The sequence below is a fragment of the Microcebus murinus genome, chromosome 12, assembly GCF_040939455.1.
Source record: "Microcebus murinus isolate Inina chromosome 12, M.murinus_Inina_mat1.0, whole genome shotgun sequence".
Lineage (NCBI taxonomy): Eukaryota > Metazoa > Chordata > Mammalia > Primates > Cheirogaleidae > Microcebus > Microcebus murinus.
In genome coordinates this window covers 7,521,062-7,593,150 of record NC_134115.1, presented here as the reverse complement: position 1 = coordinate 7,593,150, position 72,089 = coordinate 7,521,062, and the positions used below count along the sequence as shown (strand labels likewise).

At 43.5% G+C, this 72,089-nt stretch overlaps 2 long non-coding RNA genes across 2 annotated transcripts; both read right to left on the bottom strand.

Annotated features, from left to right (window-relative positions):
• Window positions 1-27,833: 27,833 nt before the first annotated feature.
• LOC105881338 (uncharacterized) lies at window positions 27,834-48,186 on the bottom strand. Its single transcript, XR_012922063.1, has 6 exons — window positions 47,610-48,186; window positions 46,984-47,067; window positions 43,766-43,882; window positions 37,541-37,644; window positions 30,776-30,857; window positions 27,834-29,864 (listed from the first exon to the last, which is right to left on the bottom strand). It is a non-coding gene; the product is annotated as an uncharacterized LOC105881338 (long non-coding RNA).
• Window positions 48,187-50,101: 1,915 nt separating this feature from the next.
• Window positions 50,102-68,985, bottom strand: LOC142874355 (uncharacterized). The gene is made up of 4 exons (XR_012922168.1): window positions 68,769-68,985; window positions 68,498-68,634; window positions 59,659-59,844; window positions 50,102-50,618 (listed from the first exon to the last, which is right to left on the bottom strand). It is a non-coding gene; the product is annotated as an uncharacterized LOC142874355 (long non-coding RNA).
• Window positions 68,986-72,089: the final 3,104 nt, after the last annotated feature.

Here is a 72,089-nt window from a genome sequence, read left to right as displayed (position 1 = left end):
CTCTAGCGCCCCTGCCAGGTCACCACAGGCACTCTGCCTTCCAGGCCCTTGGCACCCACACTGGATCCATGAGCAGGAATGCAGGGGTGGAGGAGGATTGGGCAAGAACATTCCCGAAGACAGGCCCAAAGCTGACTCCAGCCCTGCATGCTGAACAGAAAAGGTGCAGAGAGGTGTTTGGACACATGCTGTCTCAAAATAATTTGGATGCTGACATGAACAAACTGTGCTAGTCAGAAGCAATTATACTTTCCTGGACAGTATTTTGAATTCTCAGGAAATATAAATTAATGAGTTGGATTCATTACATGCAATGTATGTATATAACACATTTTCTTTGTCCATTCATCAGTCGATAGGCATTTAGTTTACTTCTGCATCTTGGCTATTATCTCATGTTAAATGAAAGAAGACATAATGTGATATAATTTAACATTGTGTTACTTTTAAAGAGGATTCATTTAAATTGTTGTCAATGAAGCAATAAAATCTGTGCTGCTCACCTTAAATATCGCTCGGTGGCTCTGACATGAATGATAGGATCGTGACAGATAGGTAATGGAGAAAAGATCCCATCATCCTCAGGAAAATTAATGTAAAAGTCAGGGCTTGATTTATCAGAGCTGGTGCTGTTCAAAAGTCTTGCAGATATTCAGCTTTTTATAACTAACTTTTTTCCCTTTTGATATGGATCATCTCATTCTGAACTCCATTTTCACACTAGGTGTGTGATACTATGTCATCCATCTTGTGTATTTGTCAGTTTATAACAGCTTTGCAAAAAGCATGTGAATTGCCTCAAGGCTGGTAATGAAAAATCTTTCCAACTTCCTGTGGATTTTTATATGTGCCTCACAGTTCCCTATACAAAGTAATTGGGGGGAAAATCTTTCCTGTTCAAAACCAGTCTTTAACTTGCTTCTTTTTCCTTCTTTTATTCATTCACTTCTCATTTCTTTTAGCTCTACTATTGTCATCAAATAGAAAAGCCACATTCTTACTCTTCAAATGTGAGATTTTGAAAAAGTTCATTTCAGCTGGCTACTAGCTCAGCCTAAAGGAAGATTTATCGATAGGCTGTCAGGTGGAGTTTTACTACCTATTTATTTTTTTCTAAAGAATCTTTCATTTAAGTTCAGACCTCCTCTTTGAACCACAGAGATCAATAAGGGCTGGGAACACAGGCAGTTACTCAGCTGAGTTCCCATAAAAATGGAATCTAAGTGGTCCACACATAGGTGACCTATGGATTCTCTGGTTCAATCATGCCAGCCATATGGAAGTGCCAATGTGTCTCTGAAAGACTTCATTTATCTTCTGTTATTGTAAATGCCGGAGCACAATAGAGATTTTGCAAGGATGGGATGTCCCAGCCTCTGCCCCAGAAACCTAAAGTCATCCGTGGATCCATGCCTGCTTGCCGTTCACCAGTGGGGATTTCTCCCCTGTATCACTTCTACTTCCATCTTCCTATTTTTCTGTAATCTTTAGCCAATCTGCTTAGGTGAATGGAAACTGATAAACTACTCTTGAAGTAGTCAATAGCCAGGCCACTAAAACGGGCCTGACCACAGACAGACCCAAGCAGACAGGCCTAAGATGGCTTCCGTCTTGCTCTAAGAATAACTGCTAGTGGAAAGTCCCTAGAGGAAGTATAGTGGGGGGGGGTAGAGGGGAAGAAGGGCCTGTTCTCAAAAAGCTCTTGTGTACTTCTCCATGGTTGTTTGTGTGCTTCTCCGTGGTTGTTTGTGTATTTCTCCGTGGTTGCTTGAGGACTTCTCCATGGTTGCTTGTGTACTTCTCCGTGGTTGTTTGTGTACTTCTCCGTGGTTGCTTGCAACTTCTCCGTGGTTGCTTGCTACTTCTCCATGGTTGCTTGTGTACTTCTCCGTGGTTGTTTGTGTACTTCTCCGTGGTTGTTTGTGTACTTCTCCGTGGTTGTTTGTGTACTTCTCCGTGGTTGTTTGTGTACTTCTCCGTGGTTGCTTGCAACTTCTCCGTGGTTGCTTGCTACTTCTCCATGGTTGCTTGTGTACTTCTCCGTGGTTGTTTGTGTACTTCTCCGTGGTTGTTTGTGTACTTCTCCGTGGTTGTTTGTGTACTTCTCCGTGGTTGCTTGTGTACTTCTCCGTGGTTGCTTGTGTACTTCTCCGTGGTTGTTTGTGTACTTCTCCGTGGTTGCTTGTGTACTTCTCCGTGGTTGTTTGTGTACTTCTCCGTGGTTGCTTGCTACTTCTCCGTGGTTGCTTGAGGACGTCTCCATGGTTGCTTGCTACTTCTCCGTGGTTGTTTGTGTACTTCTCCGTGGTTGCTTGTGTACTTCTCCGTGGTTGTTTGTGTACTTCTCCGTGGTTGCTTGCAACTTCTCCGTGGTTGCTTGCAACTTCTCCGTGGTTGCTTGCTACTTCTCCGTGGTTGCTTGCAACTTCTCCGTGGTTGCTTGAGGACTTCTCCATGGTTGCTTGCAACTTCTCCGTGGTTGCTTGCTCGCTCAAACAATAGCTAACTGCTAAATTCCGCTTCTGTAACCACTTGCTTGCACTACTAAGGTATAAAAGGACAGCAACGTCTTTGTTCCAGGCTGCTTCTCCCTCCTTGCATGGAGAGGTGACAGCCCCTGCACAGGTAAAAATAAACTAATTAGGCTGATTGGATTCTGGTGTCTGAGTCCCCTTGATCCGCTGGTTTACAACATTTGGAGGCCCCAGCGAGACCAATCGCTGAAATCGACCAGATGCAGCCCGGAGGAACCCTGTTCCTCTGCGGGAAAAAGTTCTCAATTGGGGCAGTGGCGGGCCACTGTAGCGGAGGCGGCGGGGAGACGTTCCTCCGCCCGCAGTTGGCGGGGGCCCGCAAAACTTCCACGGGGGAAAATCTGGAGAGACGTTCCTCCACCCGCAGTTGGCGGGGGCCGCAAAACTTCCACGGGGGAAAATCTGGAGAGACGTTCCTCCACCCGCAGTTGGCGGGGGCCGCAAAACTTCCACGGGGGAAGATCTGGAGAGACGTTCCTCCGCCCGCAGTTGGCGGGGGCCGCAAAACTTCCACGGGGGAAGATCTGGAGGGACGTTCCTCCAGCCCGTGGAATCAGGCGCGCAGGGAAGGACGTCTTTGGCGAGTCTGGATAACTCTGTACAGAGGCTTTGGAGGGGAAAGACCTGCTGGACGCAGCTTTGGGGTCACTCCTGCGTTCCGAGTGAGACGTCACTCCAGAACTCTCAGGTGAGGTGTTTGAGTGCATTTTGTCTGTCGTTTGGCGCCAGATTGTCTGACCCCCGTGTGCACGCGCGAGTGCGAGTAACTCGGGGACTGCTTGCAGCCACCGGCCTGTGGCCCCACAGCTTCGGCCCCGGGGCACGAGCGGGCCCTAACATGCGGTTCTTAGCGGGGCAGGGGCACAACGGCGACCACTCCCCGTCATAGGGTAATAGGGAGTGACCCCGCGCTTTATGCGGTGCCCTTGGCCAAGACGCCTCAGTTCCCGCGAGGGGCGCGGCGGGGGACACCTGAGAGGAGCCCCAGCCCGCTCTGTTTTGTGTGAGTGCGTTCTGTGAAATCGCAGTGTCGGGTGTGGGCTGTGCCTGTCTACTTGCGTCTGGTTTTCGGCTGCAATATGGTCTCTGTTTCCTTCAGCGGGGAGTGGGATTTCAGGAAGGTGACGTTGAATCTGGCGGGACACGAGAAATGGCTAGAGGGGACCTGCGGCTGGGTGCCCAGGCCGGGCAGCCCGAGGTGCGACCCGTTGGCCCTGCAGCGGGGCGAGTGAGGGGACACGGCGACCGCCTCCGCTGAGGGGCGAGTGAGGGGACACGGCGACCGCCTCCGCTGAGGGGCGAGTGAGGGGACACGGCGACCGCCTCCGCTGAGGGGGCGAGTGAGGGGACACGGCGACCGCCTCCGCTGAGGGGAGAGTGAGGGGACACGGCGACCGCCTCCGCTGAGTGGAGAGTGAGGGGACACGGGGACCGCCTCCGCTGAGGGGCGAGTGAGGGGACACGGCGACCGCCTCCGCTGAGGGGCGAGTGAGGGGACACGGCGACCGCCTCCGCTGAGGGGCGAGTGAGGGGACACGGCGACCGCCTCCGCTGAGGGGCGAGTGAGGGGACACGGCGACCGCCTCCGCTGAGGGGGCGAGTGAGGGGACACGGCGACCGCCTCCGCTGAAGGGCGAGTGAGGGGACACGGCGACCGCCTCCGCTGAGGGGCGAGTGAGGGGACACGGCGACCGCCTCCGCTGAGGGGGCGAGTGAGGGGACACGGCGACCGCCTCCGCTGAGGGGGCGAGTGAGGGGACACGGCGACCGCCTCCGCTGAGGGGCGAGTGAGGGGACACGGCGACCGCCTCCGCTGGCCGAGTGGCGGGGTCCCCCTCGGTCCACTGCCCCCTGTTGGCTGCGGTTGAGACTGGATTCGGCTGCAGCCTCCTCCCTGCGCAGGCTCAGTGCGTTCTCCCTGCCATCCGGACTAATTTTTACTTTTCTTTCCTTGCCTCTGGCCGGCCTCTCGCTTTCAGCATGGGACAGGGACCCTCAACTCAAAAAACCCCCTTGGGGTGTCTGCTGAGAAACTCCCCCGGCCCCACCCTCGGGACTTCACGTGACTTGGAGTGCCGCTCTTGGTACTCGCTGGCCACCAGAGGGCGCCTTCCACCTTCTCTCTCTTCAGAACCAAATGTGCCCGTGCTAATCCTTCCAAGAGTGTGTTTGCAGGGCCGTCTGACCGGGCCCCGGGTGGCCGTCGTAAGGCTACCCCTCTCCAGAAAAGCCCCACCACCTCCCAAGTCAGGTCCCCCTGTCCTCCCATCACAGGCTGAAGCCCCCTGTGTGACCCGTGGCGACCTCCACCCTGTGCTCCTGAGGCCACGGGAAATGTACTAGGGGAAGGGGCAGAGTGTGGGGGGGAGCTGCCCCAGCCACCCTGCAGCCCACCGAGGGCTGGGGAGGAAATCGGATCCCCTCGCCAGATTCCTCGAGGGTCCAAGAGCCACTCTACCCCTGCGCCAGATGGCCCCTACCCGGGAGTGGTTATGCCCCATTTTCCACCAGCGATCTCTGTATGGGAAGTCCCAGGACCCCTTTCTCTGAAAAGCCTCAAGGTCCCGCTTCTCTCGGAAACGGCCCTCTACAGCCACCGGCCCTGTGGGACGCCGTCCGCAGCTGCGGCGGGCCTTTTCTCGGCAGAAGGCGTGAGCGAATTGACCGGGAGGCCAGAAACGCCGTTTTAGGCCCGGCGGACGAGAGCTCCCGGTGCAGACTCCATAGGAACCCGCTTCCCAAGCCACGGCCGGACGGGGCCCAGCGCCCCGCGAGGTCAGGGGCCGCTGCCGCGATGGCGCCAGCCTCCACTGCGGGCCTCCGCGGAGCGGCTAGGGAGCCCCCGAATGTGCGGGTCGCGGATGGGCAGGGAGTGGGGAGAGTCCGGCCGCCTTCTTGGGGCGCCTGCTCGAGGCATGGGGACCCGCACCCCCAGACCCGAGGCACCCGAGTCGCAGAGCTGTTACTGTTGCTTTTGTGTCTCAGTCGGCCGCGGACGTTAGGAAGAAGTTGCAGAAACTGCATGGGCTCGAAGGGCGGAATCTCAGTGAGGTGGTGGAAATAGCTCAGAAGGTTTCTCTCAGCCGAGGTAGCAGCCTCCAGGACGACGGCGGAGTTGTTGTCGCCGCCCTGCAGAAAACTAGGCCACCCCGAGACAGGGAGGCCCTCCTCCAAAAATCCGAAAAAAAAAAACAACCAGGGGGAACCTTCCGAAAAGGCAGACCGCTGGCCCCCGACCAGTGTGCAGTTTGTAAGCAATTGGGACATTAAAAAAATAAATGCCCCGATAGAGGGAGACCTAAGGAGAGGCCAGCCCAGGGCCTCCCGGAGAATGCTGGATGAGGGGCTCCTGTCCTCTTGCCCCGGGAGGGCTCCCGGCCGGTGGGTCACTCTGCCAGTGCATGGGTGAGAACTGGGCCTGGAAGCCCTACCCGGCCTGAGGCTGGACCCGCGAGGTGAGCCATCGCCAAACGCCGACCTGCAACTTTTCACAGGTGGAAGCAGCTTCCTTCCTCCGTGACAGAGCGCAGGTAGCGGAGCCGCAGTCACCGCCACGACTGGGGTGCTGTGGGCGCAGGCACTAGGACATGGCCCCTCAGCCCGAAAGGCAGAGCTGTCAGCTGTGACCCAGGCTCTTAAGCTAGCAGAAGGGAGGACCGTCAGTGTCTACACAGACAGCTGTAGGCGTTCGCAATGGCACTCGTACACGGGGCTTTGTACCAAGAGCGGGGACTCCTAACCTGGGGTGTGGGGGGGCAAGGAAATAAAGAACAAAGCCGAGATCCTGGCCCTGTTAAAAGCCATTTGGGACCCACCATCCTCAGTTCCTGGCAATAAAGTAGAGAATTTAGTATATTTCAGATATATTTTGGATTAAGCAGGTTTCTGATCCTTAACAGCTATTTATTATATCATTTCACTGGGGAAATGTGTTCCAGATTTTATACAAAATGCTAATAAATCAGGGACTTCTGCACTGAGAAAACTGGCACTATAAAAACATCCACAAACGCAGTCATTTGTCAGCCACACATTGTGAGAGTTTATTCCTACAGATAAGCCAGTTATTCATAAATCTGAAGTTACATCCAGCTGGTAGAGAGTTCGTTATTCCTTGGTACGTGTCACTGTTTAGAATCTTATCACTGTCTGACGTGTTGTTATTTAGCTTTTCCCATTTAGGGCTCATCTGCTCATCTAGATCCTGAGCACATGAAGGCACTGGACCACAACCTCACTCCAGCATCCCGCAGCTGTCAGGACAGTGCCTGGCCCCTAGTCAACTGTCTCCCCTTACAGATTAATTTCTTATTTGAAGCCTTTAACTAGTCCATGTTAAAATATGATGCAAAAAATAGAATTCCAGGCAGCTCCCCTTCTAGGCTTCCAAGGCTCCCAGGCACATGCCCTGCCTGTGGGGAGCTAAGGCAGTGGCCCTCCAAGGCATAGAGCCAGGCTTACACACGGCTCCCAGACCCAGGTAATCCCAACTCCAGAACTGTGCACCTGTAGCAAACCTGGAGACAGGTCAGAGCTAACCTGCACATATGCCAGCAGGGTTCATGCCAGCAGGGTTCCCATACCTGTGCAGCAGCCAGGACAGCACAAAATGCGAAAGACACCAGTTTGAGCCTGGAAGTTCTAGCCATTAACCGAGGCAATCTGAGTAGGTACCTGGGGAAAGAGAATACCAGAAGGACACCCAGGATCCTACACAGCAATGCTGAGGGACTTGGAGGGGGGTGTCTGGAGTGGTGTGAAGGGAGTTGTCATGGTGACTGGGCATGGACAACCTCTAAGAATGCAGGCAGGTGGGAAGCACAGTGCAGGAAGCCCCAGTAACTGAAGATATCTAAGGATTTAAAGCTATAGCACACATTTTTTAAATCCAAGTAAAATGATTCATAATCTAAATCTTTCACTGAATCAAAAATCTGTTGGTTTATAACTGTGGTCCCCAGTCCCCAGGACTCATGCCGGTCCGTGGCCTGTTAGGAACCAGGCCGCACAGCGGGAGGTGAGCAGCGGTGAGCAAGTGAAGTGTTCACAGCCGCTCCCTTCCTCATCACTCGCATCCCTACCTGACCTCACCTCCCCGCACCACCCTCCCGCCGCCGTCCATGGAAAATTGTCTTCCATGAAGCGGTCCCCTGGTGCCAAAAAGGTTAGGGACTGCTGATAACAGCATGGCTAGCACACAAGTTAATGTCAATATTGTCAATATTCAGGAATAAGAAATAGAGAATCTTCGTCCAAGGGAGCTGATTTTGGGGGTCCTGACTCTCTGAGCAGGGGAGGAGCAGGGGAGAGCAGAGGGGGGTCAGGGACTGGCAATAATTCCCTAATGCCTGGCATGTCTTACAAACAGTATGAACATACTGAAATACATTTATAAAGTCCTCCTTTTAAACTGATAAAGCATCAGCATATTTTTCTGTGAGTTTAGAGCAGCTGTGGGGATTTGGGACAAGTCTAGGGAGGATGAAAAATAGAAAGACAAAGTCAACAATTCAATGTAATAAAAAATCTATTCAGTAACACGAAGTAGAAGATAAATATATCCGTGAGTTCGTACTGATATAAATAAACAAATGGGAGAGAACAGGCAGATCTCCTAGGCAGAAGAATTCCAAGTGATTTATGTAGCTATTCTACACTCAAGAAGAGCAAGCATAACTCTCCACTTCTTAAGTGTGGCATGTGCACAGTAACTTCCTTCCAAAGAGTATAGTATAGAAAGGGAAAAAAATACTAACTTTACTGCAAAGAAACTAACAATACTACCTCAGCAGGTGATCAAGTTTACATCAGTAGTGATCAGTCATGTTGATGGTAGTTGCCCTTAAATAACGTGATGAGAATGGCACTTCCCTCTGTGGTCTTCCTTCCCAAACCAAAAACTAATAATAATAACTAATAATGGGAAAAAAACATCAGACGAATTCCAATAGAGGGGCATCCAACAAAACACCTAACTAGTACTCCTCAAAACTGTGACAGTCTTCAGAAACAAGGAGTGTCTAAGAACTGTCACAGCCAAAGGAGTTTTAAATATGAGGTGATATCCTGGTGTAGGTCCTGGAACAGGACAAGAACATTAGGTACAAACTAAGGACATCAGAATAAAGCCTGGGCTTCAGCAATAACAACGTACCGATGCTGGTTCATTAGCTGCGGCAAATGCACTGTCCTGGCGTAAGGTGTTAATAATAGGGGAAATTGGTATAGAGCAGGTGGGAACTCTATACCCCCTATACAACTTTTCTGTAAATTTAAAATTATTCTAAAATTGAGTTTATCTTTAAAAGTCTATTCAGCATATGGAATGTGCTCATCTTGTTCTACTTCTTTCCTCCCATTGACTCATGAACTCGGGTCTCCAGAGTAAGTCAACTGTACCCATGTCACTCTGGAACCAAAAGTACCCACTCGGGATGGAAGCACAGAGCATGACTGGGAGGGGAGGGTGGCCAGGTGCACAGAGCCCACAGGGCGGCTGTGGTCAGGGCTACAACCACATGCATGTCCCTGCAGGACACCGAGAGAAAGAGAAGAAGCCTGCCGTGGGGCCAGGGAGCAGCTCAGGCAGGAGGTGACCACACTCCCTCTGCAGCTGGAAAAATTGCTAGGATTTCAGCAGGCAGAGTTGGGCATCTGAAGGTCATTTAACTTAAGGAATAGTTGAAGGAACTAGGGCTATTAGATAAGAATGAAGACCTCAAACTGAGCAAAGATCTAAGAGCTGGCTTTGAATATTTACAAGCTGCTCAAATGGAGGAAGGAGCGCATCTGTGTGTCACGGCATCAGAGGACGATAGAACACACCAGAAAGTAATTCCAGAAGCCAGGTTTGAGCTCCACAAACAAAAGACAACAATTTAGCACCAAACCAAATTTTGCTTGAAAAGAATAAGAAACCCTCCTCTTGAAAACTCATCATGGATCTGACAGACCAAGGAGAAACATAGGGTGCCCATAGTCAGCCAGAGCTCTCTCTGTGTCCACACTCCTTAAAAACATGATGACTAAATCAGAATTTTAAATGTTTTAATGAATATTTTAGTTACAAAAATATTAAACACAAATAGCCCATGATAGTCTAGAAGAGCAATATATGGTGTGTTTCTTCTCAATGAGCAAGTGAAACATAGGGAAGAGAAATTCAGCCAAAATGTATTCAGATGGCCGTCAATCAGTTGTGAATTCTCATGAAAGGATAATGAGAAGGAAACTGAAGTGGGATGAATAACAACGAACAGCCCGCTGCTTTGGTGACAAACTCAATAGAAGCATGTCATGTAGTCAGAGGGAGTCCTGAGGGCAAGTCTGACAGAGCAATTTAATGTCCACGTAAGCCAGTGCCTTCTGCAGCGATCTTGGGGACAATATCTCATGGTCATCCAGTTAAGTACCATTGACAGGTATATTTCATAAGGATGCCAAAAGCATTGATATTGAGGCAAAATATATCGCATCTTATCCACCGTGTCACAGTAAGGATGTGATATATTCTAAGCACAGGCCTTGCCATCATTTGTGCACAAAGGCACCAATTCATTTTTCCAATGATTAATACAGAGCCCCTCTCCAAGAAAAAGCATAAATCAGCTGGCTTTTATATCCAATGCATTCATTTCCTCCCCTTTCCTACAAGGAGGAAGGGGAAGAATTAGACACTTGTTAACAGGCCAACTGCCTTGGGCCTTGAAGTCCAGTGACAGCTCCATGAGGGTGTAAGTTCCAAAGACCAGGTAAGCACAAATCAAGGTCCAGTCACGGTGTTTTGGAGAACAAGATGCCACTATTTTTAGAAAATGTTTGAAGAAAGGAAATATAATTCCAGGATTGCCTATGTGCATGTAATTTGAAGAAAATTAGTTTCCAGCAGTGGTTCTCAACTGGGGGTGATTTTGGCGCCCCCCCCGCCGGGAGCATTCAGGAAGGTTTGGGTTGCTGCACTGGAGGGAAGGAGTGTCGGTACCGGCGTCCAGTGAGCAGAGGCCAGGGGAGCTGCACAGCGTCCCACCGTGCACAGGACACCCGGCCACAACTACCCGACCCATGATTTCCACAGTGCTGAGGCTGGGAGCCCTGCTTACAGGAAATACCTGGCTTGTATCCTATTCCAACCTTTGAAAGCCAAAAAATAAATACATATTCACTGAACACCTACCACCTGCAAGTCACATACTACACAGCTGCTCATTGCTACATTGTGCAATTCCTAATTCCTCAAATTCAGGAAAGCTCTTTCCTGGGGGCGACTTGGACCCCCTTTAGCCGCTGACGCCCCTTTCATCCAGCAGGCAGCCCCTCCACAAACTGGGTGATGCCCCTGCGAGTGCCGCCTGACTCAGAGAGACACTGCCCACCCAAGCCGCTCCACCCGCCTCATTCCCGGCCCATGGGGACCACAGGGTCCCGTAGGATAAAAAAGGTAGGGTAAAAAGCACAGGAACATCAGAAAATGAAAGGAGTCAGTAAGTCAGTTCCTGTTTCCAGAGAGCAACATACTCCTGTGTTAGTCCTGGAGACGAGGTGGGAAAAACGAGTCTCAAATGCCAGACCAAGAAGTTTATGTTATGCCATGTAAACACTGGGAAGCCACGAGTCATTTCTAACTAGGGAAATTATATGAAAAAAATGTCAATTTTACAAAAAGTAAAATAGAGTTATACTCTTTGGGACCATACTTCCCTGCACCCACCCACCCCTGTTAACAAACATCCCAGGGAGAAATATGCAGCATGTCTTTCCTCCAGTAACACTGGAACCTCAAATTTGTAGAAGTTAAGAAACAACATGAAGTAGTTTTCTTTTCTGTTCTCATCAATAGAATTTATTAAAACAAATATATTTTCTTCTCTATATAGTTCATCATTGGTATAATAACTAAATGAGAAATTTTCCCTGGTATCCAATTTAATAAAACTGCAATTAAGAAACTCAACATATGAAACAGAGCCACTGCAGTTGTATTGATTAAATCAGTCATATTGCAAATAAAATAGCCTTGCGTCAGGGGAAAAAACTCAGTCATCAAGCCCTGGTGATAAATAGACCATTTTTTTTCCCATTCGATGTGAGATCCTCATTTCTAGCCAACGTTCAGTTACTTCTCTAATTTCTCCCTCTTAAATGGTCTTATTTAACTCAGTCAAAATTATGCTCTTTATCACTATTATAATTTTTAATGTTGATATCTACTTTACAGATCAATTGTGAGAAGAAAAAGTTAACAATACATACATTACAACAGAAAAAGCATGAAAGTATTTTAAAATGAAAGGAGGATCAGAGCAACCTAAAAGTTTTGATTTATATAACAAACTCCTATTCAACTAGTTGTCCAGGCATTCATCAGTTTTTCAATACATTAACATAGGAAAAAAAATTCCCCAGAATCTAATATTCTCATCATAATAATTATGAGTTTCAAACCAGGCATAGTGGCGCATGCCTGTAGTCCCAGCTACTTGGGAGGCTGAGGCAGGAGGATTGCTTGAGCCCAGGAGTTCAAGTGTAGCCTGGGCAACATAGCAAGACCAAATTTCCCCCGAAAAATAATCTCCATAATAATGATGAGTTCTATTCAGGAATCGTCTGGTGAGAGATAACATGCATGGTCTTAATATTCACCATGCCAGGACATCCGTCATGCCCAGGCTAGGCTGTCTATGTGGAGGGAGGGAAATCTCAAATTACCTGGTAAGTCATGGAAGTAGAGGCCAGGTGGGAATCTCATGTATTAAATCAGGATGTCATCTTATTTACCTTCTATCCACTATGCTATTATGCACCAGTGTCTCAAATAGAGCAGTTCTTTACTAAGTGCAGATATATTATGAAAATGAATTATTTATGACTTAAGAAATAACTTGTGTATGTACCTATTTTTCTCTCAAATTGTAAATGCCTCAAGGCTATGTGGCCAACTTCCATAGTATAATATTTGCTGAACTGATTTGAATTACCAAAAACTAATCTTTAAGTACAATAGATTCTCTTTCATAAGGGCAACCTCTTGCAGTAGAGCTGAAACCTCAATAAATCAGAAGCTTACACAAGTGGGTATTATGATTTCTTATTACCTTATATAGCACCAGAAAAGTCACTTTTTAAATCCTGGTTGAAACTATTTCTAAATGTACACTTGTGTTCTTTGTCCAGATTTAAGTCTGGAGGAGCCTAATTGTGTTTTTCTTTGGTAATAAATTTGTACAATTATTTGCTTCAAGAGAAGAGATTAGAGATTTCTCCATTGTCCCCCTACCCTCTCTCATCAGTCTAGCTGACACAAGATGATGAAAACTTTAACTAGGAAATGGAAAGACGCAGATGGATGGGAAATTGAATGAATTCAGGTGAGACACAGAAAATTAGTAGAGTTTTAAAGTTACCACCAAATCAGTTTGTGGTTGGCATTTTTAAAACTAGAATCGAGATATCCTGTTGCATGGCATTTATGCTTGGTGGGCAGAGCGAATTCCATTATTCATGGAAGTGGCTCTGGATCTGTGGATTGAGATGGAGTAAGATTTTTCTTACCCTACATTCGAGACTCATGATCTGAAATATTAAGTATAAATATCAGAATGTTGGTGAGTACAGAAGCATCCTCAAACCTATACATATATAGATTTATAAATATCTAAATCCAAACCAAAAATAAAAAGTTTCCCTACACCTTGGAATTTTTTTAGTGTTTGTTTTCTGTCACCTACCTATAAACTTTCTGGAAGAGGAGTCTAGTTCAGAGGTTTGCATATTCCCTAAAATAATTTCCAACTATGCTCTCTCTCATGTGATTTTAAGTTAACATCTAAACATTTTCATCATAAATTAAAATAGTTACATGGAACACAATTTCTCATGTGTCACAAATATTGACATTTGGAAATAAAACTATATGTCACTCTTTTAAATGTATTTAATCAAACATAAATACAATATGGAATTCATATCTACCTTCATCCATTTAAAAAAAAAGGCAGGAACAGGCTATTTAATAATTGAAATATCAATTCTTTTTTATTGATACATAATAGCTGTACATATTTTTGAGATACATGTGATACTTTGATACATTCACATAATCAAATCAGGGTTATTGGGATATCCATTACCTTAAATATTTATCTTTCTTTACCCTAGGACCATTTGAACTATTCTCTTCCAGCTATTGTGAAATGTACAATTGATTAATGTTAACTATAGTCACACTACTCATCTAAAATTATATTTTCATTCAACTTCCTACATGACATTTAATACTTATGTAATTTACCTTTATGCTTGAAAGTTTTTTATTTATAGCCCTAACATACCTCTCTGCAGCAGAATATATAAAGAAGATACAAGTTGAAATTTATCAATTTTATTTTCAGTGACCATGGAAATTAAGTGTTAAAAATTATTCTTATTGGGGCGGAGCAAGATGGCGGACGAATAACACCGCCAGACAGAGGGTCTCTGCAAAAAAGACAGATTCTAGCAGAAACTAGAGGAAAGAAGCAAGAAGACGAGCATACAGCGGACAAGGGCCGGAAGGAGGGGTACCTGAGACCCCGGGAGACTCCATGGGAGGAGGCTGCGGAGGAGAACTGGAGGCTGAGACCACCGGAGCAGCCCGGAGACCAGCGGCAAGGGCACCACCTAACGCCTCAGAAACTAAACAAGGTGTGTGAATACCCAAACAATAACCTAAGGAAAGAAACAACAACTGATCGACATGGGAAGAAATCAGCGAAAGAACTCAGGAAATATGAAGAACCAAACGGAAAACACACCCCCAAAGAGGAGCACCAGCCCCCTAGAAACGGACACCGACCAAAATCAGGCAACCAATATGACAGAAGAGGAATTTCGTATGTGGAACATAAGAACACTCACCCAGCTGCAACAACAACTCAACAACCAACACCAAGAAACCACAAAAAGTCTCCAGGATATGAGAAAAGAAATAGACACATTGAAGAAAAGTGTAACCGAACTCCTGGAAATGAAGAATCAATTCAAGGAACTACAAAATACAGTGGAAAGTCTCAAGAACAGGGTAGATGAAGCAGAAGAAAGAATCTCAGAGCTTGAAGATAACACCCTCCAATTAAATAAATCAGTCACAGAAATAGAGCAGAGAAACAAGAGAAAAGAGCAAAGCCTACAAGAGCTGTGGGATTATGTGAAGAAACCTAATGTGAGGGTCATAGGGTTACAGGAAGGGGAAGAAGACAACACTCAAGGGTTGGACAAGCTGTTTGAAGATATAATAGAGGAAAATTTCCCAGGCCTTGCTCAAAATCTTGATATACAAGTTCAAGAAGCTCAGAGGACCCCTGGGAGATTCAACGCAAACAGGAAGACATCACGACATGCAGTAATCAGACTAACCAAAGTATCAACTAAAGAGGCCCTTCTAAGAGCTGTAAGACAAAAGAAGCAAGTAACATACAAGGGAAAGCCAATTCGAATAACATCAGACTTCTCTAATGAGACTTTACAAGCAAGGAGAGACTGGGGCCCCATTCTCACTCTTTTGAAACAAAACAATGCCCAGCCTAGAATATTATTCCCTGCAAAACTAAGCTTCGTATATGAAGGAGAAATAAAAACATTCTCAGACAAGCAAAGGCTCAGAGAATTCACCAAGACAAGACCAGCCCTACAAGAAGTACTTAAAACAGCGTTATGCACGGAACATCATAAAAATAACCCACGAATATAAAAATAACCAAAACCCAAAGATATTAAAGGCCAGATATTACAATGGCTCAAGACAGAAATCATAGCAACAACATCCAACCCAACAGAATGATCAGTAATCTACCTTACCTATCAGTTCTCTCAATAAATGTGAATGGCTTAAACTCTCCACTCAAGAGACATAGGCTGGCTGAATGGATAAGAAAATACAGGCCAAGTATATGCTGTCTTCAGGAAACACATCTAACCTGCAAGGATGCATATAGACTAAAAATAAAAGGGTGGAGATCAATATTCCAAGCAAATAGAAGCCAAAAGAAGGCTGGTGTGGCAGTTCTAATTTCAGACGATTTAGTTTTTAAACCAACAAAAGTAGTAAAAGACAAAGAGGGTCATTATATAATGGTGAAGGGCACAGTCCAACAAGAAGAGATAACAATTTTAAATATATATGCACCCAACGTAGGTGCACCCAGATTCATAAAGCAAACCTTACTGGAGCTAAGCAAATGGATTAATAGCAACTCCATAATCGCCGGAGATTTCAACACCCCACTGACGGCACGAGACAGATCCTCCAAACAGAAAATTAATAAAGAAATAATGGACTTAAACAAAACTCTAGAACAATTGGGTCTGACAGACATCTACAGAACATTCTACCCAAAATCCACTGAATATACGTTCTTCTCGTCAGCTCACGGGACATTCTCTAAGATTGACCATATCCTAGGACACAAAGAAAATCTCAAGAAATTTAAAAAAAATAGAAATCATACCATGTACCTTCTCAGATCACAGTGGAATAAAACTAGAAATCAACCCTAACAGAAACTCACATTTCTACACAAAAACGTGGAAATTAAACAACCTCCTACTAAATGATTACTTCGTAAATGAAGAAATCAAGACAGAAATAAAAAACTTCTATGAAGAAAACGACAATGGAGAGACAAGTTATCAACTCCTCTGGGACACAGCTAAAGCAGTTCTGAGAGGAAAGTTTATCTCCATAAATGCCTATAACCAAAAGACAAGAAGATCACAAATAGACAATTTAATGAAACGACTCAAAGAGCTGGAAAAAGAAGAACAGACCAACCCCAAACCCAGCAGAAGAAGTGAAATCAACAAGATCAAATCAGAACTAAACGAAATTGAAAACAGGGAAGCTATTCAGGACATTAATAAAACAAAAAGTTGGTTCTTTGAAAAAATAAACAAAATTGACGCACCATTGGCTAAGCTAACGAAAAGCAGAAAAGAGAAATCTCTAATAAGCTCCATCAGGAATAAAAAAGGAGATATCACAACTGATCCCAAAGAGATACAAGATACAATTTATGAATACTACAAAAATCTTTATGCACACAAACTGGAAAATGTGGAGGAAATGGACAAATTTCTAGAAACACACAGCCTCCCTAGGCTCAACCAGGAAGAAATAGATTCCCTGAACAGACCAATCTCAACAGCTGAAATAGAAACAGCAATTAAAAATCTCCCTAAAAAGAAAAGTCCCGGTCCAGATGGCTTCACACCTGAATTTTACCATACTTACAAAGAAGAACTAGTACCTATCTTGCAGAAACTATTCCACTACATCGAGAAGAACGGAAACCTCCCCGACACCTTTTATGAAGCGAATATTACTCTGATACCAAAACCAGGAAAGGATGCAACAAAAAAAGAAAACTACAGACCAATATCCCTAATGAATATAGATGCAAAAATTTTCAACAAAATCTTAGCTAACCGAATCCAGACACTTATCAAAAAAATAATCCACCACGACCAAGTGGGCTTCATCCCAGGGATGCAGGGATGGTTCAACATACGTAAATCTATAAATGCAATTCACCACATAAACAGAAGCAAAAACAAAGACCACATGATTCTTTCAATAGATGCAGAAAAAGCTTTTGACAAAATTCAACACCCTTTCATGATACGAACACTTCAGAAAATAGGCATAGAAGGGACATACCTAAAAATGATACAAGCCATATATGACAGACCCATAGCCAACATCATACTGAATGGGGAAAGATTGAAATCATTCCCACTTAGAACTGGAACCAGACAAGGCTGCCCACTATCTCCCCTTCTGTTCAACATAGTGCTGGAAGTCTTGGCTACAGCAATCAGACAGGAAAATGGAATCAAAGGTATCCAAATAGGGGCAGAAGAGATCAAACTTTCACTGTTTGCTGATGATATGATATTGTATCTAGAAAACCCCAAGGATTCAACCAAGAAACTCCTGGAACTGATCAATGAATTTAGTAAAGTCTCAGGATACAAAATCAATACACAGAAATCAGAGGCATTCATATACGCCAACAACAATCTAATTGAGAACCAAATCAAAGACTCAATTCCCTTCACAATAGCAACAAAGAAATTAAAGTACCTAGGAATATATTTAACCAAAGAGGTAAAAGACCTCTACAGGGAGAACTATGAAACACTGAGGAAGGAAATAGCAGAGGATGTAAACAGATGGAAATCCATACCATGCTCGTGGATCGGCAGACTCAATATCATCAAAATGTCTATACTACCCAAACTGATCTACAGATTCAATGCAATACCTATTAAAATCCCATCAGCATTCTTCACAGATATAGAAAAAATAATTTTACGCTTCGTATGGAACCAAAGAAGACCCCGAATATCAAGAGCAATTCTAGGCAACAAAAACAAAATGGGAGGCATTAATATGCCAGATATCAAACTATACTACAAAGCTGTAGTAATTAAAACAATATGGTATTGGCACAAAAACAGGAATATTGACCAGTGGAACAGATGTGAGAATCCTGATATAAAACCATCCTCATATAGCCATCTCATCTTTGACAAAGCAGACAAAAACATACGCTGGGGAAAAGAATCTCTCTTCAATAAATGGTGCTGGGAAAACTGGATAGCCACCTGTAGAAGGCTAAAACAGGACCCACACCTTTCACCTCTCACAAAAACCAACTCACGCTGGATAACAGACTTAAACCTAAGATATGAAACTATTAGAACTCTAGAGGAAAAAGTTGGAAACACTCTCCTCGACATCGGCCTGGGCAAAGAGTTTATGAAGAAGTCCCCAAAGGCAATCACAGCAGCAACAAAAATAAATAAATGGGACATGATCAAACTACAAAGCTTCTGCACAGCCAAAGAAATAGTCATGAAAGTAAACAGACAACCTACAGAATGGGAGAAAATTTTTGCATCCTATGCATCCGATAAGGGACTGATAACTAGAATATACTTAGAACTCACGAAAATTAGGAAGAAAAAATCAAATAACCCCATCAAAAAGTGGGCAAAAGACTTGAACAGAAATTTTTCTAAAGAAGACAGAAGAATGGCCAACAAACATATGAAGAAATGCTCAGCATCTCTAATCATCAGGGAAATGCAAATCAAAACCACAATGAGATATCACTTAACCCCAGTGAGAATGGCCTTTATCAAAAAATCTCCAAACAATAAATGCTGGCGTGGTTGCGGAGAGAGAGGAACACTCCTACACTGCTGGTGGGACTGCAAACTAGTTCAACCTCTGTGGAAAGCAATATGGAGATACCTTAAAGCGATACAACTGAATCTACCATTTGATCCAGCAATCCCATTGCTGGGCATCTACCCAAATGATCCAGTGACACTCTACAAAAAAGACACCTGCACTCGAATGTTTATAGCAGCACAATTCATAATTGCAAGGCTGTGGAAACAGCCCAAGTGCCCATCAATCCAAGAATGGATTAATAAAATGTGGTATATGTATACCATGGAGTACTATTCAGCTCTAAGAAACAATGGTGATATAGCACATCTTATATTTTCCTGGTTAGAGCTGGAACCCATACTACTAAGTGAAGTATCCCAAGAATGGAAAAACAAGCACCAGATATATTCTCCAGAAAACTGGTATTAACTGAGTAGCACCTAAGTGGACACATAGGTACTACAGTAATAGGGTATTGGGCAGGTGGGAGGGGGGAGAGGGGAGGGGGGTGGGTATATACATACATAATGAGTGAGATGTGCACCATCTGGGGGATGGTCATGATGGAGACTCAGACTTTTGGGGGGAGGGGGGGAAATGGGCATTTATTGAAACCTTAAAATCTGTACCCCTATAATATGCCAAAATAAAAAAAAATTAAAAAAAAATTATTCTTATTAATTGCATTATTATTACCTTATTAGTAGACCATGATTAATTGGTCTGAACAACACAAACACAATCTATACTGCAGTAAGTAATGTTTAATCATAAAAAGTGAATATTTATTGGAAATCCATCTCTTAATGAAGTGAATGGTGACTGCATTAAAGGAGTTGTTGAATTGCTCTTTAATTACCAGCCAGATTTTGTAGGTGGGGACAGTGCTTCACCAGCCGACTCTGGGTGGATGAGGAGTGTGCCTTTCTATTGTAAAGAGGCTGAAGGGTGATTGTGTAAATGGATTATTAGGAAAGGAGAACCTCCAACCAGAAACACCTTCTCGTGCAGGTAACTATTAAGAGCTATCAGAACCCACAGAAGTTGAGGACAGGGAATTTAATTTCCATCAAAATATCCCAGTGTATCTCAGGAGAAGTCTTTGCATGTCCCCAGGGGATGCACATCCCAGTTTGAAGAGCATGAGATTTTCAATCCAATGTGCTCTAGAGGCACATATTAAAACTTCTATTTGAATTTATTTTTATCAAAAAATGAGAGGGTAATTTTGCTTTACTAATATTTAATATGGATTGACACTTGCTCCATAAGTCAGAAGGACCCTGGGTTTCTGGAGAGAAGAATGGCATTCCCATTACTTGCTCACTTTTAGCATTTTAACCTAGCTTACCTGTGCCCAATTGAGTGGATTAATATACCTTATTATTTAGTTACAATTAAATGAAGTCACACAAACAAACGTAAAAAGATACTTGAAAAGAAACCAAGGATTGAAGACAATTCTACTAAGGCAAGCATAAGCAACTAACAAAAGGGTGAAGCACTGACATTTCAATGCCCTTGAAGCCTGAGCCTGTGCCAAGCCCAATTTCCTATCCATCTGCTCCTCTCCATTTCCCAGCCCAAGAGCTCATCGTCTGCTGTCAGGCTAATGGGGAAGCATCCTAACTGATTTACCTTCACATCCCCACCAGCCCCGCCAGCCCTAACACCAGACTCAGAAGCCTGACACCTACCAGTCAACTAAAGCATTCAGTGGCTCCTAGGCACATAAAACGCTTCACCTTCTAACTCCGTATCCAGGACCCTCTGCAATCTGGTCACAGCCTATGTTCTTAGGAGGTGGTCCCTTCTAGCTGCCCAGGAATCATACTGCCGGGCCCAAGTGCACTTGCTGGCCGCTCTGCTAGATGGGCATTTTACCCTTTTTCCTCTTTCCTCAAGCCTCCAACTCCTCCTGCCCCATCCTCACTTTTAGGTCTTGGCTTTACTTCCTAGTCACTCAGAAAACTGAAGTAATCAAAAAAGGATGTGCACATGTCCTCAGCACCCCACCGCACTCATGTGTGCTGCCTTCCGCTGGTTATGCAGATGGACTCACCAAGCTCCCATCCAGGCCAGCCCCTGCCCGCGCACAAGCTCCCATTCATTCTTGCCTGCGAGCACACACTCATGGGCTGCATGAGGATGGTGTAGTCAACAACCAGCTGCATATACGATGGCAGGCCCATGAGATTATAATACTGTATTTTTACTGTACCTCTTCTACATTTGGATGTGTTCAGATATACACTTAGTACTGTGTTACAGTTGCCTACAGTACTCTGTAGTAATATGCTGTACTCAGTACTCAGTAATATGCTGGACAGGTTTGTAGCTTAAAAGCAATAGGCAATACCAGGGTGGGGAAACTTTTCATGTTGGAAGATTGCATTAACGTAGCTATAATCAAATAAGGCCACATTCAAGAAACTTAAATTAGATAAACTTAAAAATGTACATTCTTTTGTAAAACTCTAACTACTATACTGTCGCGCCCGCCTCGCCAGCAAGGAAGACGCGGCAACCGGAGTTCTTCTGACAGCGCTTTATTGGGGAATCTGAAGGTGACTAAAGCGGAAGACCCCGAGGAGCTCTCGGAGCGGGCTTATATAGGCACTAAGTACATTAGGCAGAATCTGATTGGCTCACGCAAGAGCCCTCATTAGCATACTTGATGAGAGACAGGAAAAAGCCCCTACACATGCGCGGTTCACCCTGTTTATCAGTCTTGTGGTATGGGTGTGACCAGGAAGTCGGCGCCATCTTGCAATGGCGTTGACACCGCGCCCCACATCTCCCCGTTTTATTAATTAATGAGAACTGAGCAACCAATCAGCACCACCCTTCGACAGTACGATCAAAGTCGCAGAGTCTCATCTACCCAATGGCCACCTTATCTCGTGCAATGAGGAAAACTCCGAGGTGTGCAAAGGCTGGCGCTAGGGTCAGAGACATGCCTTCTCTGGTGCAATGGGGTAATCCCACAGAGTGCAAAGGCCATGTCTAAGAAACAAGGAGGAACGAGGGCGAGTGCAACCCATACAGAGGCTACCGGTTAAGCATGGTCAACCACACCTGTGTTGACAGTCCCAGTTCCATAGCAGCAAAGGCTTGCGCCATTATAACATTGTCTCTCCGTCTCTGGGCTCGCATCCTAAGGAGACACCATAAGTAAGAGAAGAGGAAGAAGAGGAACCATCCTCAGAAATATCTAATTTCTTAAATTCTGACAGAAAAAGGCTATCTCCTCTGTCTTCTGTGTCTTCTGTCCTGTCCTTTCCTTTGTCATTTTTATTTTTGGTACCTTTACGTTTCTTTCTCTCCCTTTTCTTTTTTCCAGGCCTTCTCCCTTTGTCTGACTCTGAGGTACTATCTTGATGGTCAGCAAAGGTCCGAATTCGGTTCCGTCCCACGCGTCAGTTCTGAACTCACCTCTATCGAGGTCGTCTCCGCTGGTGCCTCAAAGTTGTTTCGGTTCCCGGGTTTCAGCACCACTTGTCGCGCCCGCCTCTTGCAATGGCGTTGACACCGCGCCCCACACTATACACTTAATAATTTCAAAAAATGAAAACTATTTCTTCATTTTAAAGTTAACTAACATTTTAATGACTTTGTTGTATCTGTATTTTCTTTTGTCTCTAGAAGTATATTATTCACTCATTGATGCTTGGATTTGAGAACATCCATCTAGAAATATGGTCATCTGAACAGTCACTGAGATTTATTTCATCTGACTCATTTCACCATCACTATTAGCATCTAGATACTGTGCTGGTCTCCGTCTGTCTCACACATCTTCTGATTCTCTAATAATTGCAAGTGCTGGGAGTGTTGACTGCTAGAGCTCACAGCTCACCTCCTCTCCAGCGAATTGCCTTGGCGGAGCAGCTACTGCCTTGTCTGAGATATCAGCAGCCAGAGACTGACTCACCCTGAGGGATAAAAGCCCACCCCTTGCCTCAAGCCTGGACCAACTCTGATGCTATTTTTACTCTAAGGTTTCCATAGGACGAGAGTGAAGCTAGACTCCACCCCAAACCAGAGCCATGCTTCCTTTCTTCCTTTGCCCTCTCCTACTTTCCTCACTCTCTTCTCCTTACAGCACACTGTAATAAATTACTTTTTCAAGAATCCCCATTACAGGCTGTGCTTCTAGGAACTTGGCAGTGAGGATACCTCCCAAGTGGTGGGTGGGATTCTGACCGTCCCTGACATGCTGCAGCCCTGCAATGGAAAACTCCCGGGCGGGGCAGCAGTACCATTCATGATCTTCCCTGAGTAGTGTTGATTCTCCTGCTCCGTTGTCACCAGGTAGTTCAAAGGGACCTGAGCCTTGGCTGCCACAGATGTCCCAAGGCTGTACCTGATACTGGTCATCTTCCTCCTCCCCCTAGGAGACAACAGGTGTCTTGGGACAGATGCTGGTGTCATAGTGGCAGGTAACATGGAGCTTGGGCCGACTGCTTGTGCAACCCATTTGTGCCTCTGGGCCTGCTGTGCCGTATCCGCAATGTGCCACTGCTGTCCCACGGTGGACTGATGCTGGGCCCACCTGATCTGAAGGGTTGGAGGGTCTGGCAGGTGGCTCCTTATGGGAAGTTCTGACCATTGGACGCGGGATGTCTCACTGGACAGACAGTTTCTACCAGAGCCAGAGGCACATCAGGGCTGCTTTTTGAATGATCCCTAGTTCTCCGCTGCATGAGGCACAGACTTTCCCCAGAACCCCAGGGGTCTGCACTGTGACTCTCCTGCCAGAGCTCGGCAGAAGCTGCACATGGCATCTTTCCCGGCCCAGACGTGTCTAGTTCGGTGCATCTGCAGAGTGGAACGGCACAAGCTGCACTGCTCCCCTACCGCAGCCTGGACAGCTGCAGAGCTCTTTCTGCTCTTAGCTCAATTGAAACCTAGCAATCTTCCATGTGACCTGAGAAATGGATCAATTGCCCATTCCCAAGTGAGGAATATGCTGCTTCCAAATCCCACAGAGGCCTAGCAAGCGCAGTGCTTCCTCCTGGTGGTTGGAGGTGGCAGCTGCATTACCTTACCTTTTACTTTGGGAAGGATTTCCCGGCGTGCCAGGTCACTGGACCCATAAAAACATATTCATGTGGAGGCTCCTGATTTTTTGCAGGGGTTTTCCCCAGTGCTCTGGAGTGCATGTGTCTTAACAAGCATCGCCCTTGCTCATCTGCTCCGATTAACACATGCTCAGCACGGTGGGCCAGTGTGCTACTGTCAGAATGTCTAGGTGGTTCAGGGAAGGAGGACGATGAGTTTCAGGTACATCTGCAGCAGCCAGGGAGGGTGTGGTTCTTCCCTCTAAGCCTCCTCTTGTAAACGGCTCCAGAAAGTGTGGCCACCCAGAACTCTGGGGAAGCTGGGCCTGGACAGGACCACATGCCGTGAGAAGTGAGTGGGTCTGAGCGGGGCAGAGACAGGAGCCTGGCCCAGACGCTGGCGAACAGCACCATGCGCTTCCCTCTAGGCTTCTTTTAGGGGACACAAACCTCTATCTTGTTTTGCATATTTTTTCCTTATATATGCAGCTAAATCTAGTCCAAACTGATACAAAGGGGAAGATAAATACCTTCAGGTGAGATGGGAAGAGTGTCAGGAAATGCTCCCACCTGACATCAGAGCAAATAGAAGGCCGAGTCAAAGCCGCCTGAACTAACCACGAACAAGATGAAAATAAACCAGTTGGCAGTTATGCAACCATAACTCAAGGGCACTAAAAGGAAGCAAAAATGCCATGTCATGAAAGACAAAAAAAAAAAAAAAGTTGAAGAAGACTTCTAGGTTAAAGGAGGCTGCTGTAGCGTGTCCTCCCCAAAATTCCTACGTTGAAGCCCTAACCCCCCATGTGATGGTACTTAGAGATGGGGCCTTTGGGAGGTGGTTAGGGTTAGCTGAGGTCACAAGGGTGGGGCCCTCATGACGGGATGTCCTTATAAAAAGCGATGGCAGAAAGCACTTGCACTCTCTCTCTCTCTCTCTGCCATGTGAAGACACAGGAAGAAGGTGGCAAGCCAGGAAGAGCCCTCACCGGGAAATGACCATGCTGGCACCCCGATCTTGGATTTTCCAGCCTCCAGAACTACAAGAAAATAAACTTCTGTTGTTTAAGCCACCCAGTCTATGAGATTTTGTTATAGCAAGTGAAGTTGACTAAATGCAATATGTGATCCTTGATTGGATCCTGAATTTCTTTTTAATCTGCAATGAAAGATACTGGCGATGTTAAAACAACAAAACAAAAAAGACAAGTGTAAAAACAAGTATGGAAGAAGCTCAATCCAAGGCAGAAAACAGTCTTTCCCAGATGCTTCTCCCTATGGAAGAACTTACAAGACCGTGGCTCAGTAAGGCGGTGACTCCAAGAGAGCATGGTCAATGGCAGCTCAAGACGGGATGGTGACAAACTGAGAACTCAAGATTAACATGGCACATCTAATGTATTATAAAACAGCAAGAAACGGAGCCAATGCAGCTGAAGATGAAATTGATGACATGGAGGAAATCTGTGAGATAATCACAGTGCACGCAAAAGGAGAGGACAAAGACTTACAGAAGACAAAACAATAGTGTAAGCATATTCTTCACATCGAAAATCCAACAGGATGGCTGGGTGCGGTGGCTCACGCCTGTAATCCTAGCACTCTGGGAGGCCAAGGCGGGCAGATTACTTGAGGTCAGGAGTTCGAAACCAGCCTGAGCAAGAGCGAGACCCCCGTCTTTACTATAAATAGAAAAGAAATTAATTGTCCAACTAATATATATAGAAAGAAGTAGCCGGGCATGGTGGCACATGCCTGTAGTCCCAGCTACTCGGGAGGCTGAGGCAGCAGGATTGCTTGAACCCAGGAGTCTGAGGTTGCTGTGAGCTAGGCTGACGCCACAGCACTCACTCTACCCTGGGCAACAAAGTGAGACTCTGTCTCAAAAAAAAAAAAAAAAAAAAGAAAAGAAAAGAAAATCTAACAGGAAAAAAAAACAATCAAACACAAAATATTGGAGAATTTCCCTAAAATTAAAGAAAATTAATTTTAATAGATTTTTAAAAAACATACCAGGTAGAAAGAAACCAAAGAAAGAAAGAAAAAACATGACAAGGAAGTCTGATATAGAGCAATAGGCAATGAGACCCATTCTGGCTAAGGTATTGAACTTTGAGGATGAAGAAAGATGTTTTCAGGTATCCAACCAGAAAAAACAAGTTATCTGTAAAAACCAGGCTGGCCTCAGACTCCTCCACCACAGCATTTCATGTCGGCAGGCATCAACTCATCAATGTTCATGCACTTTTAAGAAGAGTGACCCCACACTACTAGACCCAGAAAAGTCATCATTTGAGTATAAAGGCAACAGAGAGATCTTCTCAAGTGCGAACTATCTCAAGGTATACAGCAGTCATGAGCCTTCTGGGAAAAACTACTTAATGATGAAATGCAGCCAATCAAGAGATTAATCAAAATAAGAAACTCCAGAATGGGGAAAGTATAGCCCTGAGCACTGAATTGATCCACTTAAATACTGAAGCACAATTAAACATCTGGAAAAATTACAGCCGCATAAGAGAATGGAAACATTACCAAGCCTGAGTAAAATGCCATGAACCAGGGAGGGGCATGAGGGCTTCTGCTAGTGCCTCACCTTATAGCCCTGGAGTTGGAGGCAACAGGTTTTTGAGACAGTGGCTGTGACCCAGAGTGTGGAGCTGAGCCTGTCTCCGGAGTCCCTGCCGATTGGAGCGCTACAACTGTCCCAGGATGAGGAGCTTGGAAGCTCCTACAGGAATCTGATGGTAGTCCTTATTAGGGTTTTTCTGTGATACCCAAGAAAATGCTGAGGAGACACAGTAAGGAAAACTCATACAGCCCAGTCTTAGACCCTGAAGCCCTTCGTGGAGAACGCAGGGTCCACTCCCGTGGTCCCTGACACCAGTGTCCTGGGCCTGAGCACACCCTCCTGCCCATGCCTTGGACAGGCCCCGGCTCAAGCACTGGGGCGGCCAGAGGGCAGGGCACCACCTTTGCAACACTCATGGACTGTCCTAAATTGGTATCTTCTGGAACAAAACTCCTGCCCTAGGAGAGAGGCATTTGACTTTTGTCTAGTATGGTGGTTCTCAAACTTTTAAATCTGAAGACCCCCTTATGCTCTTAAAACTACTGAGGACTCCAAAGAGCTTTTGTATATGTGGGTTATTATTAGAAACAAAACCTAAGAAATTGTAGAAATATTTATTAACATTTGAAAATGACAATAAAAGCATCACATTTTAACGTAAATGATACATTTCCATCAAAAGTCATCACACGGTCGCCCTCTGCACCCCGGTCTGCACCCAGGGGTGCCGCCGTCGCTCTGCGGTTGGTTGACTCACAGGACAGACAGGGAACTCCAGCATCTGGAGATTTTGGTGTCCTCGAGGTGGAAGGGGGTCCTGGAACCAACCCCTCGAGCATACTAAGGGAGGACTATATTTTCAAAAAAACTTACAATTTTGTAAATCTCTTTAATGTGTAGCTTGTAGAATACAGGAAGATTCTCATCTGCTTTTCTGTTTGATCTGGTTTTTTTGTTTTGTTTTGGTTGAAGCATATAGATGAATTCTGGCCTCGCACAGGTACAGGGTTGGGAAGGGAAGTAATATTTCAATGACTTTACATAATTATGGATGTTCCTCTTTGATACTATACCAAAACTTGACAAGAGGTAGTTTCTTAAAGGTTAGTTGTAATAAGGAATCTGAAACGTTATCAATGAACACTGTGTACTCTGTGAGAGAATGAAAGTGACAAGGCAAATATCACCTTAGCATTATCAGGAAAGTAATTTGACCTTGGGGCCCCCAGCTTTGAGAACCACAAGTCCCGGGTGTGGCTCCCTGCAGAAGGGGGCAACTCTGGAAGGAGGACCTCAGGCAGGGAGATCTGTGGGACGGCGGCAGATGCTGCAGTGCTTCAGAACGGGCATCTGGACTTGCTTCAAGAACCTTCCAGGTCAGCTGTTTGCACTGGGGGAAGGATGGCTGCAGACCCAGCCTTAGAATAGAGTGGGTGGAGCTGGGAAGGGAGACGTGGTTGGTGCCCCCGCCCTCCACCAGCAAGTCAGCGCACCCCCCCAACCCCCGTGACTTACAGTAACACGGCCACCCCCCAGGGCTCCAGGCTGTCGCACGGAGTTAATGCCTGGGGGATAGTGCTGCGCAAGCAGGTACCAGACAGGACACCCTAACATCTGAGGGGAGGCTCCAGCCCATCTGGGGAAGGGCACCTTGGAGCGCAGTCCTCATTCCCACTCAGTCTTGCCAAGTTCACTGCAGCTTCCAACATCCCTGCCTCCTGCCTGCAGTGGGGAAGACAGGGGAAGAGGCGCCACCTTCACGCGCAAAGGCGGGGGCAGGTGCAGGGCTGGGTGGGGGGAAAGTGATCAAGACACAGCTCAGACCCCACAAATCAGGGCCACAGGAACTTAGGGTGTCACTGGGCCCTCATTGCTGCTTCTGGGCCTCCAGGACATATGAAGTGGGGACTGTCTTGCCCACATCTGCAGGGCAGGAGGGACTCCACCACAGAGACCCAGGGGAGGACTGAGGAAGGGCCCCACGCTCCCCCCACATGGCGTGAGGTGGCCTAGGCAAGGGCTGTGTGTCTGTGGGTGAAGTTTGGGTGCCGAGGGGATTGGCAGCTGGCGGCTGATGGACCCTGGGGTCAGAGGAACAGGCAGGCCCCGCAGGAGCAATGACAGGGTGCAGGAGCGACAATTAGGGGCACTCAACCAAGCAGCCCTTGAATGGATTATGACGACTCTCCACATTTTGAGGCCCCGCCAGCGACCTTGGCCTGCAGAAGCCGTGGCTGGAGTGAGGATGCCGGGGAGGGCGAGGCAGGTAAAGTGTACTTTTGGCCCTCCCAGTAATCTAGGTGGCTGGGGCTTGAGCCTGCTCGACTTTGGTTTAGAAAATTTAAAAAGCGGGCATGGCAAGTACCCCAGGCATCTCAGAATAAACACACCCGTCATCCTGCGAGCTGCCAGGGCCCTCCAGAGCATCTCGCTTTGTTTTGCCATCAGCTGTGCTGGGCAGGCTAACATACCCGTCCTGTGCAAAGTGCTAAAAAGAGCGCCTAGAGAGGGCCTTGAACTTCACAGAGGCAGGTTCCCGGCTGCAGGCTGAGGCGGGAGCGTGGGGGACACTGCGCTCAGGCCCAGCAGCAACGGGAGGAAAGGACCCTCAGAGAGTCGGGCCACCACGCACTGGCGGCAGGGGCTCTGCACTCTCTGTGCTCCTGGCTCGTCTCTGCATTAAACTATTCTCCAGGTCTGTAGACAGTTCTCATATCAGGATTTCCCTTTCCCATCATCCTCAGATCCCCTTTGTGTCTGTTTAATCTACTCTGTGTGGTGTCCCATGTCTTTCTTGTTCCCGGTTTTACTCTTTGGGTGAAGTGCTTCTACTTCTTCTCATAGCTCTCTGAGAAGCAGTGCATGGATATAAAATTGTGGAGACTGGTTACTAATTAATCCACAAATCTTATTCTAGACTATCTTAGCTCCTTCCCAATTTAAAGCTTTCTATCAAAGAATTAAGACTTCACACTTGTCAAATATTAAAATTACTCTTCTCTTTCCCTAGTTCTTTGTTATCTCCTTCAAATTTTGCCAAAAAGACAAGCCTAGAAACACAGTTGCAAACAGGTAAAGCAAAGAACCTGTATTATATACACAGTGGGTGACTAGTACCTGAATAACAGCTGTTTAATATAAAAATGGAGATACTTTTAAAAGTATTTACAGATTTTAACCCTCTAATAAATAGTAAAGTATTTCTTAAAGATATCCCAAAAAATGAATAGAGGATGCAAATGGATACAGAGAGTTGCTAATTGCATGGAAAGCAGACACTTATTTTTGCCATTCCCAAGCCAAGTTGCAACGATGACTACTTTTTGTCAGTAATGACAACATGCTCACAGTCTCCCTGGTGCCAGGGCAAGTAAGGAAAGCCTAGTTTAATATGCACGTCACCACAGGTGAAATCTTCCATTCTGGCAGTCTGAAACTTTCCACAGCCTCTGTCATGGCACTCTCACCACTCAATGATAGTCCTGTGGGAGGAAAAAGGAAAAAGGCAAGGATATAACATTGTCCCACAAAAACTTAAAAACCACAGAAAAGGGTTTGTGATTCATACAACCTGGCTCACCCAACTCACTGAACAGTTGCCATCTTGAGATGAAGACCATAGTGTCTCATACATATTGGGATAAGAGGACACTGAATTTTTCTTCATCTATTAGAGTGACAATTCTCAAAGTATGCTCCCTGGGGTCAAAATTGCCTTCACGGTAATACTCAGCTGTGACCTGCCTTGTTCAATTCTTATCCTCTCATAAGCGACCGGTTTTCTGGAGGTGACATGATGTTTATCATTTCAGCTTGAATGCAAAATATGTAACAATTTCTTGCATATTTTTGAAAACAGGTATTTTTCACAAAAACATTAACATGTAATGAGATTATTTAAATTAATACTTCAAATATTCCTTAGTTTCAATCTCTAATATGATAAATATCAATAGCTACAACCCACATATGTGATAGTTCTTTGGGGCCCTCAATTATTTAATTATATGAAGGAGAGAGAGTTGAGACTAAAAAGTTTGAGAACTGCTGCATTAGAATAAAGATTAAAATTTTTTTGTTTTATTTATCTTTTTAGAGACAGGGTCTCACTATGTTACCTGCACTAGAGTGCAGTGGCTATTCACAGGCGTGATCAAACAGCCTCAAACTCCTGGCCTCAAAAGATCCTCCTGCCTCAGCCTCCTGAGCAGCTGGCATTTATAGGCATGCACCACTACGTCTAATTTAATTTTTGTTAGATGTATGTAATGCTCAATACAAGATCTACAAAAAATTCCTTGCAAACATCCTTAAAAGACCAATAATAGGATTTGTGGAGATATCACTACTTTGAGAAGTAGAAATAGTTTAAGAAAATTTTTAGAAACTATACCTGCTTAAATCTCTGCATTCCACGTATCTGTTATCATTGTAAAATGTTCCTTCTAAATAAAACACTGATTTATATATAGGTCCTACAAGAGAAAAGATGTTGAGAAAAAGCCTATAATTAACAATTATAAAAAGTATTAATTCAAAATTTACATATCATAAAATGATACTAACATGTTCCAATAGCTTTATGAAACTTCATAGAATATGCTCAGCATATTAAATCTGTTTAAAATTTGATGGGAACCTACTTTGTGACAAGTACTATGACAGTTACCAGGAATGAAGGTAGCAACTTTCAATTTTATCCTATTGCCGTTTTAGTCACTAGCTTTGATTTAAATTTGCATATTGTCCTGCAATTCATAAAAGGAACTCAATTAGAAATCAAATAAACTTCAGTGTTATTTCATTATATGCACAGACAGCAGTGATAGCTATTTTGGATAAACTAAAAACTAAACAAAATCTTATCTTGATGTCTCCCCTGTGAAAACAACAATCATTGATTAAGTTATATTTTTCTGGTATTTTTTAATATTTTCAATGAGTTCCCTAAAAAAAATTCTCTCCTTACATTTTCAATAACCCTCAGGCAGACAGAATATGAATCTCTATCTTTACGCAAGCAATCTTGCCCCAAGTACCACAATAGTAGCGCAACTGGTCTAAGCCCTCAGGTTTCTTAACCTTCATTCTTCCAGAGTTTCTATCGAAGGGGTGGCTCTTAATCCTGACTGCAAGATAGAATCACGGGTACACCCAAGACCAAGTCTCACCTGAGACTCATTAAATGAGGATCCTTGAGGATGTGGCTCAGACATTAGTATTTTTCCAAAGCTCTCTAGGAAAAATAATGCAAGCAGAGTTGAGAACCACTGTTAGAACTGCCCTCCACTATAAGCTTAGAAACAGGCCCCTGAAAGAGGGTCAGAAGACCTGGGTTTTTTCCTTAACCTAGTGCTGATGATAATAGCTTTGTGACTCTGGGCATGTATCTCTCCTCAGCCCTCAGTGCCCTCACCTGTAAAGTGAGAATAATCTCTGCCATAGTATCTGACAGGATTGTGGTGAATATCAAAAGCTATTTATGGCCTACAGAAGATATTAAGTTTCAGGTACGAAAATAATTTTACCCTAATATTACAATTTCTCTCCTACTTCTTAGAAGTTTCTATTTTTCTTTCATAATTGTCTTCATTCCTCCATTTATAGATCATGTGGCACTGGTGTCAGATACTCTTGCCAAGACTGGTTGTGCTGTTTCTCCTTGGACCTGTTTAAATCTCACTGACCCTCTGGACCCTCACATAAAATATGAGTAAAGCCATTACTTTCTTCACAGGTCGTCATGGAGATATAAAGACACTTAATACCAAACAGAAAATCTGACACTTTATACACTTCCAAACCCTCAAAGAGGTAAGCGAGGGTCCCAAATAAGGTTCAATGTATATAAAATTTTGTTCATTACAAACACATCTACAGAACATCATCTTAAGTGATTTAAGCAACTTAAATCACTCTGCTATTAATTACTGATTACCAGGTAGACCTAAAACAACAAAAATGTTTTCCATCTAAATCTTAAGTCACCCATTAATAACCTCTCCTTATCTCAGTATATAAATGGATAGCATGGAAGATGTGAATAATCTCAATACCAGTGAATTTTCATTTTTAACAGTAACCAAAAGATAATCACCAACCGGTTTCCCTATTTTGTCCGTACCTCAGCTAGATGAACTGACCAAGTTCCAAGTGTGTGTGGGGGGGATCGCTAACCAATATGCAGAAACCAGTGTCAGAGGTTACTTCTGCTAGTAACCGAATGCACATTGTGCATTTTACAAAGTAACTACTGATAACTAGTATAGCCATTTAAACAAAGTCATGATTTATATACAATCTTAAGCATTTATTAGTTATTTATTTACTCTCTTGCAAATATTCAAATCAGCTATAGAACTTCAGAAATATTCCTAGGATCTTCTGCAAGGGAAATGGTACTGGGAGAGAAGTGCTAGGGAGGCTTGGTTAAGGAAATCTTTACAACTTATGTTTATGTTACTATTTTTCCTTTACAAAAAAAGTTATAATAAGGAACAGAATAATACATGTATAAAGTATGTTCTTAGAGCTCCTCTAAGATAGACATTTAAGAAGCTCATGCCTGTAATCCCAGCACTTTGGGAGGCCAAGGTGAAAGGATTGCTTAAGGCCAGGAGTTGGAGACCAGCCTGGGCAACATAGTGAGACTTCAAAAAATTTAATGAATTAAAAAAAAGAAATACCCTTGAAGTCCTGATAAGTGGTTGGAATAAAGATTCTCACTTCCTTAGCTGTAAGAGCTGCAACTCCCTCATTTGCTCCATGATTGCCAATGGAATACACCTAAATATATCCTGTGAATAAAAAAAGCCTTAAAACCCAGGGACTTATTTTCAACTTTGTTTGGTGTGACAATGACATGAGATGAACAGATGAGATAATTCTGGCAAGATGCTGAGAAATGTTGAAGGTAGGCAATAGGTACATTAGAGGTTCATTATACTAGTCTCTTGTTTGTTTGAAATTTTCCAAAACAAATTTTTTTTTTTAAACAACATAAAATACAACTGCCAATCAATAAAAGAAAAATTTCCAAGGGTCAGAAAATTGTTAGCATCCACAAAATCTCACTTATGTGTTCACCTTTCCAAAATATAGCTGGAGAACAAGGAAGCAAACAAAACAGATCTCTGAACAAAGACACTAGAAGCTTGCTGTCTTGCGTATTTTAATCACAGCATCACTCAACTTTTCACTCAGTGCCTATTCGCCATGTAAACAAAATGGTAGAGAAAGACATCTAAAGCCAAGTTTAATTCCAGCAATATAGAAAAGAAGAAAGAATGTGAGCTTTGAAGGTGAAATGACATGGGTCTAAATATAGCCCCCATCACTGCTTGCTGAACTTGGGCAACACATGACAGTGCTCTGAAATCATTCTTTCTTGTACCTGTAAAATGGTGATAATTCATTCCAAAGGTAGCATACATGTGGCACATGGTAAGTGCTCACAGATGAAAGGGGTAGAAAGAGCATAACAGTAAATGTGTAAATATTTTTAAATAGGACCATAGGTCATTTAGCCCCTGCTTAGAAAACTTCTAAAGGCATCAGCATCTATGTACAAACACAATAAATCACCTAAGGCTTGTTAAAAACATTCTCCATGGTTTCCTGAAGGTAAGAATTATCTCCCAATCTGACTCAAAACGGCTAGAGGGCCAGGTAGTCACTCACGCCTACAATACTAGCATTCTGGGAGGCAGAGGCCAGAGGAGCTCCTGAGCTCATGAGTTTGAGACCAGCCTCAGCAAGAGTAAGATCCCATCTCTACAAAAATTAGAAAAAATAGCTAAGAGTCACAGCACACACCTGTAGTCCCAGCTACTTGGGAGGCTGAAGCAGAAGGATCACCTGTGCCCAAGAGTTTGAGGTTGCTGTGAGCTACAATGACACCACTGCACTCTACGACGAGACAGAGACTGTATCTTTAAAAAAAAAAATGCTTTGAGCAATGGCACAGTTAGAATGAAGAAGGTAAATCCAGGTTTTTCTTATTAGATTGATCTTATTAATTTACTGTAACACCTTGTGGTTTTTCAGTAGGATTAAGAAACTGCAGAAGATTGCTGTTTCTCCTTTAAAGAAAAGATAAATCTCTTATTTCCTGGTCTATACATTGTTTTGAAATTCTTTTTCTCTTTGCCCTATTGTTTAGCTCCAAAAGCAATGAGATATCAACCCTGAAAAGCCTAAATATCTTAAAACCATTTTCAACATAACTCAAAAAATACCCAAGTGTAATCTCCGTGTGACCCATGATGCTAGCCTCCACGCTAGTCACCAAAAAGACTGGAACACAGCCCGGGGGAAGACAGACCCCTATCCAATAGGATCCGCATGTTGTGACACACACTGCAACGGACAAATGAAAAGGCACCAGGGTGGCAAAGAAAGGACAGTCAGGAAAAATTTTATGTAATGGGTAATTTTGAGCTGGGTTTAAAAATTTGAGTATGAACGTGCCAGACAGATAGAGGGAGGGAAAGGGTTTCCTGCCATATCCAAATACCCAGAGGCATAAAAAAGTATAATATGCCTGAGGAAGGTACACAAACCCACCGTGGCCAAAGCATAATGTATAAAGGTAGAGGGTGAGTAGTGTGGAAAGTTAATTTGGGAACCATCATATGAAGCCCTTACATGCCAGCCTAAGAAGAAAAGAAAGAAGATGAAACCTGAGCTAGACCGACATTTATGAGGCTCGTGAAACAAGAACCAGCAAAAAAGCAGATTGTATTGGTTATTGTCCAAACTCTGTCTCCACCCTAGTTGTTCCAAATATCTCCTTATTTATCTACAGGAAATGCTGCCCCTCTCCTGATATGGGCCAATAAATGTGGGGTTCTCTGCCAGAGTTGTACCAGGTAACAGAATTAGTTCAATCCTGCCCTATGATGAAATCCAGAGGGATGAAGGCCCTTCTGCTTTGGTGGGTAAACGATCCCTTCTGAAAACTTTGTGGGCAGCCAGTCTACCACTGTGCTCCTTTCCATCCTTATCCAACGGGCACAAGGGGTTTCTCTGTCCTTTTAAGAGCACCACACTGAGAAACACCAACAGGGACCACCTTCATACGCTCTCTCCCTGCTGGGGACTGGTCCTCCCACTGACAGGTCCTTCCACGGGCAGTGAAAGGTGAAGAAAAAGAAAGGGTGTGAACTACCGAGGCTCTCGGTCTGCTCTAACCTTTTGCTGGGGGCCATTATGACAGACTGAAGCTCCCAGAGTTTGAAACAAGAGCAAGTGAACAGCAAAGTCAAATGCTACAGCCAGGTCAAGCTGTACGAAAATGGCCAATTGAAAGTGGCCAATTGTTTACACCATCGGGTGGCCACTATTACCCTGGAAGGAAGAATATCCATAGAATGATTTAGAAATAAATGAAGGATGAGGAAATCAAACAGAGTAGAGCCTCCTCTTTGGAGAAGTTGATGATAAGGGAAGGAAAGAGGGTAGGACTTAATGGAACCCTGTGGGAAAAGGAAGCATTTACTGTGATGTTTACGAGCCTGCTAGGGTAATCATTATTCCCTTAGCTTCCTACCATTATTTCCTTTTGTGCTATGGGAGGAAAATCATCTTACTTTGCTGATGTGCTCAGGGGCTTGGTCAAGAGTGTTGCTGAATTCTCCGCCAATCTGGAGGTCACTGAATCCCTCAGCTCTGTGAGCTTCTGACTGCCCAATGTCAGCACGGCAAACCAAAACTACAAATCCCGTCTCACCAGATCTAAATTAAGTTACTGATTTTCTTAAATTTAAATTGTCCACATAACTTGGTTTTATTTTCTTAGATTCTGTATTTGTCTATTTCACATCCATTAATTATAGGGCCAAACTAACAGTCAGAACTATTTCCATCTCCCCTGTGATCCAGAGCCCATACGCTGAAACCACCTCCTTTATCTAAGTCTCACACACCAAGCTGATCTTTCCCCTGCTACCCCATCAAACTAAATCAACCAGGCACCAGGTACCAGGCAACAAGGGACAGAGCCCATGTCCCAAAGCCTGCTGGAATTATTCAACCTAGCCTGTCCTAAATTGTTCACTCCTCCCCACCTGGACTTTCCCACAGAAACCCCAGTAAAAACTGGGGTCTATGCATTCCCCTCTCTCCTTTCAGCCTCCTAGCTAAGAACAGTGCTTTTCTCTATGGCCCTGTGTGGCATGCCCCCTCCTCCCAAGAAATGTAATAAAGATCTTCCTTCAACGGCATTGGCCTGTCTGTGTCATCACCTGGTTACCTCCATAAACTAAAATCCCATCGGTACAACTAAGACACTTGGCAACAGAACTTTTCTAGTAGAAGCTAAAGTATATATAATCAAGATGCTGCCAAACTGACGTTAGCATTGAGAGCCTTGGGAATAAAACTCCATCAGCAGCGTGGTCTCTTAAAATTTCCTAAAAGTTACCTCATTGAAGTCAGACAATGTATACCCTAACCTCAGGTGATAAACTCAAAGATTCATTTTTTTGGTTTTTGTCTTTTATTTTCTTATTAGTAATTTGAGATCTTAATCAAACAAGGTAATTAGTATAACTAAATTCCAGATGCTTCATAAATGCCTATTTATTCAGTGTAATTTATGTATAGTAATATTGTAATTAAACCTCATCAGATTTTATGACACATCTATTTAGGGAATCAAGACTATATTCCCTCTGGGCTAGGACAGACTTCTGAGAAATTCGTGGATACCCATGACTTGTTAACTTTCCATATTTTCAACAAAGAAGACCTGTCTTTAGTTAGTTCAGTAACTTCCCAAACATTCTGAATTCATGAACAAAGGTTACTCTCCACTCCTCTAATAGCCAACTCTTCTGCAAAAAAGGCTCAAGAATTCATAGAATTAGAATTATTGTGGATTTACATATACTTTTAGTTGCTTCTAGTGCAGAAATCAGGTATACATTCCAATATTATAACTGTAATCCTATTGATCAAGACAGTGTTTGAAATTTGACCATATTTCCAATATTCCCTATTAAAAGAAACCAAGAATACAAACTGCTGGCTCTAAAAATAAGATGTCAGATAGGCACCATATGCTTGCATTTATTTTGAATAGGAATGTGATCCTTCAAATCACTAAACCCTTGACAACTCAGATTATACACGAAACCCAAAAGGTTTTACTACTGACCTTATGAAAATTTAACGGGGCACAAGATATCCACAGACAGGATAAGCTCCCCTTCTTCAATCACGTCTGCTGGATTTGCAGGTTTTTCCTGTGGCAAGTGACTCCTGAAGAAAGAGAAAGAGACCTTGAAATCAGACACTAACTCAGATAAGAGGTGGTGTGGAACGAGGGCTCTCAGCAAGGGCTTGAGTCTGACAGCCCTGGGTTGGATGCCTAATTCTACTTCAGGAAAATTGTGGAAACATCGCTAAGCTTTGGTTTCTTCTTCTGTAACAAAAAGAAAAAAATGAACCCAAATACCAGAAAATATTTATTTTACAAAACTTTTGCTGAGAATATGTACATAAAGCATCTAATAAGATGGTTGGCACTAAGTTCTTAGTAACTGATGATGAAACAAGAATATCAACTAATGTTGGCATAACACTGGCATTTCTAGTTACTTTACACCAGAGTTAGAATGCAAATACAGATCTGTTTGGCTCTAAATCCCTTGTGCTTTTTACAACACCATCATATCTCTAATATATCATATTCCATTTTATATGCTTATTAACTGTAAAATAGGAGCCACCAGGGTGGACTGGTTAAGTAAAGATGTAGAATGTTTTAAAAATAAGCGGGGGCGATGTCACACAAAACAGCAGAGTGGGAAGCCCTGTGGCTCAGTCCCTCTAAAGAAACAACTATTAAGCTGGAAAGACAACACTGGAATCCACTAGTCTGGAACTCTGGAACCACATGGGACACTCACAACAACCAGAGGAGTGTTTGATGAAGGGAGAGGCTGCTGATCTTTCATAAGCAAGCAGTGTATGTAAACCAACCATCACCCCCACGTTTCTCAGCCCCACCGCAGAGGAGACACAACTTGAGTTCCTGGAGCAGCTGGCTGGTACCAGCAATGACGCTGGGCCTCCACAAATCAGAGGTTCTGGGTTTTGGCTGGTCTGAGGACTCCCTGAGTGCCTGGCCCAGATGTTTGTCTTGGGTTTGACCCTCCAGGCAGTAGTAGCTTCCCCTAGCACCACCTACTGGAAGATTTTGAGAAAGGACAATTTATCCTTTTTTGTTTTTTTATGGAGCCATATATTTAAGGAAATCTTTGTCAGATCATTGACTGACTGCACAGATAATGGAACAGATATGTCAATGACCACTACACGAAAAGTAATACACATGCTTCAAAAATAGTTTGGAAAAGTCACAGGCAGCCTCAGCCTTCAACAAGAAAAAACATACTCAGAATGTTCTCAGCAAAAGCTTACAAAACACATGAAGGTGGAAAGTATGGCACAGTCATAAGAAAATAGGAATTTAACAGGAACCAAGCCTGAGGAAGCCCACACACTGAAATTACTAGTCAAAGATGTCAATTAATTGTTCCTACAGGCAAAAGCTAGATTTACACATAAATAAAAGCCCACTAAACAAACAAAAAAAGATGTTAAACTGCCTTAAATGTGCTAAATGAGTACCCCAGGAATTTGTATAATCATTATGTACCAATTTTTAAAAATGTGTTAAATGAGCTAAAGGAAACCATAAATTACTAAACAAAATAAGGTTTCTCAATAAGATTAACAGCAGATTTCTCAACAGAAACCAGGGAGACTAGAAACCAGTGGGATGACTGACTGACATATTTAGAGATGGGTCTCGCTGTGTAGCCCAGGCTGACCTCGAACTCCTGGGCTCACATGATCTTGCTGCCTCAGCCTCTCATGTAGCTAGGACTATAGGCATGTACTACCATAACCAGCTATTTTTTAATTTAAAATTTTATTTTTTGGATGACATATTTAAAGCCATGAAAGAAAAAACTATCAGTCAAAAATTCTATATCTGTCAAAACTATAAATCAGGAATGAAGGAGGAATTAAAACATTTTCAGATAAACAAAAGCTAAGGAAGTTCATTACCACTAGACCTGACCTATAAGAAATGCTAAAGAGAATTCTGGCTGAAATGAAAGACACTAGACTGCAACTTGAAACCATAAAAAAAAAAATAAAGAGCAGGGCACAGTGGCTCACACCTGTAATCCTAGCAGTCTGGGAGGCATCGGCAAGATAATCACTTGAGGTCAGAAATTTGAGACCAGCCTGAGCAAGAGCAAGACACCATCTCTACAAATATGGAAAAATTAGCTGGGCATGGTGGTGTACGCCTATAGTCCCAGCTACTCGGGAGGCTGAGACAGACGGATCACTTGAGCCCAGGACTTGAGGTTGCAGTGAACTATGACAATGCCATTGTACTCTAGCCATAGCAATAGAGGGAGACCCTGTGTCAAAATAAAAAAAAAAAGAAAAGAATAAAGAATACTGGTAAAGGTAACTACATAGGTAAGTATTGAAGACAATGTTACTGTACTATTTTTCCTGTGTGATTCCAAAACAAATGGATTAAACAGTATCTATAAGTTTATAAAGATATAATCTGTGACAATAACAATATAAAAAGGGAGAGACAAAATGTAGGAACAGAATGTTTGTATATAGTATGGAAACAAAATTGGTACAGTTATTCCACTTACACAGTAGGGTTATGCCCCAAAAAACCCATCATGAATCAAAAATATTGTAAGTTGAAATGCATTTAATACACTGATAAACCCATCATAAAGTAAAAAAATCATAAGGTGAACCACTAAGTTGGGGACTATCTGTATTACTAAAATTAAGTTAGCATGGACAACATAGTGAGACCCTGTCTCTACAAAAAATAAAAAAATTCACCAGGCATGGTGGCACATGCCCATACCCCTAGTTACTTGGGAGGCTGGGGTCAGAGGATTGCTTGACCACAAGAATTCAAGGTAACAGTTAGCTATCATCATGCCATTGTACTCCAGCCTGGGTGACAGAGTAAGACCTTGTTTCAAAAAACAAAACCAAAAAAGGGAGGTTATTATAAGATTGAATTATAATCTCTAAGATCACTGCTAGGGAAATACCAAGAATATGTACAGAAAAGGAAGAAGGGAATAAAACTGGTACACCACAAAAAAAATCAACTACGGCATATATAAAATAAAGCAGTAATGGAGGAATTAAGGACTAAAAAATATAAGACATGCAAATAGCTAAATGAAAGAAGAAAACCCTTATCAGTAATTACTTTAAATATAAATAGATTAAACTCTCTTATTAAAAAGGCAGATTGGCAAATTGTATTTTAAAAATCTGATACATCTATGCTATCTACAAAAGACTCACTTTAGATACAAAGACACAAACAAGTTCAAAAGATATTCCATGCCAACAGTAACCAGTACTAAGCTGGAACAGCTTTATTATTGTCAGACAAAATATATTAAGTCACAAAAACCAAGTGCAGTAGTGCATGTCTGTTGTCCCACATACTCAGGAGGCTGAAATGGGAGGATCACTTGAGCCCAGGAGTGAAGGCCAGTCTGGATAACACAGCAAGATACTGTTTCTAAAATATTTTTTAAAAAAAGTAACTGAGAGACAAAAAAGTATATCATATACTGACAAAAACTGCCACCCAGCATGTATTATACAGATGTATACAGCTATACATTGCAAACTTATATGCAGCCAACAATAAAACTTTAAAATATATGAAGCAAAAATATAATTGAAGAAAGAAATGACAGTTCTACAATAGTTGGAGGATTTGTTTTTTTTAATTTTTATGACTTTTATAATCTGATGATTTATGTAGTACTATCCAAATCAACCTTAGTGTCATAAGAATTATTATATGATGTTAAAACCCATTATCTGCAGAGTTCCTAATTCTTTTTCCACCTTACAACTATTCTCTAATACCTTACAATAATGCATTTGTAAAGTCACCATAATTGTTTGAATTTCTGAATTACAAAATGTGTGAATACTCCCCCATCCCAACTTCTAGTTTTTGAGAATGATATTTCTCTTTCTGAAGATTACCGGGGTTGGCTTATCTTATACATTCGATTAGATACACTGAAAAGTACCTCAGGCTCAAATTTAAATCATTTTGTATTTAAATACTGATTTTATAAAATGTAGCATATAAAGGTGAACTCAATTTACAACTTAATTTGTTTAAGCACATTGCCTTCACGATGCATTGCAGCTAAGAAGTGTATAAGATTTTACATGTATTTGGGGAGAAATCACACAGAAGCAGCTGCTTTTTCAATAAACTTGGCCAACTTCACATCTTTTCTGGTCAATCCACCAAAGTCATTCGAGGTAAGAGTTATCTGGACCTTGCTGTACACACTGAACCATTCTGGGTGATGATTCATCTTCTCTGCTGGTAGGGCAACTCGGGATATAAAGCCAATTGCCTGATTAAAATTTTTGAAGGAGAACTCTTTGTAGATGGCATCTCTCTCACTTGCTACTGACCACCCTGCTGCTTGAGGTCGTGTATAATCTGCTTCCGCTCCTCTGCCGTCAACCGATCAACATCTGCTACCGTGGCAGCGAGCGTGGAGGCCGCCAAGAAGCCCCGCGTCGCCCCGCGCGCCCAGACAGCCGCGCCATCTAGTTGGAGAATTTAATATCCCACTTTCAGTGAGGGGTAGAACAACCAGATACAAGATTAACAAGGTAACAGAAGACGTGAACAGCAGTATAAAACAATTAGACCTAACAGACATATACAGAACTCTCCATCCAACAATAGCTGCATATAGAGTCTTCTCAAGTGCATATGGCCAATCCTCCAGGACAGACCACCAAATCTTAAATTCACAAAAACCAAAATCACAAGGCTTGATACGGCACCTCACACCTGTAATCTTAGCAGTCTGGGAAACCAAGGCAGGAGGATTGCTTGAGCTCAGGAGTTCGAGACCAGCCCAATCAAGAGGGATCCCCCATCTCTACTAAAAATAGAAAAAAAAATTAGCTGGGCAACTAAAAATACAAAAAATTAGCTGGGCATGGTGGCACATGCCTGTAGTCCCAGCTACTTGGGAGGCTGAGGCAGGAGGATCACCTGAGCCCAGGAGTTTGAGGTTGCTGTAAGCTAGGGTGATGCTACTGCACTCTAGCCCAGGCAACAGAGCAAGACTCTGTCTCAAAAAAAAAAAAAAAAAAAAAACCCAAATCACAAAAAGTATCTTTTCTAATCACAAGTGAGTGATAGTAGAAATCAGCTACAGAAGGAAAATTGGAAAATTCACAAATATGTGGAAACCAAACACACTTTTAAAACAACCAATGAGTCAAAGAAAAAAATACAAGTAAAATAAGAAAATACTTTGAGACAAATGAAAAGGAAAACACAGCATATGAAACTTAGGAGATATAGCAAAAGCAACGATAAGAAGGAAATTTATAGCTATAAATACCTAAATTAAAAAGAACAATAATCTCAACCAATCACTGTAAACATTAAGGTACTAAAAAGAAGAATAAACTTAAAGCAGAAAAAATGAAATAATAAAGATTAGAGTGGAGATAAATGAAACAGAAAAACAATGTAAATAAATCAATGAAAACAAAGTTGGTCCTTTGAAAACATCATAAAATTTGACAAACTTCTGCTACAATAAAGAAAAGAAGGCTCAAATTACAAAAAAAAATCAGAAATAAAAAGGATAACAAGAAAAAACTATGAACTACTGTATGCCAAGAAACTGGATAACCTAGATAAAAAGGATAAATTCCTTGAAACACACAAACTATCAAAACTGACTTAAGAAGAAATAAAAAAACCTAAGTAGTCCTGTAACAAGTAAGGAGATTGAATCAGTAATAAAATACCTCCCAAAAAAGAAAAGCCCAAGACTAGATGACTTCACTGGTGAATTCTACCAAACACTTAAAGAGGAATTAATTAACATTAATGTTTTTCAAACTCTTCCAAAAGGTCTGAAAAGGAGTGAACACTTCCTAACTCATTCTGTGAGGCCAGCATTATCCTGGTACCATAGCCAAAGACACCACAAGACAAGAAAACTACAGACCAATATCCCTTATGAATAGGAATGCAATAATCCTCAACAAAATACTAGGAAACCAAATTCAGCACCATATTGAAAGGATTATACACCACAACCAAGTGGGATTTATCTTTGGAATGCATGGGTAATTTAACATTAGCAAATCAGGCTGGGCATGCTGGCTCAGGTCTGTAAACCCTGCACTTTGGGGGCCAAAGCAGAAGGATCACTTGAGGACAGGAGTCTGAGACCAGCCTGCAACATAGTAAGATCCTGTCTATAAAAACTAACAAACAAATAAATAAAATTACCCAGGCATGATGGCATGCACCTGTAGTACCAGCTACTCAGGAGGCAGAAGCAGAAGAATTGCTTGAGATCAGGAGTTCAACGTTGCAGGAATTATGTTCATGCCACTGTACTCCAGCCTGGGCAACAGAACAACAAAGACACTGTCTCTTAAAAAAAAAAAAAAAAGGAAAGAAAAGAAAAATAGCAAATCAATCAATGTATGCAATACACTACACTAATAAAATGATGTGGGAAAAGCAGATCATATCTCTATTGATACAGAAAGCATTTGACAAAATGTAACACCCTTTTGTGGTAAAAACACTAAATAAACTAGGAACAGAAGGGAACTTCCTCAACATGATAAAGGCCATATATGAAAAACCAACAGCTGGCATAATACTCAACAGGGAAAGACTGAAAACTTTTCCCCTAATATCAGCAACAAGATATGAATGTGTACTTTTGCCATTCCTATACCACATAGTACTAGAAGTTCTAGATAGAGAACAGAGGGAGTAAGGGAGGGAGGGAAGGGAAAGAGAGAGAAAGAGGAAGGAAGAAGAGAAAAAAAAGAAGGGAGGGAGAACGGGAGGGAAAGAGGGAGAGAGGAAGGCCAACCAAACTAGAAAGGAAGAAATTAAGTTATCTTTGTTTACAGAGGACATACTCTTATGCATACAAAATCCTAAAGAATCCAAACACACGCACACACAAAAACAGAGCTAATGAACAAATTAAGCAAAGATGCAGAATACAAAAACAAATTGTATTTCTATACACTAGCAATGAACAATCTGAAGATATTAAGAAAATAATTCCATTTGCAACAGCATCAAAAATAATAAAATACTTAGGGATAAATTTAACCAAGGAGGTGAAAGGCTTGGTACACTTCAAAAATACAAAACAAGCCGGGCACAGTGGTGAGGGCCGGCAGTCCCAGCTACTGGGGAGGTTGAGGCGGGACTATCACTTGAGCTCAGGAGTTTAAGACCAGTCTAGGCAACATAAAGACTCTGTCTCTAAAATTCAAAAAAAAAAAAAGTTAAAGAAATAAAAAAATAAAATCTGTAGTTGTAAGCCATGGGGTGGAGAAAGGTAGCTAAAAAAGATTAAAGACCTAAATAAATAGAAAGACATCTTTTGTTCATGGATTAGACGACTTAATACTGTTAAAATGTCAATACTCCCCAAGTAATCTACAGATTCCATGCAATTCCCATCAAAATCCCAATGGTGTTTTTTCCAGAAATAAAAAAAACTTATCCTAAAATTCATATGGAATTCTGACAGACCAGAATAGCCAAAACAAAAAAGAATAAATTTGGAAGACTCACGTTTCATGATTTTAAAATTTACAACAAAGCCATAGCAATCAAAACAGTGCAGTTCTAGGATAAGGATATATAGACCGATGGAAAAGAACAGAGGAACTTATATGGTCAATTGACTTTGGACAAACATGCTAAGACCACTCAATAGGGAAAGGACAGTCTGGGAAAAACAGATGTCTATACGCAAAAGAATGAAGTCAAACCATTAACCCATATGTAAAAATTAACCCAAAATAAATCAAAGACCTAAACTTACACACTAAAGCTATAAACTCTTCAAAGAAAGCATAGGGGAAAATCTTCATGATGCTGGATTTGACATTTTCTTAAGCATGACACCAAAACACAGATGACAAAGAAAAAAAAAACAGATAAATTGAACTTCATCAAATTTAGAAACTTTTGTACATCAAAGGATATTATCAAGAAAGTAAACAAACCCCAAAGAATGGAAGAAAATATTCAAATTATTCAAAATATTCAAATATTCAAATTATATGTATGGTAAGGATCTAGTATTAGAATATACAAAGAACTCTTACAATGAGACAAACAACCCAATTTAAAAATGAGCAAAAAACTTAAGTAGACCTTTTTCAAAGAAAACATACAAATGGCCAAAAATCAAATAAGAGATGTTCAGCACTATCAGTTATTAGGGAAATGCAAATCAAAACCACAATGAGATACCACTTCACACCCACTAGGATGGCCAGTAGGACGGACATTACAAAAAAAAGCAAAACAGAAAGTGTTGACAAGGATATGCAGAAATTAGAACCATCATGCATTGCTGAGGGAAAAGTTGCTATGAAAAAGTTTAGTGGTTCTTCAAAATTTTAAACAGAATTAATGATATGACCCAGCAACTCCACTCCTAGGTATATACCCCAAATAATTGAATACAAAAACTAAAAACAGACACTTGAACACCAATTTTAATAGCAGCATTATTCACGACAGCCAAAAGGTAGAAACTACCAAATGTCCATCAACAGATGAATGAATGAACAAAATATGCTATATCCATATGATAAACTACTATTGAGCCATAAAAAGGCATGAAGTTCCAATGCTATAACATGGATGAACCTTTAAAACATTATGCTAAGTAAAATAAGCCATACACAAAAGGACAAATATTGTATGATTCCACTTATATGAGGTATCTAGAATAGGTAACTTCATACAGACACAAAGTAAAATAGAGGTTACCAGAGACTGCAGGAGGGGATACTGGTGAGTTATAGCTCAATAGGTACAGAATTCCTGTTTAGGAAGATTATTTAGTTTTGGAAATAGCAGTGATGGTTACACTGCATTGTGAATATGCTTCATGTCTCTTATAACGCTTAAAAATAGTTAAAATGGTAAGTTTTATGTTACATAAATTTTACCACAATAAAAATAAAATCAGTGGGAGAGATGACAGATGCCATTATGCATTATTCAGTGCCCGGTACAGTGTCTGGCACATAGAAGGTTATGAACCCATTATGTCTATTAGCTCTTAATTCCCCAACACTCATCATCTTAAATTTTTCTTAGGGTTTTACAAAAGAAATAATGGATTAGAATTAAGAATGTGGTTGAACCAAAATCAGGAGCAGAACAAAAAGACCAGAAATAGGGTGATGATAAGGCATAAATTTAGCCTATTAGTGAGAGAAGGACCAAGCTAAAAGCAAAGAGAAAGGCAGAGATCTGAAAGAGGCAAATATGCAGTCACTTTAGTTCTGTGTGTCCCTTTTCCTCACTAGTTCCCAGTCCCAGTGGAGTTTCTCTAGCTTGTTTCCAACTAAGCATATCCAACATCAAACTACCACACAGTCAACACTAACACTCAGCCAATGACAGTGTACTGTTTCATGAGAAAAGGGTGAAAAAGATGAGAATCTTACCATCTCATAATCAAATGTTTCTTGTCTACAGACAGGATCTATCACAATGGTTTCTTCCCAATGTTACAAGAACTTCTTTCTAACCTTGTTGTAAATATAAGAAAAATCAAAGTTCAGCATTCTTTATTGGGCTTTTTTAATATTTAACTTTTTATTTTGAACTAATTTCATACTTAAAGTGGCAAAAATAGTACAAAGAGTTCCTCATGTCTCTTATTCAGCTTCCCCTAAGTTAACTTAACACCGTATATGATCATAGAAAAGTGATCAAGAACAGGAAATTAACACTTACATAATATTATTAGCTACAGACATTTTTCAAATTTCATACAATTTTTAATTTAATGTCTTTTTTTGTTTCAGATTCCTACCCAGAACCCCACATGGCATTGGTTTTATTTCCTTAGTCCACTCAAGTCTCCCTGTCTTTCCCAATCTTGACTCATTCAAAGATCTCTAATCAGTTATTTTGTACAATGTCCTTCAATTTGAGTTTGGCTATTGTTTCCTAATGATTGGAATAAACTTTGTATTTTTGACAAGAGCATCACAAGAATGATGTCCTCAGTATATCAAATCAAGAGGTTCATGAAGTTAATCTGTCGCGTATTACTGGTGATGTTTACCTTGGTTAAGTTTCTTTCTGCCAGATTCCATTGCTTTTCTTCATTAACACACACCTGCAAAATTCGAAAACAGAAAAACTATCCTTTGATGAAGCTGTCCTGTTCCTTCACTCCAACTCGCAGAAACTGTGCATGGGGTCCTGGGACTCCTCCCGGTGTTCCAGGAAGGCGCCAGCCGGTTGAAAGCTTCGAAAGCGCGATCCTCCTACCCCAGGCCCCCAGGGCCGAATCCCAAAGAACATCAGGAGCAAGACGGCACCCCGGGTGGCCCCAAACTGCGAGAGCCCCTCGGCCCCGACTCACCCGCACACCGCCCTCAGCTCGGCCGCCGCCTGCAGCGGGCAGCGGGCAGCGGGCAGCCCACATCCCGGGCCACCGCGACATCCTCCTGGTCCCAGTCCGCGACCCGGGCAGCGCGGGTGCCGGCGGCTCCCTCGGCGACACATCCCCGGCTCGCGCAGCCGGCCACGCCACAGCTCCGCAAAGGCGCCCACGTGGAAAGCGGGCGTGTTTAGCTCGGGCAGCTGGTGCTCAGGAAAGCTGCAGACGCCAGTGCCGGCGACCCGGTCCCGCCTGCCGAGAACCCCGCCGCACGTTGAGCCGCATCGGCCACCTTCCGCCAACAGCCCCGCCAGCAAGGCCTCGCGGGGCCTGATGGGACTTGTAGTCGCCTCGGCGCCCAGCGAGCGGCGGGACGGCGTGGGCGGGGCTGCACACACTACATTTCCCGGCATTACACACTACAGTGCCGGGCGCTGAGAGGAGCGGTGGCTGCTCTAGCCCACGGCAGCGTTGTCTGGCTGGGTTCCGAGGATGCAGGACTTTTCTTTGACTCCGGGGTTAGCAGGCTGCTCTGCCTCACTGCCCTAGAGTCTGAGAGACAAGGGGGCTGTGAGCAGACACCAGGGAAACGACCAGCCCTCCAGATCCGGTCTTTTCAGAACCTCCTGAAAGAAAGACCCCAATTTGGCATGCATGTATTACTTACGCATGCTGTGTGCGTAGTGTTTCAGAGCCTCCGCTCTGATCACACACGTGTATTAACCCTAATGCATATTTTTAAAAATCACAACCTTTCCAGGTGGGTATTATCATCCCCATGATACTGTTGAAGGAGTTAACTGCTAGGGAAAGAAACAGGATTGGCTCTGATCTCAGTTGGTTTGGCTTCAAAGGGAGCATTCCATCTCTTAGAGGCCCAAAAGGACGGGGAAGGACATACAGAAGAAGCCTGTCTGTTTATTAGGACATAGTTGTATACTATATAATTCATTCACTTGTGTTTATTCAGTGGTTTTTAGTATATTCACAAAGTTGGGTAACCATCACCACAATGTATTTGAGAACTTTTTTCTCCACTCCAAAAGAGAAATCTGGGCAGGGCTTGGTGGCCCACCTGTAATCCTAGCACTTCCGAAAGCCACGGCTTGATCCCAAGAGTTCGAGCCTGCAGTAAGCTATGTTTGCACTACTGCAATCAATCACCCGTGTCCGTGACTATATTTATGGTAACTCTGTGCTGAACCATTTGAAGAACTGCCAGACTGTTTTTCAAAGTGGCTGCTCCATTTTACACTCCTACCCTGCAGAGTTCTGATTTCGCCACATCCTTGCCAACACCTGTTATTATCTGAATTTTTATTATAACAATTGTAATGTTTTAAGGATCGTGTAATAAAAAGAGAAATGAAGACATGCGCAAAAAGTTGTAAAATAATGAAATATTTTGAATGTTTACATTAAAAAGTTTAACACTTTTAATTACAGGAATATTATGCAATAAAACTATGCTATTCAGAAGATTAAAAACAAATCTTAGTGGATATGAAATGGTGTCTCATCGTGGGTTTGATTTGCATTTCCCTGGTGTTACTGAGCATGTTTCATGTTTATTGATTATCTTCATATTCCTTTAGAGTAATGTCTATTCAAGTACTCTCCCCAATTTTCAATAAGGTTATTTGTCTTGTTATAGGAGCCTTGGTTTTTATCAGTGCACTATGTAGGAGACATCTGTTGTTTTTGTCTGCCTAGCATTCTGTTTCTTAGATCTGACCTTCCCTACTCATTTTGGTCCTCCTGGGATTACCATAGAATCCTTACCACTCTGGCCACAGTGATTGGTCCAAGGATGAGCAAGTGACTCAATTAGAACCAATCAGAATCTTCCTGTGGGATTTTATCTGTCAACTAAGAAGCTTTTTATCAGTTCTGAGGACTTAAAAATGTGTCCTAGACAAAAACTGTGCCTGCCAGTGGAAAAATTAGAAGGAATAGAGGCAAGAGTTTGAGTAAGCAAAGGCAGGAGATGGAGAGAAGGGAAGCCATGTGACTTGTTACTATCAGGACTGAGGCCATCTCCTCCCCTATACTTGCCATTATGTAAGAGAAGCAAAATCTTCCCTCTACCCTCATAGGGTTTTTCAGCTGGGCCTGAAAATTAAATTGACATAAGACAGATCAACAGGAGAAAAGCATACAAGTTTATTTAACACAAGTTTTATGTGGCACAAGATCCTTCATTAAGAAATGAAGACCCAAAGATGCAGTTAGAATTGAATACTTATTTGCTGAATTGGACAGTAGCTTTAGCACAGAGATTTTGCTGATGCAAGATACAATGGAAAGAAATGAGAACAGCTGGATCTGTTAATATTCATCTGTGCAATAAACCTCTGGTGTTTTCCCGTCATGGAAGTTGCACCATCTGTACATACACTCAGTAAATTTACCAAATTCAGTCCAACTTCACAACATTTATCTTGAAAGTTGTTGAAGATTATCTGTTTCCCATGTTCCCAAGAGTGCCCAGAGCAAGTAAATCTTTTAGGAAAGAAAATCTTGTGTTACGACCCAAATGAAGTATATAACACCTGCACTGAATCAGTAGTATCAGTTGATTCATCCAAAGCAATTGAATAATATATATTTTCCTTTTGAAGTATTGTATGAAGTTGTTCTGGTAAGTTGAAGGCTAATTCATGCTGCCCAATCACAGTTAGGGTTCTCCTGGAAATAGGAAGTTTTTGTACTCTGAAATGTTATCAGGGTCTAAACATCCTACAACTTTGACAATACATTTTTCCACAATTTCTACACCACTGAATGGCTTTCCATTTTTTCCTAAGTATATAAGCTACTTTATAAATTGCTTCAGTGGCATTATTTCCAGGTCTTATTGCTGCTTGAAAGAATTGTCTTTGCTGTTGCTTTTCATCTTTTAATTTCTGCAATACAACCTTTTATGCCTGTGCCTCTAATTTAAAATATTTATGGTCCTCATGAATGTTATAATGCTGATGAGCATTGAATTTTTTTAATGTTGATGTTGCAGTACTACAAAGCAAGCGAATCATCTTTAGCAGAAACAAGATAATATTGCAACACCCAATCCTCATTTAAAAATCTGTTTTCTTCCTTCAGCATTCCCTTGGCCTTCTTTAGCATAATGGGCTGTTAAACAGACAGAATTAAAAAATACTATTGAGCTGTGAAACTATTTACAAACCCCACTTCAAACAGAAACACAGTGAACCGTTGTCAAAAGCTGATAACAGACTGGCGTACTCAACCCCCATAAACTCTCACCAACCAGCCTCGTGCAGTGGTGGCGCCAGTCAGGCGGGGGAAGTTAGAACTAAAGCATGAGCTTAGCAGCCATCAATTTATTCCCGATGGTTTACTGATATAAACCATTGTGACGATCAATCTGGGAGGATTATTTTGTCAAAACATTTTATTTTTTGGTATTTTAAATATATTCATTTTAAAAATAAAATAAAAACAAAAGATGAACAAAATTGTATTAATAAAACAAAAGGATTTGTTCTGTAAAATTTGGATTCAGTCAAAAGGCAGACCTTAAGGACCTAGAAGGCCACAGGTTCCTCACCCCTGGCTGTACCATATATCTAGGTGTGCAGGATCTATGCCATCTGGGTTTGTGTAAGTCATTCTGAGATGTTCCCTTAATGACACATTTCTCAGAACATACCTTCATCATTAAGTGATAGATGACTGTAGCATTCTTCAATTTTCTCCTCCCTCTCCTCAATATGCCCGACATACGCACACACATGCACACACACAAGCACACACGCACACTCATTCCCGTCAACAAGGATGGATGGGCCAGGTGCAGTGGCTCACGCCTGTAATCTGTAGCACTCTGAAAGGGCGAGGCAGGAGGATTGCTCAAGGTCAGGAGTTTGAAACCAGCCTGAGCAAGAGCAAGATCCCGTCTCTACTAAAAATAGAAACAAATTAATTGGCCAACTAAAAATATATAGAAAAATTATGGCACATGCCTGTAGTCCCAGCTAATCGGGAGGCTGAGGCAGGAGGACTACTTGAGCCCAAGAGTTTGAGGTTGCTGTGAGCTAGGCTGACGCCTCGGCACTCTACCCCAGACAACAGAGTGAGACTCCGTCTCAAAAAAAAAAAACAAAGATGGATGGTTTTATTTCACCCATCACTTTTTAAAACATGTCTCTGAGCTTGAAGTGGATGGAGCTGCCCCCAGCCTGGACTTCCGTCCTTACCTATTCCATGCACATAGGCCCTGCTTCCACCTGTCGGCAACGTGTTCTTCAGCCAAGGGCTTTCTTTTCTCTGCCTCAGCTTTGACCCCCAACCACTGATAGCAGGCTGGTAAATTAATACTCCCTGGAACAGCCTCCAGCCAACAACTAACAGGAGCTGGCATACAAATACCACATCTCCATTCCCCCCCAGGTGGGATAATCCTGGAGTGATGTGTCCCATTCCCAAAACTTCCACGCAGGATTGAGCACCGCCACCCCAAAAGAGAGCTGGCTTGGTCAAGCACCCTCACGGAGCACAGCTGCTCCCTCATCCAACTTCACACCTTGCTGATTCTCTCTCAACATCCCCAACAAGCCTCTTCCACTTGGGGGCTGCTTCTGGAGGAACTCAAAGATAGGAGCCCAGCTCCCTCTCCAGACACCGTTCCGATTTCTGATTTCCTGTTTCCCTGCACGACAAAACTCCTCAGAAGCGTGGCTTCTAGCCCCGCTGCCTACAATTCCTCCCCTCTCTCTCCCAACCTGTGGCCAGGTTCCTCCCCCACGTCCCACCGGAGCAGCTCTCACGGAGGCAGGCGTGGCCTCTGTGTGGCTGAATCCAGTGGTCCAGTCTCAGGCCTCACGCCGGCTCCGGTCAGCAGCGTGTGACTGTCGATTGTCTTCTCTTTCCCAAAGCGCTTTGTTCACTCGGCCTCCTGGACACCACGGCCCCTGGTCTGCCCCCTTGCTTGCTGGCCACAGCTCCTCTGTCGCTGTCATCCGTTGCTCCTCAGCTCCCTGAACTCTTAGCATTGGGACTCCACCCCAGGGCTCAGTGCTTGGTCTTTTACACATCCAGCCATAAGTTTTAAAATACAATCTAAACCCTGGAGACACCCAGAATTTCTCTCTCAGACACCAGACACCTATTCAACATCCACCTGGGCATCCAACAGACATGTCAAACCTAACGGTCCCCAAACTGAGCTCCTAGTCCTCTGGCCCAATTGGCGTCTTTCCCTTCTCAGTTAGTGACAGCTCTCACTTCTTCCAATTGCCCGCACCAAAACCCTTGGATTCAGCCTGGGATGACACCTCTTCCCCCATGCAATAAATCCTAATCAGTCATTCAGAAGGTGTACAAAATGCAACCCCTCCAGCCCACCACTTCCAATCTCCTAGATTATGACACTCGCCTCCTAAGTGGTCTCTCCACCTACACCCCAATGTCTTCTCAGCACAGCAGCCAGAACGATCCATTTACATTTAAGTCAGATCATGTCATTCGTCCACTCAAAACCCTCCAACAGCTCCCCTTCTCACTCAGAATAGAAGCCAAAATGCTGTCCTGGCCTTCAAGGCTCAACACGACTGGGCCTGACGCTGCCTCTCTCATTCAATGTCCAGCTAATCCGCACTCGTCACTCTCCTTCTGCGAACACAACAGCCTGCTCCTGCCCCACGGGTCTGCATCTGCTGTTCTCCCTGCCTAGAATGCTCCTCTGTGGCATTCTGCTTTTATTATAGTTTAACATTTGCTTATTTATGCTGTTCGCGATCTCTCTCTCCTGACTAGAATGTTGAGCTGTGTTTTCACAGACACAGCAGAGCATCCGGAAGAGGGCCTGATGTTGAGCCGATTTTCAATAATAAGCATGTGGTGTGAATGAATGTCTTCCTTTATTCCCAATAATTCTAATATCCAGTTAAAATATAGTACTCTGCCTCAAACATGCCCTCAACCTTCTCACACTCTTGCCTTTACTCATGTGATTTTCATCCTTGTGAAATCAAGCCATCTGCTCATTAAGGTAGAACACGAAGGTCACGTCCTTCGTGAAGTTCAGGCAGAAGTTACCACTCCCTCCTTTTGGTTTCTGAGGTCTTTTGATTTTGTTTCTCTATTGTGTGTAATAATTATTTGTAATGATTGTAAATCCCTAAGGGTCTCCTGTGTGTTTGTGGCGGAGAGTGTGTGTAGGTTTCTGTTTGTTTTGCTTTGGTATCGTACACAGCATCTAGCGCAGGTTCCAGTATCTGCGGGCGTTACAGATGTTTGAAGAAGCAGAGGCTCAGAGAGGTTAAGGGCTCACCCAAAATCACTCAGCTACTTCGACAGTTTTGAGACCTCTGTTTGAGTATCTTGATTATAAATAAAGTCAATGGTCTTTTCTCCCTCCCCTACTTATATATCTGAATACTTTCAAAAACAGAACATGCCCCTGAACATCCTCATTGTACTCAATGTTAACAACCATCATCTGGCCTTCTACATTGGAAGGCAGAGACCTGAAGATTTTCTACTTATCCACAAAGAACCCTGAATACCAAAGAACTTCTCATAATTCTCAAATCCTAATATGCATATAAATCACCCAGGCATTTGTTAACCTGTAGAGAGTCTAATTGAGTTGGTCTGCGACAGGGCTCCAGATGCTATAAGTTCACAGTTAATGCCAACACCATCAATAAGAGTGAAGTTATATACAACCAATTCACTAAGCTCAATTTCCCAGTTTTCCTAGGAAAAAAGGAATTAAGACAATTATTGTCAACCTTGGCTGCATGTTGGAATTACATGGAAGCTTAGAGAACTGCTAATGTCTGAGTCCCACCTCCTCAGATTCCAATTTAGCTGGCCTGGGAAGCATTCTGGACATTGGGATTTTTAAAAACTCTCAGATGAATCTAATCTGCAGCTGAGTCCCACTGGTTTAAGTGATTTTCCTTGTGCTTATGGCAGTAATGCAAGGATAGAAATTCAGGCCACATAACTCACTGGCCTGTGTCCACCTGAGACCAGGGTACACTCAAGTTTGGAGCTGCTATCCCTCGCACCAAAGTCACAATAACTAAAGAAAACGCTCACGTACGATTGCTGTGTTGGGCACTGTTCTGAACACTTCACATATATTATTCTATTTACACAATGGAGGAACTATTATTATTATCCCCACTTCACAGATGAGGAAACTGAGGCATGGAGCAATCAATTATTTTATCCAAGGACAGCATTCCAGATTCAAACCCAAGTAATAGTGCCATTGGCTCATGTCTTTAACCATGAAGCTCACTGCCTCCCCACCAAGAATGTTACCTGGATCCTGAGATGGGCTGAACTGTGTCTCCCAAAGTTCATATGTTGAAGCTCTAACCCCCAGGACCCCAAAATGTGACTGTATTTGGAGATGGGCCACTTAAAGAGGTAATTAAGTTAAAATGAGATCATGGGGGCGGGCTGATCCAATAAGTCTGGTGTTCTTATAAGAACAGGAAATTTGGACAGAGAAAGAGATACCAGGGATGATGCACAGGAGAAAGACTTCCAGCCTCCAGACTGTGAGAAATAAATCTCTGCTGTTTAAGGACACCCAGCCTGTAGTATTTTGCTATGGCAGCCCCAGCAAATGAGAGCCCCCACCTACTGCAGATTGCTAGGTGCAGAAATGATACAGTTGAAGTGAAAAGTGAATCAGCCTCTTTCCTTGTGTAATATTTGCATCAGGCAGAGTATAGGAATCTTCTAGATATCCTGAGGGCTCCACAACCCTGGTCTGACCTCTGAACCCCCTGTGCTAGTTGAAAAGCCTCCCAGCTGGTTCCCGAAATCCACCCTCCCTCCTCCCAGGGCTGATGGTGTCACCCTTCTTCGACCTGCAGTGGTTCCCATGGCTGCAGAGCACCTGTGATCCCACAGCTTGACACCCAAGCCCCCCCCCATGTGGCTGAGCCACTGTTTGGGGTGCCTGCTGTCCACCTCTTCCCCATATTGTCCCTTCATCTGCCCCCAGTGCAGAGTCTGCTCCAACCCAAATGCCCACTCACTGCCATCTAGAATGCTCCTCCCTACCCCCCTCCTCCTTTCGTCAAAATCTCATCCTTCTTGCAAGACTCAACTCACACATGCCCTGCACATAAAATGCAGAGCATTCCACCTCACCAGAGCCACTCCCTCCACCGTCCCCCATGGTACTGTGCACAGACCTGTGACAGCACCTGTCACAGACAGGCTTGGGATGGTCACAGTCGGTGCATGTGAGTCCTCTGGGGTTCAAATGCATCTTATTTCTCTTTGCCTCTTTGCTTCCCAGGCATCGGGAGCAGTACCTCAGCCTCACACGGCAGCTTGGTAAACATTTATGGACCCAAATCCAGCAGGCATAATACACAATTATGTCCCTGAAAGACTGTCCTGTTGGGAAGCCTGCAGGATGCTAAACGTAGCCTTTAATGAGAGTTGCATGAGCTATGTATTGTTCACTGATCAATACCTGAAAATAACTAAAGCAGCCAAAACACAGGAATACAAACAAACCATCCAATAAGTAGGAATTTTCTTCTCATTCTTGTAAAAGCTCTGAATTGCTTATGGCTCATTTCTAGTAGAATCTACATATTGGTCCAAGGGGACAAGGAACCCGTAAGAAAATATGAGGAAGACAAGTGTTTGTAAAGCGGTTCCAGCATAGGGCAGGACGCTTTTCACACCATGAATGCAAGATACGTTCTCACTAGAGATCATGCCATTTCTGAGTGCAGCTGAGGCTGTGTACCCCTGCCTCTCTCCTTCACTTTGCATTTTATCAATTTCAGGCTACTAAAAGCTGAGGAAAGAGTCCAAATATCACCAAGTACAAACTGCACAGAGAATTGGATTATAACAGGGCTCCCCCACTGTCAAGAAACCCAGCCCCCTCTTCCCAAGGGGCATCGCCCAGGGCAGGTGTCTGTTGCCCTCCAGAGCCCTCGGCCCTGAGTAGGCCGTGCTGGCTGCCCGGAAGTGACCTCTCCCTCCAGCATTTCATCAGCTGTGGTGGGTTCTTCACTCTATCATGAGCGATTGCAATTTTGACCCACCACTCAGGACAGGCGCCGGCGTTAGAGACCTTCACGGCCCCTCTGTGCTTAGCATCTAGTAATTGACCAGCAAATGTTTGTTGAATTTAAAAGAAAAGAATGCATCTAGAGGAGAAAGAGCTCTAAATGGTCACCTTGCCTAAAAGGCAAAAATCAGACTTTCTCCACTCTGCCAGGGGCTCGCCTTTTTCAGACAGGTCAAAGGGCCCAGCCAGCAAGTAGGGTCAGCAACAGGACGGTAATGGCCATGCACATTCTGTAAATATGATGCATGCTTTTAAAAAACGCCAATCAACATCCAAAATATCAATAGTGACTTTGCATATTTTGGTGGGACTTTGCCTTTCTTTCCTCTGATTGTTTTGGGCTTGGGGGAGAGAAAGGGAGAAGGGATTGTTGGGACTTTTGGTGTTTTTCTTTTTTAGACCCAATAATCTTCTCAATGACTATGCAATTTAGAAAGGAAAGCTAAACTTCCAAGTGGAGCTGCACACACCTGTAGTCCCAGCTACTCGGGAGGCTGAGGCAGAGGGATGGCTCGAGCCCAGCAGTTCGAGGCTGCAGTGAGCCATGACTGAGCCACTGCTCTCCACGTGGGCTGCAGAGTGAGACCCCATTTCTAAAAAAGAAAGAAAAAAAAGAAAGCAAATCTAAACCATGATATGTGATTTTCTTTTTGTTTTTCCTAGACTTAGACAAAGGGAAGCCAACAAGCGCCAGAAACTATGCTGAGCCCTGGGGAAAGAGCTGGAAGGCCAGTCTCCAGAGTGTTCCAGGGGACAGAGGAGGAAGGTAGAGGTGAACACGAGGAAATGCTTTATAATCTAGCTGGAAAGTACACTGAAAGGGGACAAAAGGGAGTGCAGATGAGAACTCTTTGCCCAGTGGGAGAGAGGAGAGTGAAGGAAGTGTCAGGAGGGGAGTCCCCAAAGGACACTGGGCAGAATAGAGGTTAACTGTTTATAAAGTATACTTCAATAATAAAAAGTAAATAAATCATAAATAAATAAATTCACTAAGCTAAATGTACTTGGACATCCACATTATTTGTAACAGCCAAAAAGATCAAACAGCCCAAGTGCTGGTTAATACGGAACTGGCAAAATGGTGTGTCTATTAAATGAAATATTATGCAGTCATCTAAAAAAATGAAGACTTAGGAGGGTACACAGAAATATCAATGAGAGCAGCATCTCTCAAACTCGGCATTCATCAAAATCACCTGGAGGGCTTGTTAAAACACGGATCGCTGGGCCCATCCCTAGAATTTCTCAGTAAGTGTGTTTGGGATGGAACCAAGAATCTGCAGGTTCAACAAGTACCCAGGGAGTGTGGCTGCTGCTGGCCCAGGGAGCACACCTGGAGAACTAAGTCATAGAAATTTCTACTGGGTGTTACTTCCCCAGAATGGCTTATAAAGGCTTCCTTCTCCCTCACCTGCTCTTCCTCCTCCTTATAATCATACCCTTCATCATCATCACCATCGTGACTGCCATTACCACCACCATCACTGTCATTGCTGACAGGGCAGATGCAGGGACACTTGGGCACACTGGCCCTGGCTCGTGTACATGCTCCTATAAGAAGAAGAAGCCTTACCTGCCTTTCACAATCCACGATGACTGTGTGTTTCTACCTAAGCCCTGGAATTACCTGTCTGTGCATAGCCTCCCTTTTCCGTTGCAGATTCGTGAGAGTATGAATCTATTCTTTGTAACCGTAGACCTGTGGCAAATACAACGTCAACTGCCCCTTCCAGGAGATGCCAGCCAGCTGCCTGGCAACCTGGCAGTGACTCCTTCCAAGTCACCGTGGATTCAAGATCCAAGTGGATCCAAGTGGATTCAAGATCCACCGCTCTAACCTGACCCGCAAGGCCCTGCACGGAGGGCCCGCCCCTGACTGCTTCCCCACGGGGACTCAAGTGGAGGTGCTCGCCGCCCCCAGCGTCCCTCAGAGCCTGGAGGGCTGCACAGCCTCATCTCCCCCTGGAGAGCAAGGACTGCAAGGCAGGGCCCTGCTTCCTGCCCCTGGCCTTTACCTCCCTGCCTTCGTGTGGACTCCAGCTCCTCCAGGAGGCCTCCCATGCCGGAATCTCCAACATAAACACACTGGGTCCCTCCTGCAAGAGGGCCTCGTCCAGGCACTTAGCACCCTGGAGGTTACTTCGGGGTGTCTGTGTGTCTGTCTCTCTCACTGACGCATAGACTCCAAGAGGGAAACCCCACCTTTAGCTCCCATGCTATCCCCAGAGCCCCGCACTGGTGTTCCATAGCCTTTTCTTAAAAATAACATGAAAGAAATACTTTAAGAAAAAAATCCGACAATGAAATGAAAAATGCATTAAAATTTTCATATAGTATATAAGTATTCCTGACAAGAAACCTCCTTTGTACCTCTCTTCTGATCCTGATTCACAAATTTTATAGAAAGAGTATTTTTATAGGCTTTAAAAATTCCAATCTTTTGACAATTAATGCTAAGAAGAGGCTTTGGCTGGTCAAGCAAAGTGTTACAGGTTTTGTTCAGGCATCAAAATGAGGACTAAGCCTTTTTCATTACCTCACAATGTAGTTCAGCTCCTGAACAATCTGACCAAAGAGATTTGGTCTAGAATTTCCAAACTATGAGTTTCCCTCCTCTGTCTCATGGGGCCATGGAGCTCCTACCGGCTGTGCACCTTCATTCCTTCCTCTCCAAGCCTCTGGTTTTACATCAGAGGAACTGGAATTCCGAAACACTGCAGCAGCTTGTTACAGGTTATACAACTGAGTAGGAACAGAGCGGATCAACTACAGCCCCAGTGGCCTGAGGGCCGGGATGGAATCTCTGCCTTCTGTCTCCTGTGGAATTGTCTGGAAAAAGAAAATGTCTAATTTAGTATGTTTTGTATTATGTTTTTGTTTCTCTTTCATACACTGAAACCCATTTTCCTTTGGTTTTTAATGGCAATGTCCAATGCACATAGATTAATTCTAATGAGGTTTTTCCCACTAAGTTATTGAGAGCTCTGGGCTGTAGAAAGATGAAGAGATTCTCTTCCAGAGTGCCCTCAGTTTTGAAAATGAACTTCCGAGTTTTAGAGATTGGTGTCATTAGGAAATGATATTCTATGTTTTTGCTGTTGTCATTTGTCATTTGATGGCATCTATGCTCAAGCACTAAGCAGCCCGCATAAGCTCAGTTGTTCTTGAGAGATTAGAAACCCATGTACAGCAAAAGCCAAACTCTTGCTCAAACACATGGCATAAAAGAATTGCAGTGATGTCAGTGCTGGCGCCTCTGAAATACATTAGCACTTTACTTCCGATCTTTTGGAAAGCCCAATATTAGGAGCCAAATTTTAAAATGCTCCTTATAGCTCTGACAAGTTTAAAGGTATCACAGATCCAGAACTTGGAAAAACCAGGAAATTATTTATAACATTAAATACCCTCAAATCAAACATTTTAAATGTCCATTCAAAACATATGTTTGATTAAGTAAACTAGAAATAAAATATTTATAATTTACTTAAAAATATATTTCCACAAAGATTAGGCCTGAATATAATGATGCATCTTAAAAACAGTTGCGTTCCAAGTGATTTTTCTTTTGCTTTCAAAAATTGTGTTCTCACTGGTTTTATGTCACAAAGAATAAGTATTAGATACGTGATGCATATACTGTGTCTGTGGGGGCGCCTCGATGGAGCCTCGGCGGTGTCTCAGTGGCACAACAAGAAAAGAGTTTCCCCCCCCCCCTCGTGTGAAGTAGGGTGAGGCAATTAGCGAACAGCACACATCTGTTTATACTCATACCTCCGGTTATCTCTTGGGTTGTGAAGAAAGGCAAAAGGGAGGTGGGATGCGCAGGGATCGCGCAAAATACAAAGAAAATTAATCACTTCAAAGGTCAGCTCATGACCAGCGTGTAATTAGTTTGTGCGTTGCTAGGGCACTTTGGGGGGGGGATAAAAGGCACCCCGCAATTCAGGTCGGGGTCCTTGCCTGCGAGAGTGGCCACTGCGTTGGTGCTCTGGGGCTTGGACCCTGGCTAGCCAGAAAATAAACCTCCTCTTGTGTGATTGCATCCTCGATGTCTCTGCTTTTCTGTCCGGTGGGGCTGTGGAAGGTCGGTCCCTAACATTTGGGGGCTCGTCCGGGATTTGCCTTCCCCACAGACTACTGGATAGAATTCAGGGCTGAGGGAGGAGTGTGAAAATCCACCCCGGACTAGCCGGGTGTGGTGTTGGGCAAGGGACGCGGAATCCCCTTGCAGGACCCCGGATCAGGACGCCAGCACAGGACCTAGGCGGACGCGCTGGTGGGTCGCCGGTCGGAGCCAGGCGGAGACGTCTTCTGGCCCCGTTGGGACTCCAGAGCTGACCTTGTAGCCTAGGGCTCGGTCAGGAGGAGCTGGAGCTGACCTTGTAGCCAAGGGCTCGGTCAGGAGGATACTGGGGAGCAGGTCCGGACCAGGTTAGGTTGTGTGTTTACCTCACTGTCTACTTGTCTGTTGTCTGCTTTGTTTGTCGCCGGCTTTCTGTGTGTGTGTGTGTGAGTGAGTGTGACATCTCTCGTTGGCTTGTTGGAGTCTCTGGGTTCTGTGGTTTCAGCCCGAGAACCCATCAGGGTTGCATGGGTTTTCGGGCTGGGGCCATGGGATCAGGGGACCCACGAAAAGATCTGCAGGGGCGACTAGGACCTCCAGGTGAGTATTCCCCTGCATGGGCTGGCAGCACACAGTGTATCTCCTGCCGCCCGTGCCAGGAGTGGCTAGTGCAGGAGGGGCATGGCCGTTACCTCTGTAGGGAGTGTGAAAGGCTAGGGATTCAGATCCTTGTCCCCAGTGCCCCAACTGCAGAATATTGGTTTGCACATCTGCCTATTATCGACTAGCCATGGGACAGGCTCTAACAACGCCATTGTCCATCCTGGTGAGCCATTTTAAAGATGTCAGGGCAAGGGCACACAACCTGTCCTTGGAGGTCAAGAAGGGAAAGTTTGTTACCCTTTATAAGGCCGAGTGGCCCACGTTTGGAGTGGGGTGGGCCAGGGAGGGCTCGTTTGATGCCTCCTTGATCAAAAAGGTAAAAGGGGTGGTATTTGGCCACCATGGCCACCCTGATCAGATCCCCTATATTGTGGTCTGGCAAGACTTGGTTCTAGACCCGCCACCCTGGCTGAAGGCCCTCCTACCTGCCCCGAGGGGAAAGGCGGAAGTTCTGGCAGTTAAAAAAGTCAGAAAAGAGGGAGCACGGAGTCCGCGGTCCGTTGGGATGCCAGTGTTGCTGGACTCCAATCTCTACCCAGACCTGACAGGTCTCAAATAGAACGCGCCTCCGCCCTATAACCCTGGTGCAGCCTCTGCGGCTACCCCGGCCCAGGAGGACACGGGACCACTGGCAGCGGGGCCAGCCTATGGGACCAGACAGCGGACTGGCCGGGCCCCAGATCCGGAGCCCGTAAAGGCGCTCCCTCTGAGGGCAGTGGGACCCCTGGCGGAGGACAGAGGAGCACAGACATTCCAATATTGGCCCTTCTCCACCAGTGATCTTTATAATTGGAAATCTCAAAACTCGAACTTCTCCCAGAATCTGGGAGACCTAATTAATCTTTTAGACTCTGTTCTTTTCACTCATCAGCCCACCTGGGATGACTGCCAGCAGCTGCTTAAGGTGCTCTTCACAACGGAGAAAAGAGAAAGGATTCAGGGGGAGGCGCGGAAGCTGGTTCCCGGGGAGGACGGCAGACCTACTACAAACCCGCCAACCATCGACCAAACTTTTCCCCTTGAACGGTCGCTTTGGGACTACAATGAGGCTGAAGGTAGGGAGCATCTCCGGGTCTACCGCCAGACTCTGATGGCCGGTCTCCGTATGGCGGCGCAAAAGCCGACCAATTTGGCCAAGGTAGAAAATGTTCGTCAGGGGCCAGAAAGCCTGGCAACATACTTAGAGAGGATCATAGAGGCCTTCCGGCAGTACACCCCCATAGATCCCACAATGGAGGAGAGTAAGGCAGCTATGTAAAAATGGCTGGTTACGGGACAAAGGGCATCGCCTAATAGTGCCAGAACTCTTAAGACGCCACCTGTTAGAGCACCTGCATCAGACCACACAGCTAAAAAAGAGAAAGATGCTGCAACAGCTGGACACTGCTCAACTAAGTTTCAAGTCACAAGGACGGGTTCCAGATGACATCATCAAAAGTTGCCGAGCCTGTCAGGTCATGCAGCCGGGGAGGACCAGAGGGACCCACGCAGGTACAAGGGAAAGGGGGAGGCAGCCAAGACTATTTTAAAAAGTGGATTTCACAAAGGTCAAGCCTAAAAAAATACAGGTACCGATATTTACTGGTCATGGTAGATACATTTTCCAGATGGATAAAAGCCTTCCCTACAAAAAAAAAAAAACAGCTTTGACAGTAACTAAAAAAAATATTAAAAAAATAGTCCCCAGGTATGGACTGCCGGAAGGGATAAGATCAAATAATAGGCCTGCGTTTATCTGTCAGGTTAGTCAAGGGCTGGCCCAGGCTATGGGGATAGATTAAAAATTACATTGTGCATATAATCCCCAGAGCTCTGGGCAAGTAGAGCTAATAAATAAAACAATAAAGGAGACCCTGACTAAATTGGCCCTGGAGACTGGCAGAGACTGAGTGACCCTCCTTCCCTTCGCCCTGTTCCGAGCCCGGAACACCCCTTATCACTTGGGTTTAACCCCTTTTAAAATAATGTACGGCACACCCCCTCCTGTAGTTCCTAGGATGAGCCCTGAGGCTCTTCTGGGACATCCCAAAAAAGTGTTACAAGCGGTGCAGGCTCTGCAACGTGTCCACAGTCAAGTATGGCCGGGCCTCCGTGCTATCTACCGGCCTGAGGAAAAGGGTGCCGGACACCGTTTCACCCACACCAGCAGGGGACTGGGTGTGGGTGAAACGGCATAACAACAGAACCCTCAAACCGAGGTAAAAGGGCCCCTATCAAATTATTCTTGTTACCCCCACTGCTCTTAAGGTTAATAGAATAATAGCGACCTAAATACACCACTCCCACGTGAGACCTGCTAATAAAAAGACCAGGATCGGTGCCAGGACCAGTATAAAAAGCAACTGCAGACCCGAAGAATCCTCTAAAGACCAGACTGACCCGAGTGGCAGCGACAGCCCAGGACTGCTGACACAGACTTGGACTGGGGTTGTGGCATCTAAAGATTGACTGGGTGACAAACATAGACAGGTCGCGGTGGGGGGTTGGTTATTGTGTTTTAGGGATGTTGTGTTTTTGGTCCAATGTTTTTAAAATAGAGACCTACAGCTATACTTACTGCCCCAAACTCCCACCAACCCCATAACCTTACATGAGTCTAAAAATTACTATATAATGGTGTTAGTATTCCCAAAAATAATATACCACACTGAGGAGATAATGTATGAGGGCATAATAGGGCAAAGAGTCACCAACCTAATTTTTTAAAAAAAAAAAAAGAGAGCCCTTCACAGCCATAACCCTGGCTACTCTTTTTGGCTTAGGGACAATAAAAGCAGAAACTAGTATCTCTTCTCTGGCAATACAGCAAAGAGGGTTTAATACTCTGAGGGCAGCTGTTGATAAAGATATTGCAAAGATAAAAGATTCAATTTCACACTTAAAAAAGTCTTTAACCTCCCTCTCGGAAGTAGTTTTACAAAACTGGAGAGGGTTAGACTTGGTGTTCCTGCAACAGGGAGGGCTATGTGCGGCCCTCCGGAAGAAATGCTGTTTCTATGCCGACCACACAGGGGTGGTAAGAGAGTCCATGGCCAAAATAAAAAAAGGGCTTGCTCGTCGCAAACGAAAATACAAAAAACAAACAGGTTGGTTTGAGTCCTGGTTCAATAGTTCCCCCTGGCTGACTACCCTGATTTCCACGCTTGTGGGACCACTAGTGATCTTACTCATAACCCTAACATTTGGGCCCTGCATATTAAACAAACTCATAAAATTTATAAAAGACAGGGTCAGTGCTGTTCAGCTTCTAGTGCTGCAACAGCAATATCAAAGACTTAATGCGGACCTAGGACTTATAAATTACCCAAAAGACGAGCAAGAGTGCTCGTCGGCGATGTAAAGGAAAGGGGGAAATGTGGGGGCGCCTCGATGGAGCCTCGGCGGTGTCTCAGTGGCACAACAAGAAAAGAGTTTCCCCCCCCCCCTCGTGTGAAGTAGGGTGAGGCAATTAGCGAACAGCACACATCTGTTTATACTCATACCTCCGGTTATCTCTTGGGTTGTGAAGAAAGGCAAAAGGGAGGTGGGATGCGCAGGGATCGCGCAAAATACAAAGAAAATTAATCACTTCAAAGGTCAGCTCATGACCAGCGCGTAATTAGTTTGTGCGTTGCTAGGGCCCTTTGGAGGGGGGATAAAAGGCACCCCGCAATTCAGGTCGGGGTCCTTGCCTGCGAGAGTGGCCACTGCGTTGGTGCTCTGGGGCTTGGACCCTGGCTAGCCAGAAAATAAACCTCCTCTTGTGTGATTGCATCCTCGATGTCTCTGCTTTTCTGTCCGGTGGGGCTGTGGAAGGTCGGTCCCTAACATGTCTACACTACTTATTGTAATAAATACATTGATTGACAAAAAAACCCTGTGTTCTCAAGAAAACTATGATCTCTTTTCTTGTAATAGAGAATACAGTGTGCATTCTTTAAAAGAGTCATATATGTGTACATATATATATATATATATATATATCTTTTTTTTTGAGACAGGGTCTCACTCTGTTGCCCAGGCCAGAGTGCAGTGGTCTCATCGTTGCTCCCAGCAACCTCAACTCCTGGGCTCAAGCAATCCTCCTGCCTCAGCCTCTCAAGTAGCTAGAACTACAGGTGTGTGCCACAATGTACAGCTAACTTTTTTCTGTTTTTAGTAGAGATGGAGTCTTGCTCTTGTTCAGGCTGGTCTCAAACTCCTGAGCTGAAGTGATCCTCCCATGTCAGCCCCCCAAGTGCAAGGATTACAGGTGTCAGCCACCAAACATGACCTGGTTTTTTGTTTGCTTTTTGTTTTTTTACTGAAGTCTAATTTCCTTTCCTTTTTGTGTTTGCATTTTAACTAATTTTAAAGTAATTGAATTGGCATGAGTTCTTGATAATTTTCAAGCCACAGACAGGGAGACAATATTTTAAAAACATATTTCTAACAAAGGATTATTTCCAAAATATATTAAAGATTCCTACAAATCAATAATAAAAAGACAAAAAATTTGATAGAAAATGGTTTAAGGAGACACTTCACAAAAGAAGACATACAAGTGGCCAACACCATGTGAAAAAGTGTCTGACACCATTAACCATTAAAGAAGTATAAATTAAGATCACAGTAAGATGCCATTATACACATTTATTAGAATGACTAAAATTTAAATGCCTGACAATAACACATGCTGGCAAGGATTGGAGAAACTGGAACTCTCAGATTTTATTGTTAGGAGTGTAAAATGATGCTATCACTACAGGAAAAATTCTATCAGTTTCTTATAAAACTAAGCATGACCCTCTGCTATAACCCAGTAATTTTACTCTTATATATTTACTCAAGAAGTATTAAAATAAATGTTTCACAAAAAGACTTGTACAAAAATGTTGTAGCAGCTTCAGTCATAATAACCAAAAATTGCAAACAACTTAAATGTTTAACAGGAGACAAACTGTGGTATAGCAGTATACTACTCAGCAATAAAAAACGAATGAATTACTGATATTCACCAACAGAGCTGAATCTCATAGACTTTATTCTTAGGGAAAAAAGCCAGACACAAAAGAGAACATACTGAATGACTGAATTTACATGAAGTACTACAGCAGGTAAAAGTAATCTCTGGAGGAAGAGTAGGTTTGGAGGGGCACGAGAAAACTTTCTGGGGTGATGAAAATATTCTATTAATACATCTTGATGGGGATATCATGACATTAACACATGCATTTATCAAAACTCATAGAATTAAGCATTTCAGGTTTTTTTTTTTCATAGTTTGCTGATATTATATTTGTGGTTACCAAGCATTTTCTTAAGGACTGATACCCTACAGAATCTACTACTTCCTTGTTACTGATAACAGAATTATTGGGTCATCAATGGAGAAGGGTTAAAAAAAAAAAAAAATGTAAAAAAAAAAAAAAAAAAACTCGACCAGAAAAATCTATATGCCTAATACAGTTGGAACACATGGTTGATTAAATTTCACAATGTTATAAAAAGAGCTAAATGATTTAGAAATCACTAAAATCCTCACAATAGTCCTCTGAGTGAGTGAGAAAGGGGTTCAATGCCAGCATACTATATCAAAGCAAGCCTTTTTGTACACAATCTCAAAAACCACTACTCCACCTTCCTTCCTAGTTTTTACAACTTGTACCTTACCTAGTCTCACATTAATACAGAATTATAGAATATTTTTACAAGTCAGTCACATTCTTTGGAAATATCATTAAAATGGACCTAGCAATTATTGCTTTAAACCCATGTTTTTCATGAAAAGGGAGATTAATAGTAACTTTTCCACTTAACCACACATAAACTAAAATCAGGTCTCAATGAAGTTCTTAGCACACCCTTTGCTTCTTTAGCAGTCAAAATGCCCAAAGTAATTGTTCCAAATGACAAACTATTGGGAATGATAGTAAGAGGAGTTTTAAAAAACAAGACAAACTAAATTGTGAAAAACTGAAATTTGGAGAGAAAGCATTCTAGTTTACATTGTGTAAATAAATTTAAAAATCAATGGCTTGCATATGCCATGCAAGTTTTTTCCCCCCAAATTATCTGTTTGGTACTTTATTTTTGGGGTCATCACCTTTTCAAATTTTAATACTGTGAAACAGCTTCGAACTTTTCTTGTTACAACTATGAACCTTAAATCTGCCAATACTAGTCAGAGTTTAGGAACTAATAAATTCAAACTAGATATGGATTCTATCAGCATTTTTCCATATTAAAATGCCTATATGGAATACTAAAGTCGCTACAGATCAACTTGAAATCATATTTTATAACTGTTTTCATAAAATGTTCAGTTATCTTCCCCATCACTTAGAAGAAAAAGAGTCTGTCTGGGTCACGATGGAGTGAAAGAAATTATAACTCTAAAAACAGCTCATATGTATTTAATATTTACCATGGGCCAGGCACTGTAATAAATATGACACATGAACCATTACAAGTAAAGGTATTGTTATCAGGAAAGCATTTTCATCCCCAATTTAGAGACAAAGGAGTTGAGACAGAGAGATTAAATAACTTGCCCAAAGTCAAAGTTGTGAGTGGACATGTCTCTGGGTATGTCCAGGTTCAAAGCCTAGTATCTTCATCATTATGCTTATGTTAAGGTTAAAATATTACTATTTACTGCAAAAGCAAAATTTTTACTGCTTTAAATTCTTTAAGTACTCATTAACTCAAAGGTCAAATGGTCGCTTCAAATCATACATATATACAATAAATGGGGGGAAAATGTGTAACCAATAGTTTGCTGAAGTTTCGTACCTGCTCAGAATAGACAACACACATGGCACGATTTTATTCCTCACGGCCGTTTTAAGAACATTTACAGCCACCAACATATATAAGGGTAATGCAGTGAGAATCTTCATTTGGGTACAACAGTTATTTCCTTCTCCATCCTAAACCAGAAAGAGAATGCTGTACTTGGATATGCCATTTCAGACAGTGCTTTTTCCTCTCCCTCATCCCCAAAGCCCCAAGCACCGGAGCACTCCCGCCAGTCTGTTTGCGGGTCTCCAGGGCAGCCGCTTACCCGGAGGACCGGCACCTGCGTCAGGGCCCCGTCCTCACCATAGCCCCTGTGTTCTCTGTCTTCACTTTGCAGAACAACTGCTTTCTCTGGTGGATCACTTGACACGCTAGAGGACTCGGCGAAACCACTAAATCTTAGCATCAAAGTCATTTTCTTTTTTCCACAACCACCTTTTCAAGCAGCCAAAACCCTTGGTCCTCTTCTGCCCGCGACCTGAAACCCGTAGCAACCCCGCCCGGCACTCACCCAGGTTCACGGCCAGGGCCCGCGCGGCCTGCTGGGCTCAGGGCGGCGGCCGGTAAGTCCCCTGGGAACGGGCAGGTGGGCGGCGGCCCGGGGAGCAGGCGGCGGAGCGCACGGAGGGATTCCCGGAGGCCGAGACCCCTGCGGGAGGGCGGCGCCTGCCATCCGAGACCCAGGCCAGCGCGGCGTCCGCGCCCCCCGCAACCAGGCGCCCAGGGTCGGCGGGAGCAGAGAGGACGGACGCCGTCTCCTCCCCGCGGCCAGGCCCCTGGCGCTTCCAGGAGGTCGCAGACTTCAGCCCTCTGAAGCTAGGGCCAGCCCCACAATAGCTCAGCTTGGCGGGAGTCCCGCAACCCCCCAAGCATTTCAGTTTTTGCATTGCATTCTACGTAAATTTTACCCTTAAATAGCTGTAATAAATATTAAACAACAGTGGTTTTGCTTTTCACAGTGGTATAGAAAGAAATCCTCAAGTTACTTCCTGTGTATTCTACAATTCTGTAATGAGCAAATAACTATATTGAATATAAGGCACCCCAAGTTTCTCATTGTTGGAGAAGAAAGTTACAAATATAAAAAGGAAAAAGTCTAAATATCAATCTGACTATGGTCGTTTAGATAGATAATGATAGATAGGTAGACACACGAATGCATAGATGCATTGATACATAAATAGATGTAAATATGAAGAGAAATAGAAATAAATGTGTGCATACATATGTATACACACACATCTCCTAATTCCATTTTCTTGGGAAGGCCTAGAAAGTATGCCAGATCATCAGCAGTGAACACTGTTAATGCTCAGGCTTTGATTTCTCCACTGAAATGAACCAGGGGCCCCATGGGAAAAAAGGCCAATTCAAGGCCTGGGACAGGTAAGTACAAGATAAGTCCAGACATCTGGTTTACCAGCATTTTTGAAAAAAACTCTCAAAGCGTGCTTTTTCTCTGCTCTCACACTACAACAATCACCAACACAGACGGAGATGTCTGTGACCAAATGTGCGGCTTTTTCCCAACACACCAAACAGGGGACACCAGCTGGATGTCCTCTAACTTAATTCCAGCACTGGAGATGGCCTCAGATCACCCAAGATGAGGGCTCAATCCCGAGACTGCTCCCTCTCCTTCAGACACCAGTCCCAAGTCTAGCCTCTGGAACTCCTGACTGGCTTCAAGTTGGGGTTCCCAAAACCCCCTCTTTGGGGGTTATTTACCTTATGGTTGTAATATTTTATATACATACATAATAATATTATATATATATGTATATATACTCATTCACGATTCCTGACTCATAATTCGCACAGCTTTTGTGACAGTCTCCTGTTAATAAGGTTGGGTGCATTAATTTGCTGGAGCAGCTCACAGAACTCAGGGCAATACTCAGGGCAATACAGAACTCAGGACATCACAAAGGATGCAGATGAAGAGATGCCTACTGCCAGGTGTGGGAGAAGGGGCACGGAGCTCCCATGCCCTCCCTGGGTGTGGCACCCTCTGGGAACCTCCACGTGGTCAGCTACCAGGAAGCGCTCCAAACCAGTCCTCTGGGGCTTTTGTGGACAAACATGTGCAAATGTGATTAGCCTCTAGGGTATGGGGCAGGACCCTCTCTGGAATGAGGGTCTTATCACCGGCAGTCAGAAAGGTGGAGAAGATCAGAGTCGGGGCAGGTGAAGGAGGACAGGAGGTCAGAGAGACTCTGTCTCCTGAGGCTGCACCTGAGCTTAACGTACCCAACGTTATGCAAGACTGTCACAAAAGCTGTGGGAATTATGAGTCAGGAACCGTGAAGTGAATATATATATAAAAACTATTATATATATGTATATAAAATATTACAACCAGAAAGTAAATAAATACTTCAAGAACGACAGGGACCTCTCAAAAGGACATAGGAGACACTTGGAGAGCTACCACTGGCCAAATCTGGGATAGTTTATGTATCAAAATAATGATAGTAATGGATTACAATTAATGGAATAAAATAAGAATCTATATGTTCATATTGTTATTAATCTGATATAAAAATAAAGGAAAACTACATGGGAAAGAAGGGCTAGCTGCTTAGACAGCGGTTAGGAAAGCAGTACTAGTAGTGTGAGCTTGTTTGGGACAGAGGGGCATTACGTCTGTAACTTATTCTCAAGTGACACAGAAAAATATGCAGAGAGACAGTGACAAAGCAAATAGGTCAAAGCTTAAACAATAGGTACAAACAATATGTGGGAGACCCTTGTAGTATCATTGCAGATTTCTCTAAATTTGAAATTACATCAAAGTAACAAATAAACAAAAGAACAAGGATGGGAAGAGGGGGAGAAGGTGTGGCTTCAGAGCAGGGGGGAGGGGAGAAGTAGAAAGGAGAAAAGCATAAAACACACACATTAAAGGCACAGAGGAAAGGTTTGTGAAGACAAGTTTTCTCAATAAAATGCTCTAAGAAAAAGAATAGAAGAAAGTGTCTTTCCTTTTTGGCAATGGGGAAAATCCAACCTTTTTTTACCCTTATAGAACCATTACCTGATCCAGAGTTACATGAGAGGACAGTTTTGACTACCTGGGTGACAGAGGCTGATGTGGCATGTGAGAGTCCTTTTCCTACACTCATGTATCCAGTGTAAAAGGTGAGTAGATAGATTCCCCGTGATTAGCTTCTGGTACTGGAAATGCCTTGCTGGGAGTTAAAAATGCAAAATGGAAAATATGTACTAATATGCATAAGAGTTTGCTAGAGAATAAATTTCTCTCTTTAAGGAGGTGTAATTTTTATTTATTTTTTTTCTATTTATTTGTTTTAGCGAATTATGGGGGTACAAGTGTTGAGGTTATGTATATTGCCCATGCCCCCCTCCCCCCTCGAGTCAGAGCTTCAAGCATGTCCATCCCCCAAACATTGCGCACATCTTACTCATTGGGTTTATATATACCCATCCCCTCCTCCCCCTTAAGGAGGTGTATTTTTTTAAAATTCTAACAAAAAGTGCAAATGGCACCATTGCTTCAGAATATACCGAGAGAATTGTAGATGTCCTCAGTGTGCAGGAGAAGCAGAAATATCACCAGATTGCT